Source organism: Trachurus japonicus, chromosome 1 (genome assembly GCF_045865225.1).
Source record: "Trachurus japonicus isolate A0001 chromosome 1, Traja_1.0".
In the NCBI taxonomy this organism is placed as follows: domain Eukaryota; kingdom Metazoa; phylum Chordata; class Actinopteri; order Carangiformes; family Carangidae; genus Trachurus; species Trachurus japonicus.
Genome location: NC_140907.1, coordinates 22231108 through 22284569, shown reverse-complemented (window position 1 = coordinate 22284569; position 53462 = coordinate 22231108). Strand labels below are relative to the sequence as shown.

The 53462-nt window shown below is 40.8% G+C and overlaps 5 protein-coding genes across 8 annotated transcripts in view; all 5 read right to left on the bottom strand.

Moving 5' to 3' along the window:
• Window positions 1-11491, bottom strand: part of smox (spermine oxidase) — a 14644-nt gene extending 3153 nt beyond the window's left edge. The window contains exons 1-5 of the mRNA XM_085780416.1: window positions 11426-11491; window positions 5687-5921; window positions 4325-4551; window positions 2750-2923; window positions 327-1071 (exon numbers count right to left, since the gene is read on the bottom strand). Of these exons, the coding sequence (XP_085636542.1) occupies window positions 327-1071; window positions 2750-2923; window positions 4325-4551; window positions 5687-5894 (1354 nt within the window). The 5' untranslated portion in view covers window positions 5895-5921; window positions 11426-11491. The remainder of the gene's footprint in view (window positions 1-326; window positions 1072-2749; window positions 2924-4324; window positions 4552-5686; window positions 5922-11425) is intronic.
• A 13901-nt stretch (window positions 11492-25392) lies between these two features.
• Window positions 25393-32999, bottom strand: LOC146991895 (ribosomal protein S6 kinase beta-2-like). Of its 2 annotated transcripts, none has more exons than XM_085780398.1 (16): window positions 32789-32999; window positions 31943-31997; window positions 31698-31735; window positions 31439-31553; window positions 31100-31168; window positions 30809-30956; window positions 30555-30612; window positions 30328-30428; window positions 29882-29972; window positions 29489-29579; window positions 28854-28961; window positions 28508-28570; window positions 27734-27811; window positions 27496-27603; window positions 27193-27305; window positions 25393-26806 (listed from the first exon to the last, which is right to left on the bottom strand). In XM_085780398.1, exons 2-16 carry the CDS (start codon window positions 31994-31996, stop codon window positions 26629-26631), a joined length of 1413 nt encoding a protein of 470 aa, XP_085636524.1. In that variant the 5' UTR covers window position 31997; window positions 32789-32999; the 3' UTR covers window positions 25393-26628. The 2 variants fall into 2 exon arrangements, with proteins under 2 accessions (XP_085636524.1, XP_085636532.1); XM_085780406.1 differs by lacking the exon at window positions 32789-32999 and adding an exon at window positions 32620-32642.
• Window positions 33000-34505: 1506 nt separating this feature from the next.
• Window positions 34506-36185, bottom strand: LOC146991894 (ladderlectin-like). 2 transcript variants are annotated; one of them, XM_085780381.1, is made up of 9 exons: window positions 36134-36185; window positions 35965-36033; window positions 35853-35882; window positions 35714-35761; window positions 35602-35631; window positions 35387-35478; window positions 35122-35247; window positions 34924-35023; window positions 34506-34735 (listed from the first exon to the last, which is right to left on the bottom strand). In XM_085780381.1, the coding sequence occupies exons 2-9, from the start codon at window positions 36011-36013 to the stop codon at window positions 34662-34664; spliced, it is 549 nt and encodes a 182-aa protein (XP_085636507.1). In that variant the 5' UTR covers window positions 36014-36033; window positions 36134-36185; the 3' UTR covers window positions 34506-34661. The 2 variants fall into 2 exon arrangements, with proteins under 2 accessions (XP_085636507.1, XP_085636515.1); XM_085780389.1 differs by having other exon boundaries at window positions 35714-35758.
• Window positions 36186-40201: 4016 nt separating this feature from the next.
• Window positions 40202-42266, bottom strand: LOC146991893 (ladderlectin-like). Of its 2 annotated transcripts, none has more exons than XM_085780364.1 (9): window positions 42215-42266; window positions 42048-42116; window positions 41936-41965; window positions 41797-41844; window positions 41686-41715; window positions 41341-41432; window positions 40891-41016; window positions 40700-40799; window positions 40202-40447 (listed from the first exon to the last, which is right to left on the bottom strand). In XM_085780364.1, the coding sequence occupies exons 2-9, from the start codon at window positions 42094-42096 to the stop codon at window positions 40374-40376; spliced, it is 549 nt and encodes a 182-aa protein (XP_085636490.1). In that variant the 5' UTR covers window positions 42097-42116; window positions 42215-42266; the 3' UTR covers window positions 40202-40373. The 2 variants fall into 2 exon arrangements, with proteins under 2 accessions (XP_085636490.1, XP_085636496.1); XM_085780370.1 differs by having other exon boundaries at window positions 41797-41841.
• Window positions 42267-45018: 2752 nt separating this feature from the next.
• On the bottom strand, window positions 45019-50491 carry gstt1b (glutathione S-transferase theta 1b). Its single transcript, XM_085780353.1, has 5 exons — window positions 50335-50491; window positions 49073-49160; window positions 48834-48984; window positions 47481-47657; window positions 45019-45917 (listed from the first exon to the last, which is right to left on the bottom strand). Exons 1-5 carry the CDS (start codon window positions 50444-50446, stop codon window positions 45720-45722), a joined length of 726 nt encoding a protein of 241 aa, XP_085636479.1. The 5' UTR covers window positions 50447-50491; the 3' UTR covers window positions 45019-45719.
• Between the last annotated feature and the right edge of the window lie 2971 nt (window positions 50492-53462).

Here is a 53462-nt window from a genome sequence, read left to right as displayed (position 1 = left end):
TTGTCCACAAGAGCATTTTGGAGTTGTTGGAGTGTGTATTTGATGAGTTTGATGTGGAACAGGGGACCTGCACTGTTCACCTCCACTGTGTTCACTGAGCAACTTGCGTCTTTGCCCCACGGATCTCAAACAACATGCACCGATAACCTACTTCAATGACTATAGGGATTATGGCAATGGGCGAATTTGCCAAAATGTTGAACTATCCCTTTAATGAATGAATGAAAAAGCAAAAACAAAACAAATGGCTGAAAATGTTGTTAAGAGGATAAATGAAGGGGAAGCAGACTGTAAAGCTCTGTTTCCATGAGTGTGTATTTCCTGACCTGTAAAGCGCCTCAGCAGCTCAGTGCAGGTCTCGGCCACTGTTTCGTCATCACAGCGCTCCATGTACAGCGCCTCTTGCCCACATATCCAGCCGCTCAGCATATAGCCGTAGCGCTCTGGCGGGTAGAGGACGTCAAAGCTGCATATCTTCTTGTACCACAGCTCCTCGGGGTAGGCCAGCTGTTCGAGCTGAGCCTCGTCCTCCCACACAAACTGGATGCTGTTGCACTCGGGGCTCCAGAAGGGCTCTTCGAACTCCAAGAATATCTTATCGGTGGTGCTGATGCCCAGCTTATCGATGGCAAGCACCTTGTCCTCGGGCAGAGAGGGGGAGAACATGGCTTCGTGGCTCTGCTTCAGCACGCCCAGAGAGGCCGTCACGATCACGTGGTCGGCCGTGATCCACTCCTCGTCTTCGCACTCCACGCAGATGGGGTGACCCAGGATCAGAGGGTCCTGTTGAGGTTGGCAGCTGTGGTTATTTTCATTGTGGTTGTTTTCCTGGTTGGTGTTGGAGCTGTTGGCGATCACCTCCTGACGCTGTGTCGAGTAGTTCCAGTGGATGCAGCGGACCGGTTTGCTAAGGCAGATGGTGCGGGAGGGGATGTCCTGGGCCAGGAGCTCCACGATCTTCATGAAACCTTCAGGAATGACGTAATGTGCACCGGGGATCTCTGTCCACTCACCGAACTCACTCAGAGACACCTCATCCATACTGGGAGAGCTGCTTTCACAACTCTCCACCTGAAACAGGGGAACAACCCAGAGAATCAGATTAGCCTCAATTCTCGTACTCGCAGCTAAATTACCTGCTGTTACATCTAAAGACCACCTTTGCAGACACGTCTTTTGCATTTTAAATTCTTTACACCCTTTAAATCCACACTAACCCGTCTACAGCTGCAGCTCTGAACACACCACCATCATTAAACTGGTTTAAACATGTTGGAAACTCATATGTTTAATTTAGAGGCCACCTACTGTGGGTGTGTAATGAAAAAGCAAAAGTACTGCTGCTGCTTCTGCCTCATTAGCCAGTGAACCAGCATGGTAGCAGATACCTGGTGGTCAATGAGCCTCTATCTCTTCTGTGTTGTATTAAGAAACAGAAACGTGTGTGTGTGTGTGTGTGTGTGTGTGTGTGTGTGTGTGTGTGTGTGTGTGTGTGAGTTGAAGCACATGGAGTACTGCCAAAATCAATAAAGTTACTGGTATGAAACTGCAGTGAAACAAAACATCAATTTAATTTCTTTAAGAGTTAGGTGTAGCAGTTTTAACTCTGAAATGTTTTTTTGATGACATCCTCTTGTTACATGGACAGACCATAAAAAAGCACAGCCTTATATGAAAAACTTGTGCACCTACTGATTTGTCTTGACTTCCTATATGAGGTTCTACGATTTTGCATGCATCAAACGATTTGATGATTTATTAATTTGTTCACTGTCAGAAAATGAATGAATCTCAATTTCCATCATCAATTAAACTTTACACTCATCTCTTTTTCTTGAAAAGATTTTAAAACAATGTATAAAGGATATAATTTGGAGTTTAGAGTTGCTGACAGGCAAATGTTTTCTCTACTCTTTAAAGTCTTTGTGCTAAAATAAGATAACTGGTTGTTGGACAAACATGAGAGTGGTATCAATCTTCATTTTTCACCAGTGTTTTCCTAAATCATTTATCAAGTAAGCATGGAAAACATCAGCTGCTTCTTGTAGCTTCTCACTTATGGCACTCTTCACTTTCCCTGTATTTTTTCTGTCCTTTCTGACATTTTACGGACTAAAGAATTCCTACAGAAAACAGTCACCAGATTAATTGATAATTTAAACAATTATTATTGTTAGTCTGATCACACTTCTTTGTGAGAATATTGTCTTTCTATGACAGAATGAAGCCTATGTGTTTTTCTACTATTGCACATTCAGGCTGTCAGAATAAAAGTCCTGCTAAGGGTTAGGAGTTTGGGTTAGACTAGCTAGCCTGAGTAAACCACAACTTTTAAATGTGTAGTAAGACATAAATACAAAAAACAGCTGTGCTTTAAGCCCTTGCCTGAATATTTGTCAGTGGATATTTGAATTACAGTTTATGTGGAAGTAAATAGAAGCTCATAATTACTGTCTGATTAGCAAACCAATCTTTTGTAATTAATAGCTAACTGCTGAGTAATAAACCTAACTATTAGTGCCAGCAGGAGAACAGATTAGATTAGATCAAACTACGCTCTGCCTCATTTCCCACATATTTAAGTTGATGATTCTTGAATGTTTGTATAGGTTTAGGGCCTTTGCAAACATTCACCATGCTTTTCCTCATTTTAATAAGCAGACAAAATGAGGATATGAGAAACCCAGGAAACGATACGTCTGCCACACACTCACAGAGACACATGGGTAGTGAGAATGTGCACACACACCTTGAGGTACTGTTGAAGCATGGACAGTTTGAGCTTCTTGGTGCTCTCAGGATCATCGGGATCCAACATGATCCTCTTGCGCACCAGATCTCGTGTAAAGATGCCGACACTGTTCTGGCTCTCGGCGCAAACTGGCTTCCCGTCCTGGAAGAACTCCTGAGTCAGCTCGTACACCTGAAAGACAGTGAAAGGTGATAAATAATTGCTGCCACCCTCTCCATCGGCTGCACCTTTCAAAAGGAAAGGACTTACATAAGAGGCAGTCAGAAACGATTCTGAAGAAATTTGTTGCTGCGTGTGAATGCTGGGTAGTGTTGATGGAAACTGGTCTTTGTGATAACACATCCTTCCCTAGAAAGGCGTTGTTTTCACAAATACCAGTTTGGGTTGTTTGTCTGCTTTAACTTAAATTACCGGTAATCTATTAGATAATGAAGAAAAACAGATCATTCTAAAAAATGAAATGGTTAGTTGATAGAAACATCTGAACTTCTTTCCCTCAACAATAAGAAAAAGAAAGAGTACGACCCGGAACATAATGAGTCGTCTTTATATGATGCAAATTATGACAATCATCAAGGTGAGAAACACGTTATTCGTCTACAGGTCATCATGTCAGGGCCAGATGACGTTCTTCTTTCTGAGTCGAGGCACGGTTCTTTAAATATCCGAAAGTAGAAAATGCATCTGATATCTAGTACAGCCAGTTATACAGAATAAGCACGAGAGAAACTAAAAGGAATATGAACCAATGACTGAGAGGGCAACAAAATAGAACAGAAGCCAAAATATTCTCTGTATTTAAGTTGTTTAAACTGCCATTATGCCCCTGAATGTGTTTGAGGCAAGTGTGAAATACCCAGTAGATTTATCATCATTTTTTTACCTCGAGGCCACAAGGTAGACGCACAGAAAACACAAGTGTACAAGGCTTGACAAAAAAACCCAAAATGGCTTCTGTAAGTTCTTCATCTTCCCTCCATAACTGCTTTTCCAGACTTGACCCACTTAGATGCTGCTACAGAGCAGAGAGCAGAGGATTGACTGGGCTGACAAAAATGGTCATTGCTTGTTAAAATCATCATGCTTTGGTGCTCATTTGATTGGAGCACCTCAAGGCGGAGGAGATGTTTAATAGTGCTGTCGTGGACATAAACGGAGGTTCGATGGAGAGACTCAACTCCTGAACATATTGTTTTCCCATTTTGTTTCCCCTTACTGAGCTTTAAGGTTGGAAAAATCATCTTGCTCTGTACTGTCTGACAGCATCATGTATACTGTATATCCACTTCTCAATTGATGCCATAGACAATGACAAAAACAGTCAAACCATTATTCCTATACCTACTTATCACATGCAAATATTCTACATATCCTATGCATCAATTCTTACCAGATAAATGTTTAGCATCTGTAAAAAATAAAAAAAAATAAAAAAATAAAAGAGATCTACACTAGAATCTGGGATATAAATTATATAGTGAACAGTGCTTGGATGTGACCTCAATATTGTGCATATTCTGCAGGGTGCAGGTGTGAATTCATATCTGCACCTGTGTGTGTGAGCCCCCTCACCTTGTTGTACACGTCACTGAACTCTTCCACCAGGTCCTTGGGGATCCTCTTCCCGACGTTGGTCTGGTAGTGAGCCACACCATTCTTGGTGTACAGGCTGATGCGTCCCACGCTCCGCTCCCCGTCCGTGGTGTGCTCCAGCAGCCCGTTGTCCTCCGCCAGATGGTACACTGGGTTCCCGTTGGCACCATGGATCCAGGTGGCTCCGAGCTCCAAAGTAGCTTTTCCTGCACAGAATGAAACGCCACAAAAGAGTGAGTGAGAGTTTGAAAAAAAAAAAAAGAAGCATTGATGGCTTTGAACGTCACTTCAGTGGCTTTAAACAAATCAGTAGCTGTGTATAAAGTCTGCTTTGCTAAGGTACAAACACATTATCAGGCAGTTCAAGAGAAAGGTCAACTCAATTAACAAGCTGTAGTTGCTGAGGCCCGCTGGAATATAATTAATTATATAATTTTCCTGAGGATGACGACGTCACGCACACAATGCTCATTTTCTTTACATTCAATTATGTAATGTCATCAGGCCAGTGCGCACTGACAAAAAAAGGATAAATGCCTCTTCGATTACGAAAGGTCTGAGTACGTAAACAAGCATCTACATAACAGATGCATTATCCATGTGCCCGACTCACAGGTTTACATTTAACATTGTTGTACAAGTGAGTGTGTAAACACGTGACCTCTTTGGTACACCTGCTGTATCAGCACTACGAGCAGAATGTTGTTCTACACTTGTTTTGGAGATTGTTTTGCAATTATAGAACAAAACCTGCACTTGTTGTCCACTTTGTTGGCAATATGTGTGAGCATCAGTCCAACGATCATTTGTGTGATTGTGTGAATGAATGCTTCCTGGACTTGACAGTTTTGCAGCATTTGCCCATCAGAGTTAATGTAATATCAGGGGAAAACAGAGATGTGCAATACTTTGATATGGAAGAGGCCTCGCACAGATTTGATCTATTTAATACATATTGGCATCATGGGGGTAACAACCCTTAAGCTATGGGCTGGTTCAATTTTGGGAAATGCCTGGCAAGATTCAGATGAGAAGATCAATACTACTGTCAGATCTTCAAAAAAAAAGGCTATAGCCAGCTGATGGTTAGCTTAGCTTAGCATTAAAACTGGACACAGAGAGAGACCACTAGCCTACCTCCATCCACAGGTTCAGCGTTGGCCTACCAGGACAGAACAATGTCTCTCCATGTCTTTTTAAACCTATTTTATACCACTTCATGCTTTAGTTTGAAAGCATGTTTTACAAAATGAAAAGTGCATACATGGAGTTACCTTGAACCAAACAAATGTTGCAAATGTTATCATTTAGCTTTAGGGAAACAGGGACGTGTCCTCTCACCGTGCTGAACGCTGTGTACTCGCCCGCCGATGTGGTCCGATGCCTCTAGTACAGTGACATCCGTGAAGCCGTTTTCCAGTAGGATCTTAGTTGCAGCAAGGCCGGCCAAGCCAGCACCAATCACTACTATTCGAGGCTGCCGATGAGTGCGTAGCCCGCTACTAAGAGGATCATCAGTGCTGTCTGACGAAATTTCACAACTTTGCATGCCGTCCAAGCTCCGCTTCGATGGAGTCTGAGGACAAAATAAAGACAGGAGACACAAGTTGTAAATGGCACAAATGAAATCAATGATAGTTTTGTGTGAAACAAAGAAAACTCAAAGTATTGTACAGTTGTTATAGCCTTTACATGACATGAAATACCTTCAAAACAATATACTTTAGAGAAAGCAAGTCTGGACTGCAAACAATGCTTGTTGGGTGAATCATATTAGGTTGGATGCCTATCAGCAGCTGCCTGTTCCCTGGAGAGTATTTTCTGCTTCTGATCATTGCTTCTCTCTGCTGATGCAGTTTGACATATATTATCACAGGTTTATGAATTATTAACCACAATATAAATTAGTTTTTAGTGGCACTGAAAGATGTTTAAAAAATGTTGTGTTTGGAAACAATGGAGCCTCCAAAGACAGAACATATTTTTAATGTGCACACACACAATAATCCAGAAAAAAAATCTGTATCTGATGCTTTAAATGTTAAAATAAATATCATATTTCAAGGCTTGGGAGCTCATTGAGAAACAGATTTCCCCATATTTCAGCCACCTGACTCTTCCTGATTACCTGCTCACCTGTTCCCCCTGTATAAGCTACTGTATATACTGGCGCGTTTCCTCCCACTCTCTGCCAGGTAACCTGTTGTGCCTTCCAAGCTGTATCTTTCCATTTGACTGCTTCCCTTTTGCCTGCTTTTCCTGCCTACTGTATTCCCAACCATTGTCTAAACCCCTGCCTCACCTATTGCTTGTCCCTGCTTGTTTTGTCTGCTGAGCCTTACGTTATCCTGAAGCCTGATGGCATTATGGAAGGTGGTATTGCTGTTACATAATAATTTTGATTAATTTTTCAATGCCGCGAGTGCCACAAGTTTAAATTCCACTGATCCCGCCCCACAGTACTGGTCTCAAAACTTGGGCAAAGTGTAATTGCAGATTTGGAGCACACACATAATGTGTCCTGTTTTGAGCTCTGCAGCCGTGCAGGTTTATTAAGTGCTGACTGTACAGACCTCTTTTATAGCCGATAATGCTGCTTATTGGCATCCGTCCTAATATGGCCCACGTTTACAGCTGTGTTTATAGCCATGACTAATTTAATTTTTCTGTGACATGTTTATAGCGTTTCACCTAACTCCGACTCTTCATTGAGCACAAGTCCAAACTAGAAGTCCTGACATAGACCGCATTATCAGCGAACAGACCACACACACACACGCACACACACACACACGCACACACATACACAGACTTTTATTGGAGGGACAGTTACATTAAGGGTGAGGATACACAAGTGACCTTGTTACAGAACACAAGGCTCCTCACTCAGTATGTAAGGACAGCTGCCTGTAAGAAGGACACAGTGTGTGTCTTTTCAGAAGATGTTCATGTTCAGACCAATACAGAAATGTACTAAGGACCTACAGAAGTCAGAAGGTGCACTGTTAGTTGACAGACAGTATCTCTTCTTGTGCGTAACTGTATCAATTCATCTGAGGTGAGACTGTGATACCCTGCTGTTACACACATTATGCACCCATACATAAATACACATTGCCTACTCCCCGCTTTGTAACCACAGCAACGCTAGACACATGGAGCCATACATATGGTGCAGTGTAGAAAATACACACTGAGTTTCCTTCAAGTTGAGCTCACACAGCAGAGACAGCTCAGTGGATTAAATATTTCATACTATATGAGTTAGTCATGAGTCACTCTATTCATTAAATTAAATCATCTTTCATGAGTTGTTATTTATTCTCCTCTTACTTGCCAGAACTCAGTATGTGCACTATAAATATGGATTACTGTGACCCAGTATAGAGGTCAAGGTTGGTAACTATGAACTTTGACGTCTGAGAAACTGTACTGTAAGCACACTGACCACGCAGTCAGATGACAAAGGCAGCCAAAGAGGAAACCGCCAGCCAGCGCTGCAAGAAAAAGATGCACGTGGTTGGATTAAGTAGAAGTGAGAAGACTGTGTGATGTCAGACACGTAAAGAGGCCGTACCATGGACGGTTTTCTTTGAAAATCTCTGTAACTTCCTGTTTCACATTCTAGCAGAGCTGTGGTCAACAGCTAACCTTTAACACAGATGTGGGTTAAGGCTGCTAATCTGACCTGACCTCACGACCCCCGTCTTGAATGTGGGTCAAACACCGCTCAGATTTACTAAACCGGCATTTCTATTAGAAGTGGCACGATGACAATATCAGGAAACAATATAACTCCGTCTGTTGTCTGAGATTTGGTCATACTGGTTTTATTGCTCATTCGTTGCACTATACTCTACTTTATAGCCTTCCTGCTTGTTTTACGCCTTTATAACCACTGAAAAAAGCAACGTCATTCTTATATTGATTATTGTAAATGGAGATCATGACAATAAAGCCTATATTGCACCTAATATGATTCTTGCATCAGGATGTATTATTGATTTGTCAGGTATCCAGATCAATGAGTTTGACTAAAACAGACATCTCTGTCAAGTTATTTTCATCTAATTACTGTATACATATACTATTTTACTATATCATTGTGGTATAAAATTATACATATCTGGTAACACACAACACAGCAAAAACATACAGTAAATAGTTTCATTCATGGTGATATTTAAAAAAAAGTTTGATGTTAATCAAATGCTAAAATATTAATAACAGAATTAATTAAAACAAACCTTAGATGAAAAGGCCTGTGTGTGATTTCTTCTTGTTATTTGCTTATTGGTCTTGAATTGAGGCTATTTCCTGTGTTGTTGCATGTACCGTACAGTTGGTTTCCATCAAGCGTTTTCATTATTTTCATGACCATCACTGCTGCTCTTTTATAATCTGCACTTGTTGGTGATCAGGGTCATGGGAGGACACTGCTTTGTGGCAAACAACAAATGTAGACAATATATCTGACAAAAGCTGGATGCATCAGTAGGTGGTATTGTTGCTGTTTGCTGTTGTATATTGTTCATGCATTTGTTGTCTTCCTAAACGCAGTTGTATGTTTTTCTCTGTCATCTGTTGACCCGTGAGCACAATAGTTTACTGTGTATGGGGATGTTTTTTCAAATAGTGACAAATTTGTATGGGGAGCAGTTTGTATTATATTCTATTCTAGTCTATGTAATTTCTCTCAGCTATAGCTAGTGAGTAGCACATAAACTGGGCAGTAATATCCAGGCATGTCAACATATCTATATCTGATTTTTTTTTAATCTAATGTCTGTGAAATTAAGTTTCAAGCTCATAATCTGACTCATGTACTGTGAGTCCGGCATTGGGATCATCATAAAACTGTGTTTGTAACATGCTTTTTTTTTTTTAAATTGCTGCATCTAGAAGAAAAGTTAATAGGAATTTTGGCCATGTTGTCACAAATCCTGACTCTGTTTCCAACCCCTGACTCTCCAGTGACAGAGTGACCAAGCTTTATTACTCATTAGATAAGGCTGATAAGGTCAGAGGATTGCGACATCTTACTGTAATGCACATGAAATGACTGAAACATCTTTGGACCCTCTCTCTGGGAGGAACCACTTTCCCCTGATTCTATACAGTAGATACTTTTTGATTTTAAGGGACAGTTACAGATCTGATTCATGGGCAGCGTTTCATCACTTCACACACGGGCCTCTCTGACAGATTGCGCATCCCTCCATGGTTGCTTGCTTGTAATTCTGCGGCTGGTTTGAGCACTCGCCACATGTCACCACTCCATGGTCTCCGCCGCCACCGTAGATTAATTTGTGGGCCGGGCTTGGGTGGATAGGCAGCTCAGGCTGGGGTGGAGTTAGTAAGAGGAGGGAGGAGGAGGAGGAGATGGTGGTGGGAACGATGGGGGTGGGCTGGCTATCACTGACCTAGAAATGGCAATCTGCAGTACAGTGCTGGTGGCCTTTTCAATAGCAGAGCTGCTCTGAGCGGGATTATCTTTAATGACTTTGTGTGTGTGTGTGTTTCTGTCATTTTTATTGCTATGGCCTTTAATTTTGGGCACAACTCTTTCCAGCTGTGTTCACCCGCATCTGCATTTTCTTGATCAGTTCCATGGAACATGTACGTATTATTTATAACGCGCGCATTAGCGTGATAAGAATCATTTCTACATCCCCGTCTTTGTAAAAAAAATAAAAATAATTTTAAAAAAGCAGCATAATCTGAAGGTTTTGTGCCAAAGGCCTCACATTCCACACGTCTCTCCTAGCTCTGATTCTTCCCAAACTGGGATGATGGAGTAGAGGCAACACACACACGCACACTCCACCGCTCTGCTACTGTGCAAAACCAGACTGGATGTTCACCTGATGCAGATAGAGCAGACAACAGTCAACCCAAGAGACTATTGTAGTAGGCTACTGCCAAATATAAACACAAGTTACAGAAGCAAAGCCTAGGTGCATCCAGTCAGAAAGACAGAGCGATGACAGGCAAATCATCACCACTGAGACAGATAGATAGATAAACACATGATAATTAATGATGGATGAAATGTTAACATTCATTTTCTGCATAAAGAAACACATTCCATGACTATTACTACTTTACTGTTTGTAGGTTAAAACTAACTTAACCCAAAAACATTTATACTTGAATAACTGGTGGATTAAAAACTTGTAATGGTGTAATTGAAGTTAAATGGAGATTAGATTGCATATGATTTTTTTAAAAGTGAAAATCTGTGATATTTTCTTGGCTTGACCTGACTTGACACTGTTTTTTAGTCCAAGCATTAGCAGCCTAAATGTTTTTTGTTTGTTTGTTTTTTGGCACCACTAACTAAGCTTATACCCTCAGTAAAGTGTGTCCCCAAAGTATCAATAATAAAATGAGGTTAAACAACTTTTTACAGTGTTGTTTGCAGTTCACAATGAGAGTGAAGACAGAGCAGAGACAATGAGGAGCAGGCTGTTTGATCCACTCTGTCAGTCTATATGCTGGGAACTCACAGTCTTTACTGCCACGTATAAGCTGAGATGCCGAAGCGGCCGCAGTTTAACTCACAGACACATCAAACTTGTGTGAGTTACTGGTTGTCTGTCAAACTCATCATGAGACGAGGACACAACGGCACCTCTACACACTGGAAATACATAAATAAAGCGAAAAGGTGAGGGGAAAAAATATTTCAAATAAACCCACTTTGCTCCAACCAGAGCAATCTGTCCCGTTTAAAAAGCCCCCCCTCTCTCTCTCTCTCTCTCTCTCACTCAGTCACACGCAGCCACAATACATCAGTGTGTTTGATCTGATCCACCGCGGTTTGGTTTCACCGGTTGTTTTTGTGAAGCGTTTTTCGTCTTTATCAACACACACAACTGGGTGACATTCACTATCATGTGTCCTCTGATAACTCCACTAGCCTACATCAGCTGCTCTCACAATATTTCCAGCGATTTTACTGACAGAGCCGATGTTCTTTTTTTGGTCAACATTTCAAATCTCAGCCCCGACCGTCGCCGTCCCACCGCTGTAAACAACCGGTGTGATAAATGTGTTGTGAGCGGAGCAGCTGCTTACCTGACACTCTTGGTCTTCAGCTTTTTAAATCTCTGAGCGCTCCGCTCTCCTTTGTGCCGTTTTCCCTCAGACCGGCTCCGCTTTGTATTTATGCCTGGAAACCAGAAGCAGCCAGTTTTCCTGTGGCCGCTGCCTCCTCATTAATTATATATGACCGCTGATGACGACAGAGACCAGCCCTCCACTGAGTGAGTAAGCCCACTGCTGCGTAACATACACACACACACACACACACACACACACACACACACACACACACACACACACACACACACACATACACACACACACACACAATAAGTAATTTAGGTGTTGAATGAAAAGCTTTCAATTCCAAGTTTTTGTCATCCTCATTTAATAATGAGGGCATTTTGCAGCTAAGGCGACTATGGGGTGAATTGTAACATTTCACTCCTGGTGTTTGAGATTAAACCATACATTTTCTGTTTGTGTTGCAGAGGTAACAGTTACTATGCCACATGTGACTTGTTTGTATCACGTTTTGAACACACTGGCTTAAAAGAGCTCCAAGATACAGACAGAAGTGTCAGAAATGTCTCCACTAGTGATCTTTTAGCTTTTCTATTGCTTGTATTTTTTATATACTATATCTATTCTATTTGTTCAGAATGGAATGAAATATTCATATATTATTTGCATATTGTCCATGTATCGTTTACATTTTATTTTGTGTATTAATGTTTTGTGTAAAGAAGCACACTGAATGCCTTAGCCCACTATACAAAGGCTGGGGTTTGAAATCTGCTGTGTTTTCTGTTTCTTTGAAAAGCTGCAGTACTTTAAGATTCATTTACAGGGCTTCAGTCGTGAGTGTCAAAAATGGTAAATCCTTAACAATGAGATATTCATAACTGATGATAATTGATAAAGTGCTTATAGTTCATGTATATAGGGTGTGCTTACATAGAGTTGTGCAGTGATTGCACTACACTGACCTCTTTGCACATTGGTCAGTTCTGTTGGAAGTCTTGACTCTCACTCCATGGAGGCTGCTTTACTTCTGCATCCGTAGGTACATGGGGTTGGAGTGGCTGATGGTCGCCCTGCTGAGAGGTTGTGTGTCGGTGGTCAGAAACACCAGAACATGGCAGTGTGGAAAGGCTACATTTCATTTGTCCTATCAGTTGCATGCTGTTTTGCCAGTTTCACGATCTCCACACTGGGCTTCAGGAACTAAATTATTTCACCTAAAGCATGATGATCAAGCGGACCAAGCCCAGTATAGCACTCGACTCCAGTCAAAAGGTCAAGATAACAACCGGCACACATCTTAAGTTCCGCATATATGAGAAGTTTTGCTTTTATTAGAAGACGCCTTTTTGAATTTTTTGACACAACTTGTCAACACACCAACCCCCTTGTAAATTAGAAATGTAAATCAGTCAACAAGGTAGACATATTCTAGATCGGTGTGTCTTGAACAACAATATGACGACAATGAGTAAAACCATGACAAGAACGCCAGGACAAGACAAACAGAGGCAGCGTTGGCCTGGCATGTCTTGATTCCACACAAAACAAACGTTTACAGATCAAATAAAAATGACTAAAGCAAAACAATGAATCCTTAATTTTCTTATTTTCCCATCAGTGCCACCCTCGACAGCATCATTAATTAAATTTCCAAAAAGGACAAAGCACCCCAACCCAACCACATCATCACCTCAACCCAAAAACTGAACAAACCAACAAAAAAAGTGAATACAGTGAATAATATATTTATCAGCAAACTTAGCAGTAACAGTTATTTGGGTTGTGGTTGGGGAAAGTTCAATGACAAGATACAGTGTTTTAAATGGATGCTGCTGCCATGTGTTGGATTTAGTTTCCGGTTGTCGAGCCCTTAGCCCCCCTTTAACTTCTCAAAAAGCCCCCCTCCCCCTTTCCCCAGCTGTTTTGTCTACAGGTCCAAACCCATAAATCAACAGGAAGTCATGTGGGTGATTCAGCGGTGCAGTGCACCTCTCGGATGTCATCAGCGTTTGTCTGTGTTCGGGCCAATAATCGCTGAAGTTCATCTTGCAGGTTGCCTCCCTTCCTGTTCTACGCTTTGTCTGTGCTTTGTTAAGAAGGAAGTTTGTCAGACAATCATTTGAATAATCAGCACAAAATGACACACAATCTGTTGAAGAAACTAAAGCTGACAATAAGAGCCGTTACAATACATAAACTATGCCATAAAAAGTATAATAATTTCTCACTTATCTAAAGTTACTGATGCCACAGAACAGGTGTTGCTGCTGGAGTCTTTGGAAATGTTGTCAAATCTTTAAATCACATGAAAATTGAATAAAGTATTCATTCACTAGATTTATATTCCTGACTGAAGAATTCTCCGAAAACCACAGTTAGATGAAGGACATAAGATACATTTAACCTACAGATTGACCCATATAAGATGCAATTCATAATACTGGGATTTCACAAAATCTAATCGAACACATTTGAAAAATTTTACAAATTCTTTTTTGCTGGTCAAAATTATTTTTAACAGAAAAATTGAACTCATGATTTCAGTGTCTCTGCAGTCTTGTACAATAGCTCATGGCAGAAATAGTGCAAGTCTTCCATACTCCTACTGCCGTCAAGCAACTTTTTTTTAAGTATATTTTTTGGCTTTTTGCCTTTTATTTGATAGCACAGTATAGATAGACAGGAAAGGGGGAGGCAGAGAGTGGGGGAATGACATGCAGGAAAGGTCTGCCCGACGCGGGACTCGAACCGGGGACGCCTGCTGTGAGGACTGTAGCCTCTACATGGGGCGGCCGCTTTAAAGCAGAAGAAAGCGATATTTTTGTGTTAATATAAGTCTTAAATAGTTATATCTTCCGACAGTAATCACTTAACATAGAGTGTTTGGACCGAAACACAGGTCTCTCAGTCACTCTGCTCTGCTCTGAGCCGAGGAGAAAACTTTTCTCGTATCCTACAGTTTTTATCCAATGAGGAGAGAGAACAGCATGAAGTGTGTGCAGCCAGAGCCAGTCTGGGGCAGCCAAGGGATGCGCCTGAATGTGGTGACGTAGGGACGAGGACCAATAGATCCATGACGAGGGCGGGGGCTGCTAACTCCATCGGCTGACAAGACATTATGGTGCGTTCAAGGCAGCCCGTAACTCGTGTTTTTCCGACCTGTGAAGTCGTACCAGTTCGATCTGGTACGAGTTCAGGGGTCGGAAGTTACGAGTGGCCGTTATAGTGACTTTCACAGGTAAAACAGGTCGGAAAAACACGAGTGGGTTGTCTGGAACGCTACAAAGTCGTAAGTTGTGACTTGAAGCTGTAATTTACGGTTTCAAAAGCCTGCCTGGAACGCAGCATTAGCCAAAACGACCGGATCGCTTACTTCTGCTTTCACCACTGCGCCACGCACCGCCCCAGCACTTTGTATCATTAACACCATCTGACTCACAGAATCACTTCAACCCAATGGACGGCATTGGACGCAGATTAATTTGATTTAATTCAAGAAAATATACGGGGATCAGATTAATCAAAATGCACACAACTATACAAATCATTAAACCACTATGAGATACAGGAGCAAATATTAATAATAAATAATACTTAGCTTAACTTGAATACATAATCTATTCATTGCTAATCAGATATTTTCCTGCACAGGCTGCAGCAGTCATTCTTTATGAACATTGTTTTGATTCAACATGTCCCAACATATATTGACAAGATGTGTCATAGTGTTCAAGTTGGTGTCTTCAGGGCGGCATTTAGCTCACTTGGTAGAGCTGCTGCCCCACGTTGAGGCTATAGTCCTCACTGCAGGCGGCCCCGGTTTGAATCCTGCATCGGACGGCCCTTTCCTGCATGTCATTCCCCCCCTCTCTGCCTCCCATTTCCTGTCTATCTGCACTGTGCTATCAATTAAAGGCATTAAAGCAGAAGTAAGCGGAATGTTTGTGTTAATATAAGTCTTAAATAGTTCTATCTTCCGACAGTAATCACTTAACATAGAGTGTTTGGACCGAAACACAAGTCTCTCAGTCACTCTGCTCTGCTGTAAGCTGAGGAGAAAACTTTCCTTGTATCCTACAACCTTTATCCAATGAGGAGAGAGAACGGCATAAAGGGGCGGTCCTCTCTGTGTGTGCAGCCAAGGGATGCGCGTGAATGTGGTGACGTAGGGACGAGGGCGGGGACTGCTAACTCCATCAGCTGACAAGAAGTTAGCCAAAACGACCGGATCGCTTACTTCTGCTTTAAAAGCCCCCCAAAATATATTTTTTTAAAAAGTTGGTGTCTTCTCTTATATGTAAAACTTCAGATGTGTTCATAGAAAAAGTGAGCACACATCAATTAAAAAAAACTAAACTTCAGATGTGTGCCACAGTTGTTTTCTTGACATGAACTGACTGGAGTGCGGTGCTCACTGGTTTGTAACTAGCTTGTACCATAGGTTCTGTAATCGCTTTACTTAAGGTCCGCTTGATCATCACGCTTTTGATGAAATAATTCCTTAAACCCAGTGTGGAGATCATGAAACTGGCAAAATAGCATGCAACAATTTGCTGTAACTTGCTAGTAGTTAAACTACATTCATATTTTGTGCTGCGTCAAGTATTTCAACTAGCCTACTTTTTGGGTCATTTTTTGTAGTTTAACTACTGAATTTACAAACTACAATTTTGGCCAATAACATGAAATATTTTTTTTATAAAAAAAAAAAGACCTATATATATGAATTTTATTTTACTATTATTATGTTCCAGAACTCTCTTTGAAAAAAGGCAGGAATCATGTCATGACATGCCAGGCCAACATGTCATGACATGTTTGTCTTGCCCTGGCGTTCCTGTTATGGTTTTACTCATTGTTGTTCAAGACACACCGATCTAGAATATGTCTACCTTGTTGACTGATTTACATTTCTGATTTACAAGTGGGTTGGTGTTGACAAGATGTGTCATAACATTCAAAAAGGTGTCTTCTAATAAAAGCAAAACTTCTCATATGCAGAACTTCAGATGTGTGCCGGTTGTTATCTTGACCTTTTGACTGGAGTCGAGTGCTATACTGGGCTTGGTCCGCTTGATCATCATGCTTTAGGTGAAATAATTTAGCTCCTGAAACCCAGTGTGGAGATCGTGAAACTGGCAAAACAGCATGCAACTGATAGGACAAATGAAATGTAGCCTTTCCACACTGCCATGTTCTGGTGTTTCTGACCACCGACACACAACCTCGGGTGATCATCAGCCACTCCAACCCCATGAATCTGTACCTATGGATGCAGAAGTAAAGCAGCCTCCATGGAGTGAGAGTCAAGACTTCCAACCGAATTGACCAATTTGCAAAGAGGTCAGTTTAGTGCAATCACTGCACAACTCTATGTAAGCACACCCTATGTACATTAACTATAAGCACTTACACAGTTATCAGTTATCATCAGTTATGAATATCTTATTGTTTAGTATTTTACCCTTGTTGACACTCATGACTGAATCCCTGTAAATGAAGAGGAACACAACAACAACAACAATTTTCCACTCAACATGTAAAAGTATAACATTTGTATTAATCAGATTATTGTTTTGACATGGTGGTGGAGCCATACTGTGCTCAGTGAAGCTAAAATGGTAAGGGCACAGCAGGACATCCGGCGGGTTGCTACAACATACATCAACAGGTTAAACAATTAGCCAGTCTTTTATTGACAGGATTATGTAATCACAAGAAAGCTTTGTCCCCTCAATGTATTGGCCGTCTTGGATCACGTGAGCCTTCTATCTTAATTACGTTACAGGGTGTCCCTGGCGAGGTGACGTGATTAGCACGTGAATATACATGTGTTTGCTGCATAATCAAAGTTCAGAGGAATGCTGGCGTGGGATTGGTGAAGCAGTTGGATCATGAGAAAGGCCTCTCTGTCTGGTAGTCTACCAAGGCACAGAGACCTCACATTGTGAGTCTGGCCAGCGTTGGGTTACTGTATTGTCTATCGTTTTCCCACCTCCCTTTCGCTCTCCTGCACAGCCACGCACCAGAGAGAGGGAAGAAAGTGGCTTTTCATTGATGGGTCAGTTGGAGCATGCACAGGAACTCAGTGAGGAGGGGAGTCAGTCAGCTGCTACAACTGCCTTTCATGATCCTAAACCATTCCCCAGCAACAAGCAACCTGCATTAACACCACAGAGTGACTCATTACCTCGAACACCACGAAGCAGTGAGGAGGGCGCAAAGGACCAATCAGAGTGGAGTCATTAATGGTACTTTTATTGCCACACTTGGTACAAGTACATTGACTGCTGAGCTTCAGGGAGTCACATGTCCGCAGCAATTATAACCATGACAAGTTGAATTTCATGTTTTCAAAACATAAATGTATCTGAATAAAGCAGATCAAGGTAATTTAAAACTACTAAGGTCATGAGATCCACTCCATTTACCCTTCTACCAAGGCCATCCTGATTAGTCACTGTTGCACTTTTATGAGCTGGAGATAAGCAAGTAGTTTCCAGTTGACTTGTTTTAAAATATCATGGGGTCTTAAATATGAACTTGTTGGCTATACACATTATGTTGTGCCAAAAGACTCAAGTTACTGCTTCAAAACTCAATGATGATCTAAAACCCCCACATTCCCAGCGTTGCGGGAATGCTTGTGACCCTAACAAAAGCAATAACCCAAATGTCTCCAGTCTATTCGACCTGCATGTGTTGAAATATGGTTTTAACGGTTTGCTAAACGGTTAAAATGTTGGATGTAGATGTTTAATATATATTTTTCACAGCAAGATAATTTAAATCTGTAAGTGTAGATAGTGGTAAGCAAAGAGCACATTATAAATTCAAGACATTTCACTATCACCCCACCACCACCACCACCGCCCACCCTTACCCCTCCATCTCTGTGCCCCTTACTCCATTTCACTCTCTTTTGTGTATACACTGTCACACCACCGGTTGCGCAACAGGTCTTGGCCAGAGGTCTGAGTTTTCTGTTGTTATAGTGTAACAAGGAACCCTGTCACAAAGTGTTTTGGCCAAATCCTCCCTCCCCCCAGAAACTGATGCCCTGTCCCTCCCTCCCTCCCCCACAAACTCCCGTGCTAGCCGGTAAACTGCCCTTTAACAGAATGGCCTGAAGGACAAAGCAGCTTATCTGGGTAAGTTGGTATGTTGGTAATAATTTGCATAGTCTACACACAAGTATAAAAACATGAACTAAGCCCTTGCCTCCCTCTTTTGTTTTCTGTTATTCCTCAGTGAAAAAGTCAAATATTATTGCCTCAACCAAGTCTGTGTCTGTTTAGGACACAGCAGAACTAAGCTTTTTGCATACTCCTGCTGTGTCCTGCAGCAGAACTGTACCATTGACATACAGTAGTCCTGCTGTGTCCTTTGTCAAATTTGGTGAAGGGGTGGTGCAAAGGCATTAAATTTAGGGCTAAATCCAGTTTCTCTGAGGACTGCATGGTGTATGTTTTACATTTGCCTCGGCCGAGCTAGTGTCCTTTTAGCAGGAACATGAGAATCATATGACAAAGACATAATTGAAAGAATTGTGCTGCTATGCAAAAAAATACTTTTAAAAAAGTCAGTTTGAGTAAATATTTTGACGTTGTTACCTTGATGCTCTGTCTAACTTTAGCCTGACAGGCCACTGCGTTCCCATCTAAAATCAATTTAATGTGAAACAAATTAGAGCCAAAAACAAGAAAAAGCACGAGTCCTTTATAGAGGTTAAGTGACAATTTCATAGAGATGTTACCTCCTGTGTTTTACAGCTATCAACAAGTCAATAGTTCATTTTTGTCAACTGCTTCATAACTGTACCTTCTTAAGGAATTCATCATGGCTTACAAGCTGGAGGATTATAAGAGTTTTTATTTTATTTTATTGAAACCACATTAATCTCTTCTGTGATTTCAATGGAAAAATAAAAGCAAAGACTCAGGGTGAAAATATTTTCTCCTTGCAGATCAATCAATGTAATGCAGCTCATGACAATAAGGACAACCCATTGTTTTGGTTTTCTTCTGTGTCATCCCCAAATCTTAATTGAAGATGGGTTAAAAAATGTGTCAAAATCATTATGTGTCAATTATTCCCAGTGACCCTTGTTTGATTCTCCATAACACCATGATTAATCCTCATTTGATTCTCTGTGGGCCAAATATCAAAACAAACTGCCTTTTTAATTAATTTCACTCTTATTTATCATTATTATCAATGTAAATTATTTATAAGAACCTTTCCTTGTGTTCACTTTGTATTTTTGTTGTTATGTTGGGTGTTTTCTCTGTAGAGACTGATGAAATTTCTCTTTCATTTTCTTGTTTCTAATAATGAAAGTGTGTGTGTGTTTTCATGAATAAACTCAATCAATAAATTGCCATTGTAACTTAAACTTTGTGACCTTAGTGCCCTTTTGCCTGGATTCTTGTTTTACTCAGCATATTCAATTCCTTGGTGCATTTCCACTTCTCTTTCTGAAGCAGAACAACAGACAGCAATCCTCCTTGTGTGGTGTTTTTTCTTTTCTTTTTTAAACTAGCGCTGTCTGGTTTGATGGAGGAAACAAACTTGCAGACAGGACAAAAAAACAGAAGAGGGAACTGTTCAAATCAAACCCATGTGACTTTTATCCCAATTAACAAATTCATTTTTCTTTTTTTTTGTTTTGCCTTAAGCTATAGAAGCACATCATCTCTCTTTTTTTCATATTGTTCTCATCATTTTTCAGCTATTGTTGTGGATTATTGGAAGATATGAAGATTATAGAGTCTAAAAGTTACCAATTCTGTCAGATTATGTGCATGTGGAGCAAAGATAGTGACTCTGTCTTCTAGTCAGACTTTTTCTCTGAATAATTCTTATTTTCATAAACACAGGCTTTATATACACCTTTCTTGGTGAAGAGCGTAAAAGAGTAACAGTACAAATATCTTTCAGCAAGGATTTAGGTGATATTCAGAACCTCAGAAACTTAAAAGTTTTTACTTTTCTTTGAAAGTCTTGAATTTCACTGCAATTTCTCATACCTGATACTGAAAATGGACACTAACTCCCCCTGGACTTTACTTTTGAATCTCATCCACACTTCTCCTCTATCAAGTCAGGAAATTATGATGAATCGGGACTACAAATAGAGACAACAAAGTAAAAATGGAGCAGTAAGATAGATGTTGAACAAGTAGGAGGTATCTGGAACTATCCAACTCACTCAATGTTCACCCCGGCGCTCAGTAGTGGACAGCTTGCTGCTACATTCTACAGTATGTCTCCAAGAAACTCTGTTACCAAAGCTTGGGGAAACTGAACTCTTTTAATGACAATTTTAACGGGGTTGGTGAATCCACAACGGATCTTTCCCTGAGAATACATGTAGTGAGAGGAAGGATAGCAGGGGGCGTGGCCATCCTCTGACACAAAAAGTTGGACTCAATGATAAATGTCATCTGGCTTGAAGCTGACTGGTGTATTGCTGTCCTTATAAAAATTAATAACAATGAATTTAGCATCCTCAATGTATATACATCATATGAAGCATTGGACAATGAGGATAAAATAAATACCTAAATCGACTTGCTTTTATACATTCTTTTATCTCTGAGAACCAAGCCAAGTTTTTTTGTAGTGGGTGACATGAATGCTGACATATCAGATAAAAGCTTTGCAAACCATATGTAACAGTTTTATGATGAACATAATCTAACTGTATCCACTCAAATGTTTTTGCCGATACAACTATTGCACATTCTTTTTTGGGGGCCTTTTTTGGTGTTCACACACGGTAACAGTTCAAATGGTCCAAAGTTGTAAACAAATGACATATGCTAACAAACTCTTCTCCTATTGGTCAGAAATTTAAAAAATAAAATAAAATCCATGGTGGAGAGGTCTAAACGGGGCTGAAAATTACCAGCAGCACTCTTCCTGGCATCCTCAGTCTGCTTTGAGAACTGAATTTTACTATTACTTACCAGTCTCACATCATGTCAGTGGCCAGTGAAGAGTAGCTCAGATGGGAATAATGTGTCGCCCATAAGGAGCCCAGCAGCCTTATCATCAGGATGTTCTTTGCTGTACAAGATGATACATAGAGGAAATTCATCAGAAAATGAAGACATACTGTAAGTTGGAGTCTAATAATAAAGTCTATCTAATCTAATAGGAAGCAGACAAACACAGACATGAACCGGGAAGAGTGTGACAAAAAATATCACGTCCTGCCTTTTTTGACCTGAAGAACAATAACAAAAAAAAAAAAAAGACGCATGGTTATTACATTCGTGTGCAGGCCCTCTGCTTGTCTCATCCGGTGGTCCTACAATGAAGATATCTGACCTGCCCCATACACATGTGGAGGTTATTTTAGAAGTCCAGGAAAGGGATGAGAGACCAACACCCAGCTGAATAAAGGAGGTGACAACATCTCTGGTCCTTCAGCATTGCTACCAGTGGTTCTCAAACTTTTGGAAGGGCAAAATGACACAAACTCAAAACGACCGGTGAGATTTTTGGTTCAACCAACTCCTGAGAGAAGCTTCAGTGTTGTAGAGGTTAATGCAGCTAACTGCTAACTGCATCCTTTGTCCATGTGTCACTTTTTCACACCAATATAAAGTAGCGGATGTGGTTTGGCCATTGTAGGATTCACCACAAATTGTAGAACTGCATCAATTTCATCCATGCTTGCTGCCTTGTTTCTGTTGTTAACTGGCTATATGCAAGAAAATGACATCAAAATGTTATTAATCCTGCCCACAAAGCTCTGACTGGAACAGTGGGTTTATCACAGCTTTCAAATGAAAACAGCTGCTTACATTTGCTAGAAACAAGATTGACTGTGACACAGAACAAAAAGAGGGGAAAAAAATGCTGGCAGAGACACTAAAGATACGAGCTCTGAGGGGAACACTCACTGGATTCATATCGGTGAGTGTTTGTATTACACATTTCACCCATCATTGATATGAAAACATTGATTAGTGCATCGCTGCTTCGGTTGCTACAGTCATGCATTCCTTAGAGCGGTCCTTTCTACATGCTCTGTGCAAGATCAGCAAACACACTCACTTGTTTCCATCTCGTCTGTGTTTGTCACTGGATACGCCGCCTCGTCACAGGCCACTCTCAGTAGGAGCTGGGGGAGTTATGTGACCGTCGACCTCTCCAGTTACAAAACATACACTGCAGCCCAACAACCTTGCTGATTCTAAATGTCATACAGACTACAGGAGAAGCTGACTCTCTCTCTCTCTCTCTCTTGCATGTGTGAGATGTTCCGATAAATTTCAATCCAAGTTGACAGGATTGTAAACAGTGAACAAAACTGTGGCTGATCTGTAACTATGGCAGGAGTAGGTGGGAATAATGTTGACTCCAACTGGCCCCTGTGCTGAAGTTAGTTTATAACCTCAACAATGTTGCAGTCACAAGAAACAGTGACTGATATAGGCCTATCTCTAAAAAAAAAGATCAAATGTTTTGATTCTGCCATGATTGTTCATAGCCCTCTTCTCACTTAGTCTCAGGTTAAATTAGAGCAGATGGCCGTGAGCTCAACAGAATTTATTTGTGGGTTATTACATAGTCATATAGCTGTTGTACAGTAGGTTGATCAGCTGATTCAAACAGGATTTCACTCCTCTGTGTAAACAAAACCAAGGCAGTTGTAACCAAAGTGGGCAACTATGTTACTACTACTACTACTTCTGTATGTTATATAGTCACTCACTCTCATGTCACAACCCACGCTCACACAAACATTACACCTCATCTCTGATCACAACATGAGGCTCTTAGGAAGTATTTGCCTGAAAAAGAACAATTAAAAAAAGAACATGTGCGTATTAATCATCATCCCAGGAGATAATTTGGCTTCAGGCCTGTCCAGTAAAACAAACAAAACAAAAAAACTTGTATTTCAATACAATTTTAATATTATACACATATTCTTCAGTAAAGATAAATAACATTGCCCAGTATTCAAAATATAAAAAAATATATCCTGTCAATAATATAATTTAATATTTAATATAATCATCATAATAAGCAAGATATACATATTTGATATAGTTTAGGATCATATTTGATATGTGTTGCCCATAAAGTTGGAATAGAATGTTTTTACCTATTCTCATGAAACGATTGTGACAGTTTGATTTATTCTTGATAGATAAAGTGTAGGCTATATCTTCTCAAAACTTTATTGATCAACCTCTTCCAAACATATCACTGTGAAAATTAAACCACAGTTAACCTTTATAATAGGAATAAAAAGAGGAATTTTCTGAGAATAAAATGATTACAACTTTATGGGCAACTGTGTATAAACATTTACTATTATAATACAATATATAATAATAAAAAACAAACAAACATGTGAATAAAATAAAACACACACACAAAAGTGAAAACAAAAACACCAAAAAATAAATGCTTCCATCACAGCAAAACTTAAACATTGTTTCAGTCTGGCCTTCAGTCTGGCCTTCAGCAATGAGAAAATGTGACAGTTTGCTCTCAGTGACTGAAGTAGCAGAGTACAGTTGTAAAATCAGCCACAGTGTGGTGGCAGAGAGCTGCAGCACTGTGTCCTTAAGCAACAATAACTGTAATAGGACTTTTTCATTGTGGATACTTTGAAATATGAGAGCATGAAAAAAATCTGTCAATACGTTTTACAGTTTGGCCTCTTGTCAATCCTTCCATCTTCTAAATACGACAGGTACAATTTGCACTGAAGTACAATATGGAGGTTTTAGGGTGTTCTCCTGTACAACTTTTCTCCTGTCATGAAATTCTTGTGAGTTTCAAATCTTTGTTGCTCCTTTGTGCTGCCTCCTCCTTATTCACATGCCCCTTATGCTCATTGCAGTCTCCTCCTGGTTGGATCCAGGTTAGAGTCATCTCAAGGATGCTGTCCATGTGCATCTACCCAGCTTTTATAGGGTTTTAGACTGAGATGTCCTATTACGTATGTGGCTCTATCTTTTTTCTTTTTCTTTTTTTTAAGTATATTTTTGGGGCGTTTTTGCCTTTAATTGATAATGACAGGAGATGGGGAGGCAGAGAGAGTGGAAATGACATACAGCAAAGGGTCACCAGTGGACCAACCAAAAGGAGGCCTTGCAGAGTCGAGTTCATAAAGTCTGCGCCAGGTTGGGAAACTTTAAATACAATACAGCAGAGGATGGAAGTCAGACAGGAGCCTACTGTATTTGCACACCAAGTTAATTCATTAATTCAATGAAACCTCAATACAAAAAACACCATGATATTGTATGAGCCTCTTTGCCATTGTTTAACCCGAGGCAGACCAACTCCTCATTTGAGAGGGTTTTCCTGTTTTTTTAATCCCACCATGACCATTTGGGAATTCAGAATTTGCAGAGTGGAAGAAATGCTCACATCTGAATTCTGTGGTCAGTGATGTGTCCGCCAGTTTATATTAGAGGAGTAACGTAACTTTCTTCTCTCTCACTCAATACACTGGAGTCAGGACTAGAGTTCAGAGCAATAGAGTTTATTCCCTTTTACAGGATAACACCTTTTGAAATACATTCTTTATTTTTTCAGCATATAAACCATGATGGACAGACATTGTGTTATGCTTTGAGACAATAGGGTGATTCAGCAGACAGATAAAAACATGATGTTAACTTATTATTCATTTTTCCACCACAGGAATGTTCCAATTTTGCCTCATCTTTACTCCATACAATAGTTGCCCCAATTACTTTCAATTGTCAATACAATATCACTGCATCACAATGACTTCAAGCTCAGAAGTTCATAGATCATTTTACAATTCAACATGTCTGGTGTATTTTGTTTTCCTAAATTAATTTGTAGTATTTTTTCCTCTATAATTTTCCTTATTTTGCCTCTTCAAGTGCTTGTATTTTTTTGTTCCTTAAGATTCATGCAAAGATTTGGTTCAGTTTATCTTGTCTACGAGTCATTTTTCTTTAAAAAAAAAAACATCAAGATGCAGAAAGAATTTTGGCATCAAATGAACCTAATAGCCTTTCTGCTAAATCCACGGTTTGAGTAGGGGGTGTGTGAGGCAGTGACAATCAAGCACTAATAAGCACAAATATCTACAATTATGCTTATTATTTAAATACTATTTGGCCTAAGTTTCATGTGTAAAAATAGGTTCATCCGGTAACCCAAAATACTCTTTTTTTATACAAGATTATGATTGATTTTCTGAAAGCACCACTATTAACAACCTATGGATGTTTTATTAATGATCCAAAATAAATAAATACAGTATTTCCATCTTGTTAAGTGCTCTCTGTTTGGAACTGGTCCGTTTGCACAATATGAGGATAGTATGTGTGAAAAATTTTGGCAGTAGACAAGAACAACCACTCAAGAAAGTAGCAATATTTTCAGACAGAAATGTTCACTACAAACCTAGCATTCATGAATATAATTTATCTTACATGTGAAGTAGCAGTCATTCAGTAGTTTCCTATATAATACAGTTCCACCCCAACACATGATGAAATCTTACAATTTTAAGTTAATGCAACCAAGCTGAAAAAAAGATTAATTAATTAAAATGTCAGACAGTAATAGCTGACCTCTTCTCACACACCCTGCTTAATATCACAACTTTCCTTCACCTTAATCATACTTGCATTTACATTACATACAAAATCTTTACCTTGGCAACTCATGACCTGGAGAGGTTCATGAGGAAAAGCAGTTGGTCTGTTGCCCTCTTTTCTATTATTTTGATGTTGAGATTTTTTTTGTTTTTTACACAAGTCATCATTTTCCATATGAAAGCTACAGTGTGACAGAACTATAAGTGCAGATATACAGAGTCTGTACACAGTAACATGACCATCAGTGAACAATACTGAAACTGAGGTTCTTTGATCCAGATTAAATAAAAGCATGGATATTCCACACTGATCCAGTGAGATGTGGGTAACGTGATCTACCTGGGTACCGTCTGGAAGAGCAGGGCAGTAAGCCCCAAGTGCTGTATCTCTAAGATGAATGACAGAAAAAAAAAAAAAAAAAAATTGATTGCCTTTAGCTTTCCAGGGATCTCAAAAACCACTTCAAAATTAAAGCATGATACCAGAAAAAAAAAGAACACTTCAACTGTGAGCTGTTACACTTTCGTGTGCAATCGAAAATATTAATCTGACCAAAGATTTGCAGCATAAACCGACTCTTTGAACGTTTCCTCCTCATCTCCGATGTCCTTTCTGCTTTTTGTTTCTTGCAGGGGTCCTGATCGGCTGACTGGCAGCTCCGTTTTCCAGCGCCACTGAAACTGGTAGTGTCGGTGGCGAGGTGGGAGAGAAAGGGTCTGTCTCTCTGTCGATACTGGATTTGAAGGGTCCGGCGGGAGAAAACTTCAGGGGACTGAAGAAACATGAGATGATTTACCATTTTTAATGCATCCTTAGATTTGTAAGTGACTTTAGTGATTCCATAAAGAAAGAAGAAACTGTAGGTCACACATTATTGATGTAAAACTTTCTGAGATAATGTAGAAAACAACATGATAATTGTTCATTGAAAAAGTTAGCCTGATTGGTTAAATCCTTTGAATTTAAATGAATTCAGAAATCTATTTATCCTGAAAAAAGGGTAACCAGAATTCTTATGCTCATGATTATGATTTAATATTTGTTCTTGCCTTGTTTGTCTCTAAATAGTATACTGTATATGTTGTTAGGACTAATGATGAATGACAAATGTTAGTTGTGATGTGGCGTAATAGATTCCACTGATGTTTTCTGTGTTACCTGATGGGTGTGCGTGGGCTGCTGTTGTGCCGGCGTACAGGGCGTGTTCGGGGTTCGAACGAGAAACCTTCTTTTAGACTCTCCAGGACCGATGGAGCCACGTAGGTAAAACCCTGTAACAAAATGGCCCCTCAGTTAGTGGTGGACAGAAACAGTAATTCTGGTTTCCTCCCTATAACAGCTATGTTAAAAGGGAAAGAGGCACTGACTCGTGACCTGAAACAGATGTTTCAGGTTTCATTTCCAGTTGGCTATGGTTTCTAACGTCTACATATACATATTTAAAGAGGACAAGTATCTCACAGCAAAGGCTAGCTCTGCACTGTGGCTGAGTGTGGTGTCATCTGGACTGTCCACTGGCGTCTGTCTGGTAAACCTGGTGTCAAACTGGCTCACATCCTCATCTGAGTGCTACAGAGAGACAGACAGGGAAAGCCAGAAGTTGAACAGAAAAGGAACAGGCCAGAGTAAAAAAGCATAATATGAATTTAAGAAGCTATTTGATAACATAATGGGCACAAAATGACAACTGATGACTCACCAGCTGTGGCTTGTATGGTGGTTCCACTCTCTTGTTCAGCAGGTCATCCCAGTTAATGTGCTTGAAGAAAGGATGTTTCTGCAGAGAAAATGAACAGCTTTTTTCTTGTTCTTCTTTTTTGTCTGAATATTCTGTATTGATAATATCCACATTAAACCATCATTAAAAACATCAAATCCCATTAAAGCTTTCTTGACTTTCTGAATGATCCAAACATCTAAGCTCAGTTTCGGCTTATTCTGCCAGTATATCTGTGTATGTTGGCACTGTCATGGTAATGCATCCTTATAATTACAGTGAAATACCACGACACTGGGTCCAGCCAAGGTTTTTCTTGGTTTATCATGCAATCACTTTCTGCTGCTCAAAGATAGCAGTGCGTCGCACATTACGACTAACACACCCATGGGTGCAAGCAAATTTGCCATTTAAACAATGCGGGTGCTATACCGGAACAGGACAACTCAGTCGACACTTGTTGCTCTTTGTGCTTTTTGCTTCAGGTGTATACTACGACCCATTGTTTCTTTCTCTACATCCAATTGCTCCAATTGCGTTTGTGAATTCTGTGACATTGCATTAGATGATATACAGCATTTCACCTGGTGGAATTGTTTTTGAATGTCACATTGGTCACATGGATATTATGCATTATTAGCACAATTATAGTGAAACCACATAAAAAAAATCCAGTAATAAGCCAAGGTGGTTGCTAGTGGTTACATTGGTCATCACAGAGTGTAAGTGAGAGAAAATGTTACCACAGTTAGTTACCTGGATGTCAGCACAGTCTGTTTTACTGGAGCCAAGTCGTTGGGCTGGATTCTTCTTCAATAGCTGAAAATAGATGGAATGATACATGTAATTGTAAATATATACTGTATGTCAGTCAGTCAATCAGTCAGTACGTATGTCAGTCAGTCAGGTGGGGACAGAGGAAATATCCCATTGGGAGACCTTGAGAGTTGAACCTGGACTAGGATGAGCTGTGTGCAGTGACCTTTGGCAGGATCAAACATATTACAACGGAAACAAATACATTCATAATCTTGATGAAACAGAAGAACATACAACCTTCATCCACATGCACATTGTATGTTAGTATTTTTCTGTGTGTTACCTTCTTGATGAGGTCCCTGGCATCAATGGTGAGGTATGGAGGCAGATTGAGTTTACACTTCAAGATCTTGTCAATGGTCTTCTTTCTGTTTTCAGCTGTGAATGGAGGCTGGTGGAAAAATCAATGGCGTTAAGGAGCTCAATACAATAGGTACTATGTAAGTAATGGCTCTGGCCCACGGTTTAGAACATCAACACTTTGAGTGTTGTAGCTGGTGTGATCCCATCTATGGTCTCATATTCTGAGCTGTACTGTTTCTTTTATTTGACTTTGACTATTTCTTTCGATAAATGCTTGCCTTCAGTGCGTTTTGAAGAAGAGACATTCTCTGTCTAATTATTTCTACCTAATTGCAGTATTTCCAAATCGTATCTATTGTACCAAAGTTGAGGTATAAGGCCAAAGGGGTGAGATCATTGAGAAACTGCTGAGATGAAATTCTAATCAGGGAGATGGTCTTCTTTCATTCACTTATAGTTCCACAATATTTTGGGCTCCAGCTGCCACTTTTTTGTTATAACAGGAGTAAAGTCGGGTGATGTGGACCCTCAGTGAGGCTTCCTCACCGCTCTCCGCATCTCCTGCCATAGATTTCTCATAATAACTATGTGTTCTCTGCCACAGGTCTGGCTTACCGATCCAGTCATCATATCGTACATCAGGGCCCCCAGGCTCCACCAGTCCACTGCTCTGTTGTGACCTGACCTGGTCAGGATCTCTGGGGCCCTAAAGAAGAGGAAACAATGAAAAGGGAGACATATACATACACATAAAACTATAATACCTTTACAATTTGTGTTACATCACTCTGCTTGAATGTTTCACGGATTGACAAATGACATTACAACATTATGTATATCATAAGAAACACTAGAGAACCCGCTAAACCATACCACATGTTCTTATAGAATAGTTTAGGAGGGAAAAAAACAGCACCTGTTTTCACATGTGATCACTACAGAGTCAAAAACAGTGTCATTTTTTTTTTATCTGAGTGAGTTGGTGAGAGAAGGTGCAATGTTACCCACATGTACTCTATGGTACCACAGAAGGTGTGTGTTACTGTTCCATCATGAATTGATTCCTTGCAGAGGCCAAAGTCAGTTAGCTTGATGTGTCCTTTAAAACAAAGGAAAATAATATGTGTCTTCAACTACAGCGAAGCAAAGCAGGGGACAGAAAATTACACAAATAAATCATACATTGTTTACATTTATTAGGGCACCTAGGATCAGGTTTGGTCAAACTGAAGCACTTCGATCGAATTTCGAGATCACAAAAAATCTTGAAAAACATGAATTTAAGCTAAATACTATACTACAAGATCAAGCACTATTCATAGGGATCGTTTGTGGTCAACAGCTGAAATTTATTCTGAAACATCTGAAACGCCCCACTCAGATGGATCTATGATCTGATCTTGGATTGGTGAGCTTTTTACATATATTGCCAGACAAACCGGTTTGTGTGTTACCTTGGTGATTAAGCATGATGTTTTCAGGTTTGAGATCTCTGTAAATAATCCCATTAGAATGGAGGTGACCCAGGGCCAATGTGATCTCTCCTAGATAAAAACTACACATGGACAGAAGTTATTTTCAGAGAATAATTTCCTTTGAAACAATTCAATATCACTAGCGTATAAAAATAATAAATTACAGTTTGTGTGTAAACAATGTGTTGAAAAGAAGCATTCCTTACCAAGCAGTGTCCTCCATGAAGATACCCTCCTTCTCCAGCTGCATGAATAGCTCTCCTCCTGGTGATGACCAACATTAGAGAGTTATGACATTATAGATTTTCCCTCCAATACTGTAATACTAGAATTTCCTTATGTCTCTATTCATCCATTTTTCTCCCTCCTTGTTGTCCCCACTATCCATTAAAATGTGTCTTAACTCCTATGTTTTTATCCTTCCCACGCCTCAATCCAGCCCTTAGTGCTTCTGTCTTACCGCTTAGACACTCAAGTATGAGGTAGAGCTTTCCCCCAGTCTGGAAGGCATAGAGCAGATCCACGATGAATGGGTGTCTCACTGTCTCCAGGATCTCCCGCTCTGCTCGTGTATGGGCTGTATCTTTCGCATTGCACACAATCTTAGCCTTAACATAAACATGAGAGAAAAATGAGAAGGAGAGAAATTAAATAAAAGCAAGGAAGGAAATGGAAGGCAGATTGAGAGAGTGGAGCGTAGAGGAAACAGAGGAACAGGAACTGTGTCTCTGGGAAGATGAGAACCAAGTACCTTTTTCAGGACCTTCATGGCAAATATCTTCCCCATCTGGGCACCTTGAACCTTTCTCACCTGAAAAACCTTAAAGAAGACATTTATTTTTTCATTAAAATAAAATCACTCAATATAATGTTTTTGCATATCGTGTAGCACTAGAAGTTATATATGTAGTGGCACATCTTAACGGACGTTTTCCCTTTTCATGGGTGTTAGGTCTAGGCTGTGGTTCTGCATAAACAAAGTACAAATACAGAATAGATAGGGGTGTTGTTACATCTAAATATTACAACTAAAAACAAAAGACAGACGTCTGTGGATAGAAAAAGAAAGTGTCAATTACAACACACACACCTTTCCATAGGCTCCTTTTCCCAGCACAGTAAGAAGCTCAAAGCAGTCTGGTCCAACTCTCTCACTGTCTCTGTTGACACTCTCACTGGTCAACTCCACCTCCTCTGTCTGAACACTGGGATAAGGGTGAGATTGACACAAAATAAGCTGTCTGAGACTGAGACTGAGTCTCCTGAGGGTGCCTCAGACTTCATATAGGTGTTGCTGTATATTTGTTTATTGAAGGATGTAAAATTTAAAAATATTACATTCAACATACTTCTCTGGTTCTGGCACTGTGAAGTCACAGACATCGTCCTACAAAGGAGGAATGGCAAACAAACGAGGGTTAAACAATAGCACTAAAGGGAGTATTTCAAAGAAAAATCTGGTTTAACTCCATAATTCAAAATTCATAAAGGGCTCAAGTTTGATGCACAATTAAAGTAGGGGGAAATTTACACTATTCTCATCTCATCCCTGTTTATTTCTGTGACAAAAGCTCAATAATCATGAGATACAGACCTCTGTATCGCTGACGTCCTCAGTCTCCAAGTCGATGTCAAATACTCCTGCCATCCTGAAAGACAAACATTACAGTCAACTGTCTGTTGTGCTTTTATTTATATCTACGGACACATATTTTCCTGCAGTATTTCCCTATAATTCCACAAACATTTTATTCTTGCCTTGTCTGCAGAACAGTGAACATCACTGGAGCACTTCAGAAGCTCATATGTCTACTCCCAGCCCTCAATATGGAGAATAATTGCAATACTGCAGTGACTGTGGCAACGTTTATTGGTATTCTCTGCATTAGGAAATGCTGATTTTCAGTCTTTCAGAGGGACCACTGGAGTCACTAGGCCTCAGAATATATTGTACCTGTGTAATTATCCACAGAAAGGGGAGAGTGAAAACTCAATTATCTTGGCCCACTTAAAATGTTAGCCTAGCCTCCACAAAGCAATAGTTTAAGAAAATCATATGTGGTGTAGCAACCCCTTTGAAGTTAAAACAAACCATGACACCCGTTTCAATATTTATCAATCAAGGCTTACAGCAAACACACAGACATGATAGTAAAATGGTTTAAAATGATGGTTTAAGTTCTCACGTTAGCATGCTAGTTAGTCAAAGAGGCTACCAAAACAACATGTGAGTGGCCGTGTCAACATATGTTTGAGTTTCAAACAGCTGACTCCCATCATTGTCCAGCAAGCTTATTGGGGAGCTACTACTGCCTAAAACCTGTCACATTGGTTAAAAATGGTTGGCAACGTCATTATGTCAAATCACGTAGACAAGTTAAGACTGACAGCTGGTTTGACAAGTAGCTGCTAAAGATGCTAATGCTAACTAGCTTCGTACCTGGTAACGCTGCTTCCTCACACAGGTTTTTCGTATTTCAATCTGTTTTTCGGCAGTTACACGACACAAAGCTGTTCCTCATACATCCACAGCTGCGGCTGTCATTGTTCTCGTTACAATCCCCTAGTCAAACCCGCAACAACCACACACGCAGACACACAGTAGTGCTTAGGTTCCCGTCATGCTCCTCTTTCCAGCCTGACACACGACTGTTGTTGTTGTCGTCGCTGGATTGACCTTTAACCTTCGACGTCACCAAGCAACGGGGCTGACAAAGGAAGCGTGAAAAAAAGAAGATATTTCTTCGTCTACTGCTTTTATTGTTCGTTTTTAGAAGTAGAGGTAGTTTTATGTTATTTTACCGTTCTTTTCTTTTCTTTTTTTCTTATTATATCAGAATTATTAATGGTCTGTGTCATAGTGCGAATTACAGGGTGGTTGACTTAAAATAGTAGCCTATGTTTCTCACTTCTGAACAGGCTTTTGAGCCTATAGAGTCCCATCTTATCCATCCAATATTGGGACGAGTAGCTACAGGATGTGAATCTGTCTAGACTAGAGCATGTATGGTAGCACATGTAATTGTCTTTGCTATTCAGATAGTGAGTTTGGTTCAGCATTCTGTGGATCTGTGTTTGAGCAGAAATGAGGGAAGCAAATTGGTGAAGGCGACCCGGACAGTGAACAGTGGAGGAGATGATTTGTCCTGATGCTGGTTGTCTAAATGCTCAAATGCCAATTCTGTTCCTTGATCAGTCTGCTAAAAGACTTGACACTACGCTTCAGACCTTCCTGTATGAGGTGATGACAATTATAAACAGCAGACCTCTGAATATCAAGCACTTAAATGATCCAACAAGCCTGGCACCTTTGACTCCCTAACACATTCTCATGATGAAGTCCAGCATAATATTGCCCCCTCCTGGTCAATTTGTGAGCCAGGCTCTGTATTTGCTTAAGAGATGGCGACAGACACAGTTTCTGTCAAATTAATTCTGGACCAGGTGGGTTAGTCTTCAGGAAAAACAAATCTGGCAAACAGATAAGAGGGATACAAAGGTTAATGACATAGTAATACTGTACCTGAGGACAGAAGGGTGAAACTATTAGTTAGTGATTCAACCTTAGACAAACAGGAAAAATGCACTAAGCCAGTATTCATGTATCTTGGCCGACCTGTGCAAAAGACCGGTCTATAAACAGAATGAGTGTAATAGTTTACATATTAATTTCACTATGTGAGCTGAAACAAAGGTGTAAAAGGAAAGTATGAATTGAACTCACAACATCTGTGATTTGGTGTGAGTTTAACTGCCATATAATTTAAGTCTTTATTTTATGTTTTGTTAATTATTTTATTCAATGCAGTTTAATTTTATAGATACAGAATTTCTTTATACTTAACATATAATTATGAGGAAACAATTTGTATTCTGCGTTGTGAGACGGACTGATTTGGCTGTAGCACTCCACTCAAAAAAGAGTTGGAAGAAGTTTATTTTGTAAGATGGACTCATTCCCTCCGGTGTGCAACCAGCGACTTTTATTTTTCTTATATTGTGTATGTGTGTTTACATTCTGTGTGCATGGAAAACAGGCTTAAGTTGTGTGCATTTTGTGTCAGAACAGTTCGACAGTGAATACAGTCATCCGTCACTCAGGAACTGTGGCACGTGTATTCCTGCCGGGAGTGATATTGAAGGAAGATCACACACTGTCCCATTTGTACATGACTTTATTAGAGACAAGAAATTTCCTTCCACAAACACAAATGCTTTGGTACAAAGGCTACTGACTACTTCATCTTTTAACATTTAACAAAACAGAAATTCCAGCTGATCCATCCTGAGGTCCCAGTTGACTAGCATGTACGCTAACAGCCAAATGGGTTCTTGGAGCAGATGAAGCGAAATGAAGAGGAGGTACACTGGGTGTTTCCCCAACCATCTGAGGTTTGATTTAAAAGAAGAAGAAAAAAAAGAAGCATTAATACCAAATCTGCAATTAATACACCACAGCATCGGGGAAACAACAGACTGGCTGACTAATGTATCTATCCAGCCAAAGTAAACCACTGTGTTTTTTTTTAACTGGTTATGCAAAATCTAAAGGTAAAGTAAGGATGTGTGACTTACTGTTGGAGCGCAGGTACATGCAGGGGTAGCTGCTGGAGGAGGAGGGGGAGTACCAGTTGGTATAATAAAAACCTTGACGGTCAATCCACATCCACCGGCTCTGAGAGACAAAGAACATGAGTGTTGTTGTCTTTGGTCACTGACTCACTGCTGTTTGATCTGGACTGACTGATGTTGGAGATCTTAATAAATGAATACCTGCAGACTGAAGCCTCCCAGCCATGCGCTGGTCTGACCGGCTGTCTGCGTGATCTGCTGGAGGAAGTTGTACTCTCTGGGGTTGGTGGCCGAGGCCAGGTGGGCCCCCAGGCTATTACAGTGCTCCTGATGGACAGAGAAAATACAGATGGATATTTGTAGTTGTACAAATTAATAGATCTTGTAGATAACACAGTCAATATGATATGAGCTATGTTGTCTGAATGGTCACAGTAACAACAGAGAGCAGTTGGAGCAGCAGTACCTCAGCATTGTACCAGTTCATAGGGGTGTTGACAAACATGAAGCAGCGAGAGCCGTGCTGAAACCAGCCACCTGGGCAGAAGTTAAACCGAGCTGCAAAGAGACAGAGTGAACGTTATTCCAACTGAAACACACTCAATGTCCTTCATATGACAATACTTCTGCTCTCACATAAAGAGAGAGAGAAAATAGAAAAAATGGTGACATGGCTCTTACATTGAGGTGCTGCTTCCTCCTCAGAAACACCTGTTGCACAAACAGAGAAACAGTTAAAACATGAAACCACACAACAGAAAAATGCTGCATGAGATTTAAAGAGGACACTGACCACGTGCAGCAGCCTGTTCCTCTGGAGCCTCGGCTACTGCTACTGCTTCTGTGGATCAAACACATGAATGAATGCTGGTGTCAGAGACATACACTTCTTACTTTCTGTGTGGATTCAAGTCAGTCCCTGTAATACTGACCTGGAGCCTCCTGTTTGTCTTCAGCTGGAGCTGCAGGGAGAAACACAGTGCTGTCAGTACCAGTGGTAGAAATTACTCTACTGTGTGTGTCAGTGTGAGTGTGAAATCTGACCTGCTGATGCAGCATAGAGGAAAAGAGCGAGGAGCAGGACAGTCTTCATGCTGAAGATCAACGATTGTTCTGTGTGGAGAAACAAAATGTTGGTTAATCTGCAGAGAGAGAGAGAGAGGGAGAGAGAGCAGAACCATCAGAATGAAGAGAAACCCAGCAGCAGTCGTACCTGTCAGGTAGATGTGAGGTGGTGATGTTCAGGTATCAGCTGATGGTGCAGTGATGACAGGAGGCTGCTCTCTTCTTATATACACACCTCAACACCTCTGAGTCACGTTTATGGGTGTGGGTGTGCTGTTGTGATTGACGCTGTGTGCGGGAAACATGATTGTAATTTTGCACATTAAAATCTGAAGCTGAACTCTGACCTGTTTCCTGATTGACACACACAAATCACTTACTGGTTGTTGTGATTTCAAAGCAGGTTCAAACACATACTTGCATACATGCAACATGTTGTCAGACAAGATGTATGTGTATTATTTGAGTACTATGTCAATATTTGAGGGCCAATACTGCAATAAGGAACTTCTAACAAAGCCCGTTGATTGTCCCTGTTAAACCAACACTAAGGAACTTTTCAACCTTCATATAATATTTTCATACCTTTTGTGATGGTACATCGATTTACAACAGGTTGAATGACACCTCTGTCATGGCCTGAGGGGGTCTGTATCATCTTCACTGGCACTAAGCAACTTTGAGGAGCATGGTAGGAACCCGGCTCTCACTTAAGTTTCACTTTCACTTTTGCGAGTCACGACGAGGAGGGAGCAGGCAATGCGGCACCTTTCCGTCGGATTGTGTATGTGTGTTTACTGTGAAATGATCCACTGGTAACAGAAACTTAGTTTGGACGTCTTCTGTGCACCGGGAGATCAGGATGTTTATGGCACTACGTGCTAGTGCTCATGGGGAATGGAGTCTTCCTTCAGGCAAAACACTACCGCTTTGGGCCACTGGCGCCACCAAACTCAACCAAAACTGAAAGTTCTTTAGTACTGCTTTAACCATTGAGATACATTTTGGACCACCTCGGTCAAGGAAGCGAGTCACCTTATAAACAGGGCCGGCTCTATGCAAGGGGGGCAGCGCCCCCTCAAATAAATGTCTTGCCCCCTCAAATCCAAATTTTAGAAGTTGAGAAAGCACATTTTAATATACTCAAAAAATGTGTATATTACAAGTTGACAAAATTATCTGCAGTAGCACAAAAATCCGCCGAAAAAGGGACACTGTTCTTTTCTAAAATGTTCTGTTCTTTTTTCTTTCTTTTTTTTAGTATTTATAAGACTACCTTTCAGTTTTGTAAATCTTGACCCCCCTCTGGGGGGTGCCCCCAGACCCCACTACAGGGGTTTAGCTACTCACCTTTTTCACCCCCTCTGGGTTTGCGATGCATCTTCAGGTATATGCACCCCTAACCCCCCATATAATGTGGCTCTTTGCATTACGACAGTAAAAAATTTGGGCTCTAAGACCCTGGTTGGCCACCCCGGCCCCTAGTTGGACAGGTCTGAAGGTAGAGGCGTGACAAAGTGCAATCCACTTCTCCAGGTTGGGGTTGGACACATAGCCAACAACCCACTTCAATGAAGTTACTATAAGCACGGGAAAAAAAAGTGGAGCATAATGTGTTCACATGATGCCCTCTTCACATTTCTGACTGCCTCCTCATAAATGCCTGCCTAGAACCGGCCCTAAACCTAACTTTTATTTGCCTTTTTACAAAATGTTTACAGACAATTTATAATCAAATCATCCCAAGTTGACTATATGTAAGAACTTCCAAAGGCTGCCAAGAAAGTCACTTTTACTGCCAATGAAAAGAGCTTACTGGTTTCCTGGCAAACTGTCACTTCACTTTGATGTCCCTTTGTTGTCTTATGTGGGCAAGCCCAACTGTGAACTTGCCCAGAGAATGCACTTGCCTTGCCCACATGTCTTAACCCATGTGGGGCCTACAGCAGATTTGTCCTTTTAAAAAGAAAGCCAACAGGGGCCACAATATGGGTTAACCCATGCAGTCTTGACTATTTTGGGACCCACTGGGAGCCCCACTCTTCTTAGTCTGGGAAACCCAAACTCAGCCCGTTATGTGGGCAACTTTGGGGGGCGACATGTGATTGAACAGATTATCAATTGTGGTGTGTGTCACAGAGATTTCATGTAAATGTACGGGAAAATAGTTGATAACTGCAGAGATATTAGAGGAGTCCCTGATTCATAAATTGACCTCAGCTGTGCACTGTGGCCTGAAACTCAGAGGTTGCCTCGGTAACTTGAGGGGATTATTATGATATTAGACTGACCCCAGGCATGGACAGGCAAAAACAACGTTAAGTTCTTCTATGTGGAAAAAATCATGTAAAGAGTAAATTGTGGCTGAGAACAGTGTGTAGAGAGAAAAAATTTTCACAACTTCAGACAACTTCTCCTCCACTAGCTGATGAAGAACAAGAACAGCACATACGTGCTGTTCTTGTTCTTCTGTAGCCTCGGCAGAAAGCCAGCCCGGTGTACCAATTGATATAGGGCTCATTATGAGTGTAAGGGTTTTAAGTTTTAAGGGGCAAATATTACTGTAATATTGCAGAACTAAAGTACTGTAGTGTATTTTCTACCTCCTAATTTGTAAGTAATTTACCCTGAGAGTTACTTTTGTGTTTAGTATATAATCCACTTCAAATTCTTTACTTTTATCTTTAGAATTGTCTTTCATCTCCAGGTGTGTCCTTTACTTGCCTGAAGGTAAATGACTGGTATAATATGAAACAAGGCTTTGTTTAGACTGAAGACTATATATTTAAGTTAGGTCATTTTTTCTGGACACCTGTATTTGGTTTGCTTCTCCCATGTTTAAGTTAGCCTAAGGATATGTGGTCTTATGCGTACTGTAAGTGGTGAAGCCAAAGACAAATTTCCACATTGTGGACAATAAAGATATTTGGCTCCAGAGACTTCTTGAAGATTCGGCTTTTTGACACTGTATCTTTTTTGTAATAAACCATTTTTTACCATCTACAAAGAAGACATGTCAGAATGGTCATCATTTCATCAGCATCAACATAAAAATATACCACAGTACAAAATTATGTGACGAACAAATTATGTCATGTATGTGCATTATTTGAGCACTGTGTCCACATCTGAGGGGCCACTGTGGAATGAGGAACTTCTATTGAAGCCTCCTGTTACTCTAAATCATCAGTGGATTTTGTAACACTTCAGATAGGACTTTGCATGACACCCTCAGACCAGGAAGCAATAGTCACCTTTTTAATACAACCATAATTTTTATTGTGTGTTTCTCAGATGTTATGTCGACTCTTACGTAAGAATTTCCAGGCCTGGCTGCCGGGAAAGTCACTCTTCCTGCAGATGAAAAGAGCTCCCAGCAGGCTGTCATGTTTTATGCTGGGTCAGTGCTGTTGACTGCTGGTCACTTTTATCATGTTACAGTAAGTCCTTTGTCGACTCACTCCAATGTAAACTGAATCTGCCTACAGGTAGGAGACCAATAAAGTAACCTTGAACCTAGGATGAGGGCAGGAATGGGGACACCAGGTGTCCCGTTTTGACCGCAAAGCATTTTCATTCCTTGCCCCATGTCACACTGAGAGTATGAGAGTAGCCAACCTCTCACACTCAGTTTACAACTTAATTAACCCAACTGTTATGATATAAAGTTGTGTGTGCGTGTGTGTGTGTGTGCGTGCGTGCGTGCGTGCGTGCGTGCGTGCGTGCGTGCGTGTGTGTTTGTTTCACAGAGACTTCATATAAATGTACGGGAAAATAGTTGATAAACTGCAGAGATATTATTATTAGAGGAGTCCCTGATTCATAAATTGACCTCAGCTGTGCACTGTGGCCTGAAACTCAGAGGTTGCCTCGGTAACTTGAGGGGTCACTATGACGTTAGACTGACCCCAGGCATGGACAGGCAAAAAAGCTGAGAAAGAGGGTGATCTTCTGTCTCTCTTGGCAATGGTCTCACGTTTGTGCTTATTGTGACAAAGCAGGTTTAAAAACGTCACCCTTCTTTTTTCAATTTCTATTTTTAATAATAAATGTATTTTGCCAAATGTTCTTTTTAGAAAGTGGTTTCAAGTGGTTTTTATTTTCTCTGATTTACCATCCTACCACAGAAACCAAAGCCATGGATGTTGACTGATCTACTTAAGGAGCTCGTTCCACCTTTGACCTTTCTCTCAAATAAAGGAAGATCACACACTGCCTCATTCGTATATTGCTTTATTAGAGAAAACAAACTTCCTTCCACAATCACAAACACAAATGCTTTGATACAAAAGTGATTTATCTTTTAATGTCTTAAAGAATACACAATGAACAACCGAAGAAAAAGAGAAAGAAATCCCAGCTGAGGCCCAAGATGTTTAGCATTTATGTTAACAGCCAAATGGGTTCTTGGAGCAGATGAAGCGATATGAACTGACTGTGCACTGTTGGTTTCCCCAACCATCTAAAGTTTGATTAAAAAAGAGAGAGAGAAAAATAATATTAACACCAAATCTGCAATTAATACACTCTCTGAAAAAAATAGCCTGGTAGCACTGAAACATTTGCTCTGTTATATTCCACATGAATAATTAAATGGAGAAAGTTGGTCAAAAAACACAGATGAACTGATGTATCTATCCAGCCAAAGCAAATAGCTGTGAGTTGTTCTTGCACTGGTTATGCAAAATCTATAGTAAGAAAGGATGTGACTTACTTGTTGTGCGCAGGTACATGCAGGGGTAGCTGGTGGAGGACAACTGGCCGTGCCATTTGGTGTAATAAAAACCTTCACGGTCAATCCACATCCACCGGCCCTGAGAGACAAAGAACATGAGTGTTGTTGTCTTTGGTCACTGTAACTGCTGTTTGATCTGGACTGACTGACATGGAAGATCTTAATAATACCTGCAGACTGAAGCCTCCCAGCCAAGCGATGGACTGACCGGCTGTCTGCGTGATCTGCTGGAGGAAGCTGTACTCTCTGGGGTTGGTGACGGAGGCCAGGTGCGCCCCGAAGGCGTTACAGTGCTCCTGATGGACAGAGAAAATACAGATGGATATTTGTCATTGTACAACTAAATAGATCTTGTGTTACATCACTTCTTCACTCTTGTCCTTTTCTCATAAGTGAATGTAAAGTTCCTCTTTTCATTGACTGATGGTGACAGACTAAACTAAACTACTAACATACATATACCATCATCATCCAGAGGCTTTAGGCCAAGACAATCATTGCTGTTGTAAACCATGTTAGACATAACACAGTCAAAATGAGCTATATGTCTTCTGCCATGTTCACAGTTTTTACAAGCTTAATGATTGCATGGTCACAGTAACAACAGAGAGCAGCAGTACCTCAGCATTGTACCAGTTCATAGGGGTGTTGACAAACATGAAGCAGCGAGCGCCGTGCTGAAACCAGCCATCTGGGCAGGGGTTAAACCGAGCTGCAAAGAGACAGAGTGAACGTTATTTCAACTGAAACACACTCACTGTCCTTCATATGACAAAACTTCTGCTCTACAGCCTCCTACAGCAGCAACATGCTGCTGAATAAACTCTGCATATCTGTCATGTGTCTGATAGACAGTTAGAAGGTTGTGGCCTGACACATGTAGGTTTATCAAAATTTGCTGCCATGGCGATCACACTCATGATTGATCATTGAGAAAATAGAAAAAACGGTGACATGGCTCTTACATTGAGGTACTGCTTCCTCCTCAGAAACACCTGCTGCACAAACATAAACAGTCAAAAACATGAAACCACACAACAGAAAAATGCTGCATGAGATTTAAAGAGGACACTGACCACGTGCAGCAGCCTGTTCCTCTGGAGCCTCGGCTACTGCTACTGCTTCTGTGGATCAAACACATGAATGAATGCTGGTGTCAGAGACATACACTTCTTACTCTCTGTGTGGATTCAAGTCAGTCCCTGTAATACTGACCTGGAGCCTCCTGTTTGTCTTCAGCTGGAGCTGCAGGGAGAAACACAGTGCTGTCAGTACCAGTGGTAGAAATTACTCTAATGTGTGTGTCAGTGTGAGTGTGAAATCTGACCTGCTGATGCAGCATAGAGGAAAAGAGCGAGGAGCAGGACAGTCTTCATGCTGAAGATCAACGATTGTTCTGTGTGGAGAAACAAAATGTTGGTTAATCTGCAGAGAGAGAGAGAGGGAGAGAGAGCAGAACCATCAGAATGAAGAGAAACCCAGCAGCAGTCGTACCTGTCAGGTAGATGTGAGGTGGTGATGTTCAGGTATCAGCTGATGGTGCAGTGATGACAGGAGGCTGCTCTCTTCTTATATACACACCTCAACACCTCTGAGTCACGTTTATGTGTGGGTGTGGGTGTGCTGTTGTGATTGACGCTGTGTGCGGGAAAACATGATTGTAATTGTGCACATTAAAATCTGAAGCTGAACTCTGACCTGTTTCCTGATTGACACACTTTACAATCACTTGACACTTACTGGTTGTCGTGATTTCAGAGCAGGTTAAAGGTTTAAAAGAAGTGAAAGCAGGCTACACATGTATTTGCAGTGTGTGTGTGTGTGTGTGTGTGTGTGTGTGCGCGTGCGTGCGTGCATGCATGCGTGTGTGTTTGGTAATTTACAGGGACCATGAACAGAGGTGATACATTGAGATTTCCAGTATGAGCACAGACAGCAAAACCACATAAAAGAGACCAGGTCTAAACCTAGTACATGTCGGGGCCATGTTTGGTCACTGTGAATACGCAGCAGGTGAAATGCCAATAGCCTAGTGTGAGACGGGGCTTGTTCTGAGTGAGGAAATTGGAAAATGACAGGACAAATGATTGATGATTGGAACATGTAGAAATGTCAAACAAAATGTATTATTTGAGCACTATGTCAATATTTGAGGGACAATACTGCAGTAAGGAACTTCTAAGCCTGTTGATTGTTCCTGTTAACCGTTGAGATACATTTTGGACCACTGCCTAGGTCAAGAAAGTAAGTCACCTTCTTTTATTGACCTTTTTAAAATGTTTACAGCAATTTATAATAATGCCAAGTTGACTATATGCAAGAACTTCCAAAGGCTACCAGTAAAGTCACTTTTACTGCCAATGAAAAGAGCTTACTGATTTCCTGGCAGGCTGTCTTCCCACACTGGGCACACATGCCCTTTTTTACTTTGGTGTGCCTTTGTTGGCTTATGTGACCCTGCCCAATGCACTTGCCCACGTGTCTTAACCATAGACTGGTCTTAACCCATGTGGGGCCTACAGCAGATTTGAGGGTTTTCAGTAGGTAACACAGCATGGTTTTGCTCACAGAAAGCCAACAGGGGCCACAATATGGGTTAGCCTGTGCAGCCCGTCCTGTGGGCAACTTTGGGGGCTGACATGTGATTGAATAGATGATCAATTGGGCCAATAGATGATAATGTGGTAAGGAGGGCCCGGGTGGGGTTTGAACCCTAGTCTCCCGGGTAAGAGTCATGTGCGCTTGCCATTCAACCAAAGGTATACCGCTGTGACCAAGTAGCCAGGACACATGATCAATTGGAGGCATAGTGACAGGACCGACCGTCAACTGTCACATCTCTCCCCCTCTTTTCACAAGCAGGTCCTTGTGCCCCACGCAGGCTGCCACCCATCAGGAATCCATGGACCCACCACTAGTGCTACATGGATCCTGCCAACAATAACATCTTTCCCCCTTCCTGAGAGTTTCCCACTGCTCCACTCTGCTCGTGTTGTAGCAGCTCCGTCTATATTGACACTGTTTTTTTGAGTATGTATACGTGTTCTGTTTCCTGTGTTCACTGTTTAATAAATATTCTGACAGGGAGCTCAGTGGTGTGTGGATCTTTTCATAGTGTTTTTAGATCCAGCACCCTATTGTACGTTTTTGGGGCGTGTCACCCACTTTTTTTTTTTTTACTGCTTCCACAGTACAACACAGAAGCCAAAATCTTGTCAGTATTATGACCCCTTTCCCTGCAGCTGAAAGTGTATTTTAACAGTCTGTAGTTAACCTTTTCTCAGACAACAGTCTGTGTTAGACAATGTAGGTAAGTCTGATCACTGACGTTAGTGATGGTCAGTTTCATCCTCAGCGAATCAGAAGTTCTAGGCAGTAGTAAAACAGTTAACAGTTAACTAATATTGTCAGTGACAATATTTCCTGGTTGAGACCCAGATTTATGATTCAAGGATTTAAGGAGTGCTGGGAAGAGCAGGTATTCTGCTGAGCGGAGGTTGTACATGTAGTTCATGTTAAGTTGCTACTGTACTACTCTGGGTTATTAACATTTCTCAAGCACATTTCTAGGACCCTAGTTTTTCATGACAGTGGAAGAATATGGATAACAAGTACTAGCCTACAGCATTCTAAATAATCTTATTTAGCTAATTAATAATGTTTTATTTAGTCATATTGCATGTTTGTGCAATTTATATGTAGGTAGTTATTCTGAAAATACACAACCAGGGTCTAGGACCTTCAGCCTCTGGGTCTACAGGAACATAACATTTCTCGTGGTTTTATCAATTAGAGGCAGAGACTGTATATTAACAATATTATGATGTCAATTCACAGCAAATTTCATGTTAAATGGGGATCAATGTTACTTCAGTCATTTGTATACTCTTCATAAATATATATTGGGTTTAAACTACTGATTACATGTCAATAACAACTTAGTGTTAATATGTTCAGGTCTAATATGTTGTGGGTCAAATATGATGTGATATGAAATTACCTGTTTGTCCACATGGTGTCAGTGTTAGAGATTTGAAACAAATCATCACTCTTAGTTTCCACCAGTGGACCAACTCAATGTTTCAGTATCATTGATCCTGATCATCCAGTATAGACCCAGCTGACTACAAGGAGAGCTGCTGTCTGAATTTAAAGAGTGACACACACATGTCCAACCTCCAACCTCTTTATAACACACTTCACTTCACATTATCCACATGATATCCCAACGCAGGAATCACAAAGTAAAACCGTCACAGTATGGACAACAAATCACCACAGCTGACAAACACAGAAAGGAGTGTGAAAGACAATGTTTATTGAGACTTGACGGAGCATTACCACGTCTTATCACATGAAGCTCAGCAGATTGAACTGCGTTCGATGCAGGGAAGTGGGAAGGAAACGGGTCTGATGATGCGTCGTCACCCTCAGAGGAGCCAGTATCTCAGATTTCACATTCCTCTGCGTTATATAATGAGGCCGACTGACCAACTCCTGTAGTTGTAGTGCATCATCCACTGTATAAGTAACAAAAGAGCTGTATATATATATATGGTGTGTGTGTGTATTAGTACAATACAGTCTATATGAATCAATATTCCAATAAAATACTCTTTGAAACTGAGTTTGTAGAGTAGAGTAGAGAATACTTTATTCATCCCTAGGAGGGAAATTCAAATTGATACTGTGTGTGGTTATTATCTCCCTGTGCTCCTTTAACAACACAAGGTTATTGAAGTTCATATTTGACCCTTTTCTGAGTTTTGCTAAGATATATTTCTGGTTTAAGAATTTTACATCTTTTCTCTTGGGTCTCTCTCTGGACGCTGCCTGCTTTCTGAGAGGTCTATTAAAAATAAAGCAGATTTTGTGGTCTTGCCCCCTACCATCGTGTTTCACTGTATTTTACTGGTGTTCATCTGACCTACAACTGCAATTCACAGCTTGGATTATGACCTGTTAAAAAGTGTTACAGAGAGCATCGATGTTCTCCTCTTCACATGAATAACCTGAGCAATTTGGGTTTGAAGAACTGCGCCTTGCTCTCGTCCATCAGCGTCGCATTCTCCTGAGCTCCCATGATGGTCTGGTGGGCGTCGTCAAACAGCTCCTGTCCAATGGCGGCCTGGACTCTGTCTCGCCATGCGCTCAGCTTGGGTCTCCCCTCAAACACGTCCAGGCCAGAGCCTACCGGCTGTAAGGGGGACAGAGGAGGGTGGAAAGGTGGGATTTTAATGTGAAAAGTAATATTTTTTTCATTACAAGTGATGGTCACTAGTTACAAGTGTGAACTTTTCAAAAACCAAACTTTAGATTTGGTTGGAATTGCATAACTACAGTCTAACAGGCATTAAAAGGATAGGTCACCCAAAATTCAAATTTCACTCATTATCTACTCACCCTCATGTCGACTAAGGGCTGGGAGAAGTGTCAGAGTTGTCCGTGGCTTCTCTGAGTTACAGGGGGTCTCGGCGTAGCAGTGCATGTCCATATAACGGTTGCAAATGGATACCACTTTTCTTCGTAACAAAAAGACACACCAAAAAACATCCAAATACCTCCATGCTGCTCGTATGTAATGTCCGTCGTGTATTGAAGCCCTGAAATGCGAAATTGTTCCGAAAAAATTAAATAAGTCTATATTTCAAGCTTTTTTGCAGCGGAAGCTCCTCTTCCTGGTCCCGAGCACTATGAAGGTATTTGGATGTTTTTTGGTGTGTCTTTTTGTTACAAAGAAAAGTGGTATCCATTTTCAACCGTCATATGGACATGCAGTGCTGCACGGAGCCCCGCTGTAACTCAGAGAAGCCACGGAGGACTCTGAAACTTCTCCCAGAAATTTCAATTTTGAGTGAACTATCCCTTTAACACAGGAAGTGTTGAGGGCGGAGCTAAGAGAGGGGCTGATGAGTTCAGGCTGTGTGGGGGAGAGAGAACTGTCTGTAACCTTGAGTACTGTGATGTTGAAACAATCTGTCTAAATGTAGAATATTTTCAGTGTTTCACCATCAGCAAAATTCCACTCTGTTTTAAAGGGATAGTTCACCCTAGAATGATATTTCGCTCATTATCTACTCACCCTCATGTTGACTAAGGGCTGGAAGAAGTTTCAGAGTCCACCGTCCCTTCTCTGAGTTACAGGGGGTCTTGGCGTAGCAGTGCATTTCAATGCCACGGTAGCAAAGGGACACCAGAGCTCTTCGTAAAAAAACGCACACAAAAAAACATCCAAATACCTCCATGATGCTCGTATGTAATGTCGCACTGCTACTGAAGACTCGAGTCGGTCTCAGTGCGAACCTTGCGCATGCGCGCTGGCAGCGGAAGAGCGGACAACAACACTAGGAGCTAATGCTACAAACATGCTTGGAATGTGGACTTATTTAATTTTTTTCGGGACAATTACGCAATTTGGGGCTTCAGCACAAGACGGACATTACATACGAGCATCATGGAGGTATTTGGATGTTTTTTTGTGTGCGTTTTTTTACGAAGAGCTCTGGTGTCCCTTTGCTACCGTGGCATTGAAATGCACTGCTACGCCGAGACCCCCTGTAACTCAGAGAAGGGACGGTGGACTCTGAAACTTCTTCCAGCCCTTAGTCAACATGAGGGTGAGTAGATAATGAGCGAAATATCATTCTAGGGTGAACTATCCCTTTAATGGGAAGCACCGAAAAATACAACCCTGTTTCCAAAAGTTGGGGCACAACACATTGTCATATTCTTCACTAATCTGGCTGCCAGCAACGTCTACCTGCATGACCTCCACAATGGCGACCAGGTCGGCCAGTGAAATCTGATCTCCGGCAATGAAGGGTCGGTCCTGGATGAACTTTTCCTCCATCATCTTTAGTGAGGCGTTCAGGTCCTCCATGGCTGCGTCTAGCTTGTCCTGCGGGACGTCCACACCCAGCATCTTGGGAATCAAAAGCTACGGCACAAACACAAAGACCTCGATCACACTACACAGCTCTGAGAGTTCAGAAACTTTTACAACACAGAACACAGTAAAAGACCGTGTCAGATATCAAACAGCAGCTGCTGTAAACAACCTAGAAGAAGAGGCAATGCCATTAAAGTTAGTTATGTGCTGATTAAACACATTTATCTTGATAGAAAGTTTAAACCAGTTGCTACTATTCACACAATCTTTTGTTTTCGAAACAAACTGATGTTTTTTGAAGGACATGAATTGATACAAAAGGCTGAACATATCATTTTACAAGTGTTTCTCCTGTGGGACGCCCAGGGAAAGCAAAAAAAATGCAGTATTTCACCCCTCACTTCCTGAAACACCCAGAGAAAACAAAAGTCTGAGTGTTTAGCTGCTGGCCGGGAGGACGCTTAACTCTTTCCTCACACATGACAATGGCGCTTCACCTCAGCACTGGAGGACAACAAATTTATAAATTATTAATAATAATTTATAATGTCACATAGATTTCCTTGCAGGCCCTGTTCCTTTTTCTGTCATTTAAGACGTAAACGATAAAAATGAAAAAAAAAAGAGATATTGTTTAAAATGGTAATATAAGGGAATGTGTCATCTGTAACTTCATGTCTTTTGGACATCATTTAATCTTCCACTTGCTTCACTGTTCACATTTTGACCAGGGGAGCCCACTTTTGCATGTTGTTATATTGTTGTGGCTGTGTAAAAATGGCCAGTATGTGCTGCCCCCCCCCCCCTCCCTTATTACCGTGGGAGAGTGCAATCATCCATTCCACCAAACAACTCAGAACAAGAGTGAATACCAACAGGAGAATATTGCAGTGGATTTTGGCACATTTTTTGGGGCACTACCCACATGTTTAGCTGTGTTGCTCATTCCACCGATCCTTGCAAGTTGTACCTCGTCGTAAAGGTGACTAATCAGGCTTTCCAATGATATAAAACTATTTTACTCAACTTATCATAAAACTGCACAGTTAAATCAGTGCAGAGTGGCTCTACAACTACTATCTCAACTTCAGAGAGTGTTTCTTTGCACAGCAGTGTCACAGCTGTGATGCTGTTTTCTGTTGCACATGTACCACCTGGAGACAGTGACATACAATCTGGTAAACACTGGCACTTGAGAACAAGACATCATGTAAGTGACCATACCCTGAGCCAGAAAATCCTGGATCCATGAAAACGGACGGCCGCGTGCTGCCATGACAGGTACTCATTGACCCGAGCGCGCTGCTGGAGGTCAGCTGGGTACCAGAAGTCTGGAGTCTTGAACTTTTCAGCCAGGTAGAGCAGGATGGAGATGCTGCAGAGGGAAAGACACCACAACTGGGCACCACCAAGAACACACAACTTTACACAGACAGGACACATAACCGAGGAGCAGTGCTCACCTCTCAGCCAGGCAGAAGTCTCCATCACGCATAGCAGGCACTTTTCTTATCAAGTTGATTTTCCCAAACTCCTCTTCAAAATGCTCGCCTGAAACAAACATACAAGTTGGTAGGTTTAACTCAGTACCTGAGGATGAAAGACTATGCACATTATGTAATTTAAATGTAATTGAGGATGAACTGCATTTTGTGTTTCATTGTCCGTTATATGATGAAGCCAGGCAGTTTTTGTTTCAGAAAATGCAAAATGTGAAACCGGAGTTGTTTTGGGTTGATGATGAGGTAAAGTTGGAATGGTTCTTCAGAAAAGAAGTCTTTACTATAGCTACTTTCATGAAAAGTGCCTGGTCAAAAAGAAGAGGTGAATTATTTATGTGAACTCCATGTGGTTTCTGTTTTTGGTTTTGTTTGGTTTTGTCTGTGCTCTGATTATTTTGTTTGTCTGGATGTGATGATGATGTGTCTTGTAAAGGCTGGGCGCCTTAATTGGTGCACGACATAAATATAAATTCAATTCAATTCAATTCATACAGTACAACTGGGTTACAGCAACAAGACATGTTTTTTTCCCCTCCAGTTGCAGCACTTAAGATTCTGTGAAAGACCTCAGTCCTTTCAGATGTCAGCAGTGGCGGCGCCAGAGTATTTTTTCTGGTTCAACTACGGTGGGGCTATATCATAGACTGGGCTATATGGTGGCGGGGCTCACCACAGCTAGACACACACACACACACACACACACACACACACACACACACACACACACACACACACACACACACACACACACACACACAGAGAGAGACGCTAAAAGTTACGTTAACAGCACAGCAGGTGAATCTGAGTGAAAATAAGACATAGATAAGAGGCGATGAGACCAATATGAGATCAGAGGGGCCATAAGGCACTTTGACACAGTTAACAGCCAAGAGTCTAAACACATCTCCAACAAATTAAATATGCAGCAAGGAGGCAAAACGCTTAGTGACAGAGTGACAGTTGTCATCGCAGCCGCGACGCGCCGCGGTGGTGCTGTTGGACTCTGTAGGCTACTTTTCTTGTTTTTTTTTCTTGGTTGTTTTATGGTAGGGCTAACACAATTTTTGATGGGGCTATAGCCTAACCAAGCCCCACCCTGGTGCCGCCTATAGAGAGAGAGAGAGACGCCAGTGTCATAAGGAGTGAGCAGGTTAACATCAGGTAAACTAGGAGTTCACACCGACTCTGAGTTTTCCTCTGTGTCAGTGTGGCCGTGAACTCACCGTCCTTCAGAGACACCTTCTTGAACTCAAAGGGGATGTTGTTCTTTTTGGCGAAGATGTAGACTGAGCGACAGGGCTGAGACATCAAGTCCAGGTACAACTCTAACGCCATGGCTGTTTCTGCTTCACACACCGAAGGAAGTTTTCTACTGTGCTCTACTTTTCAGGCTGAAACCGCTACTGTCTACAAGTCTGCTTCAGGCTCCGAAAACCGGTTGGCTAATTAGATAGTTCACGTCCCCTCCTTTCTCCTCCTCCTCCTCCTCCTCCTCCTCCAGCGGCAGTTTCCTATTGGTTTGGGATAAACCAATGACACTCCGCATACTCTGTCAGAAGCAGGAATTACATTTGAAAGATTTTACTCATTTTCTTTTTAATTTCTTATCTTTTCTTTTGTGAATAATTGGGATCATTTTACCAGTTCTACAAATGAAACCACCATGTGAGCAGTTTGAACGGCCTCAGACACATGAAGAAGTCACAAGGCAGAACAGCTTGAAATCACTGGTTTAATGATTAACAGTCTCCACCAGGAAAGACACTTGTGACTGACTTTCATAACTATCACTGTGATCCTCTGAAGTGTACTGAAGCAGAAGTAGGCCTATATTAAAAAAAAAAGTCAAGGCGTCTCCAGGCCATAGGAGGAATGGCTGAAGAGTGAATCCTCTTGCTCCAAGTCTGTACTCTCTAAAAAATATCAGGCACTGAATAGGCTGGATCAATCTGAGGGGAGGCTTATATAACTCAGTGTTAACTTTGTTTGACTTTATGGTAGAAATTAGTATTTGTATTAGTCATCTTGTACCACACACAAAACACAATCTGCACGAGATTTAAGCCTACTGTTAAGTTATTTTTGGCCATGCAGTTTTGGAGCTGTGTCCTTGGTGACGAGCCCAGTTAAGTTAATTGATTAAGTCTAGGATCTTTCTTCAGCTGTTTTGATTGTTATAAATGGTCAAAATCTGCAGCAAAACATCTTGTGCATGACAACATAGATAATTGAACATGTGTTGGCATGTCTTTTGTAAAATGTTTCCACAAGAGAGTAGGCTAAAGGGAGAAGAGTCATGTGCTTTTGTTTCATCTGCACTTTACAGAAGCAGCACAGGTAGGGGGGTAGTGACACAGACAAATAGTCCTTGCATGGCTAAATGAGTGATATACCTTTAAACAGGCATGTATAGTCTGGCTTGTGTTCACCTCACAAAAGGAATAATGGCCAGTGAGACCTTATGTGCAGCAATGACGATAACAATAGTTCATAATAAATAATATACCAATGACAATTCAGTGAGTCCCTTCATGATGTCATTTTCTTGGCTTTTACACTGATGAGAGTGAGGGGAAGGATGGCCTGAACAGTCCTGCAGTGAGATGAGCTGCTGTGGCTGCTTCTCTGACCTGCCCTAATGCTGCAGAGAGGGCAGTGTTGTCAAAACTGTCCTGCATCTTACACTGCACGTGATCAACAAGGACTGGTTATAAAGAATCAAAACACTACAGCATATAAGTTCAATTCATTCTTTATTTTTTTCTTGTATTAATCATTCATACTCCAGCATTTGTTTGCAGTATCTACACTTTGCTTTTCATATCACAGGTTTTTGATGCTCTCTTCCCCACAGGAACACCTGTAATAATCTCATTCCCGCTCTCCCCTCATTGGTATGAGTACAATTAAAGGCCCTTACCCACACATGTTTGGGAGATATTGCCTTCAGTGGGGATGGGAAAAAGTGATGGGAGAGAAATCCACATTTTAAGAAGGAAAAAAATGAAATGGTGAGTTACTGGTCATAGCTCTTTACTACATCACATACATGGCTCAAGACACTGCACACCATGGATCAAAGCCTTTAAATCAAGTGACATATTCTTCTACAAAATGATTTTTATGATGACCGAGATGAAGATCTGCTATAGAGACTGTAACACTTTTTAACCCCACAATAGCTAGAACGAGGTGAAATCAGAACTGATTCATTTAATTCAGCAAGTCCAGGGAAATGAAAGTAGTTACAACATTTAATTCAGTCTTTTGTTCACCATTTAGAAATCCTGTTCTTTTAGTTGCACAAAGACAAATTAAAATCAGAATAAATGACTTGGTGATTATACAAAATCAGTGTTTCCCCAAGTCACTGCAGTCTTTTGGGTCAACGGTGTGACAAAACTCCGACACCACAAGAGGAAGTTATTTTTACTAACACTTTACAGTTTAAAATAATAATTTTATCATGTCTTCTGCACTTGAACCATTCATCTTATTAAATAGGTGTGGACATAAGACCAAGGTCAAAAATTGAGAGTTTTAATTGGTAGAAAGGCTCGGTGTAGACCAGGGTTAGATCAGTAACAGACCAGTACTGGGATAGATGATATGCAAAAAGTGAAATTGTTCTTTACCTCACAGAAGAGCAAGTGCACAAAAGTTTGACTTGCAAGTAAAAGTCTTTACCGGTATGTACCACACTCATAAAAGTCTACCATCAAATTCCTTTTCCAAAGAAAGGATGAACTCATCTTAAAATCATCTTAACTTCTGTACACAATTTGAATTAAAAAAGACATTGTATTTAACAATACTGTCTTTGTAAACCAATGGTACCAAATGAAATGAGCATAATAACTAAAAAATAAAACATAAATGTACAAAGTGAAAAAAAGGCAAATTTATCTATAATAGTGTCAATAAAATGCTAAAAATATAACTACGTTTCATGTTAAAAAGCATTGAAGAGGTTATGGTAAAAGAAATACCATCATCACCACCAGAGTTAATAAATGAAGGTATTCCCATGGGCTAAACAAATAATATCCTAAACTAGGAGCATGTTGGTAGTATACACAGTACACAGATTCTCTTTCCCACAAACATGCACAAGTCCGCACAGATGCATTGACTTTCATTCATTGTGGACAGCTTACCCCAAACCTTAACCAGGACCTCAGAAATGACACTTTGCCATGTTAGGACTGGGCTTTGGTCCAAATTAGGACTACTGGTCCCAACAAGGCCAGTGTTTATACCAGAAAGAGTCCCAAAGAGGTAACAAAAAACACACACATACACACACACACCTTGTAACATTAGCCCCTCTTAGGGAGAGAACCTGCTGTAT

Excerpts from the sequence above, each read along its gene's own strand:
- LOC146991895 (XM_085780398.1), bottom strand. The coding sequence starts at position 31,996 with ATGGCAGGAGTATTTGACATCGACTTGGAGACTGAGGACGTCAGCGAT. Across the intron at positions 31,169-31,438 it reads GAAAAGGAGCCTATGGAAAG|GTTTTTCAGGTGAGAAAGGT; the intron begins GTGTGTGTGTTG and ends GTCTTCTTTAAG. Across the intron at positions 26,807-27,192 it reads AGCCCACGCACACCCATCAG|TCCCCTGAAGTTTTCTCCCG; the intron begins GTAACACAGAAA and ends ATGTTTCTTCAG.
- LOC146991894 (XM_085780381.1), bottom strand. The coding sequence starts at position 36,013 with ATGAAGACTGTCCTGCTCCTCGCTCTTTTCCTCTATGCTGCATCAGCA. Across the intron at positions 35,024-35,121 it reads TGGGAGGCTTCAGTCTGCAG|AGCCGGTGGATGTGGATTGA; the intron begins GTATTCATTTAT and ends TTTGTCTCTCAG. Across the intron at positions 34,736-34,923 it reads CATGTACCTGCGCTCCAACA|ATGGTTGGGGAAACACCCAG; the intron begins GTAAGTCACACA and ends ATCAAACCTCAG.
- LOC146991893 (XM_085780364.1), bottom strand. The coding sequence starts at position 42,096 with ATGAAGACTGTCCTGCTCCTCGCTCTTTTCCTCTATGCTGCATCAGCA. Across the intron at positions 41,716-41,796 it reads GGAACAGGCTGCTGCACGTG|GTGTTTCTGAGGAGGAAGCA; the intron begins GTCAGTGTCCTC and ends TTTGTGCAGCAG. Across the intron at positions 40,448-40,699 it reads CATGTACCTGCGCACAACAA|ATGGTTGGGGAAACCAACAG; the intron begins GTAAGTCACATC and ends ATCAAACTTTAG.
- gstt1b (XM_085780353.1), bottom strand. The coding sequence starts at position 50,446 with ATGGCGTTAGAGTTGTACCTGGACTTGATGTCTCAGCCCTGTCGCTCA. Across the intron at positions 49,161-50,334 it reads GAAGGTGTCTCTGAAGGACG|GCGAGCATTTTGAAGAGGAG; the intron begins GTGAGTTCACGG and ends TGTTTGTTTCAG. Across the intron at positions 48,985-49,072 it reads GACTTCTGCCTGGCTGAGAG|CATCTCCATCCTGCTCTACC; the intron begins GTGAGCACTGCT and ends TTCCCTCTGCAG.